Source organism: Oncorhynchus kisutch, linkage group LG30 (genome assembly GCF_002021735.2).
Source record: "Oncorhynchus kisutch isolate 150728-3 linkage group LG30, Okis_V2, whole genome shotgun sequence".
Classification (NCBI taxonomy): domain Eukaryota; kingdom Metazoa; phylum Chordata; class Actinopteri; order Salmoniformes; family Salmonidae; genus Oncorhynchus; species Oncorhynchus kisutch.
The window spans coordinates 7,336,343-7,397,290 of NC_034203.2; the positions used below are offsets into that span (position 1 = coordinate 7,336,343).

Here is a 60,948-nt window from a genome sequence, read left to right on the forward strand (position 1 = left end):
CCAGTTGTGCACGCCCCATGGGTCTCACGGTCGCGGCCGGCTGCGACAGAGCCTGAACTCGAACTCAGAATCTCCAGTGGCACAGCTAGCCCTGCGATGCAGTGCCTTAGACCACTGCACCACTCGGGAGGCCGTATGAATTATACTTGTGTACATGTTCTCAACATGCATACTTCGGAATGTATTCAGACCTATTCACTTTTTCCAAATTTTGTTACATTACAGCCTTATTCTAAAATGTTCGTTTTTTTAAATTCCTCAGCAATCTACACTCAATACCTCATAATAACAAAGCGAAAACGGGTTTTTAGACATTTTTGCAAATTTATTACAAATAAAAAACAGAAATACCTTAGTTACATAAGTATTCAGACCCTTTGCTATGAGACTCGAAATTGAGCTCAGGTACATCCTGTTTCCATTGATCATCCTTGAGATGTTTCTACAACTTGTGGTAAATTCAATTGATTGGACATTATTTGGAAAGGCACACACCTGTCTATATAAAGTCCCACAGTTGACAGTACATGTCAGAGCACAGATCTGGGGCACAGATCTGGGGAAGAGTACCAATTATTTTCTTCAGCATTGAAGGTACCCAAAAACACATTGGCCTCCATCATTCTTAAATGGAAGAAGTTTGGAACCACCAAGACTCTTCCTAGAGATGGCCGCCCAGCCAAACTGAGCAATCGGGGGAGAAGGGCCTTGGTCAGAGTAGCAATGGTGGAGATGGGAGAACCTTCCAGAAGGACAACCATCTCTAGAACACTCCACCAATCAGGCCTTTATGCTAGAGTGGCCAAACAAAAGCCACTCCTCAGTAAAAGGCACATGAAAGCTCGCTCTGGGTTTGCCAAAAGGCACCTAAAGACTCTCAGACCCTGAAAAACAAGATTCTCTGGTCTGATGAAATCAAGATTTGACTCTTTGGCCTGAATGCCAAGCGTCACGTCTGGAGGAATCCTGGCACTATCCCTATAGTGAAGCATGGTGGTGGCAGCATCATGCTGTGGGGATGTTTTTCAGCGGCAGGGACTGGGAGACTAGTCAGGATCGAGACAACGATGAACAGACCAAAGTACAGAGAGATCCTTGATGAAAACCTGCTCCAGAGCACTCAGATCCTTAGACTGGGGTAAAGGTACACAGCCAAGACCACGCAGGAGTGGGGTCTGAATACTTATGTAAATGTAATATTTCATTTCTAAAAAACTGTTTCTGCTTTGTCATTATGGTGTATTGTGTGTAGATAGACGAGGGGGGGAAACAATTTCATTGATTTTAGAATAAGGCTGTAACGTAACAAAATGTGGAAAAAGTAAAGGCGTCTGAATACTTTCCGAATGCACTGTACATATATTTATTATTAGAATACATGTACCTGCACTCAGGTCTTTGAAAGTCCCCTTTCAGTGAACATGCTTCTGATATGACTTTTTGCAGCTAATGTAGGCTATTACATAATACCTGAAGTACAAAGACAACACTTGTGCACTAGAAAACATTGAGCCAACTAGAACTAGCCTACACACAATAGATGCAAACAATAATCCACTGTATACAGAATTTCACGAATGACTATTCATAAATCACTATCTTGGCAATATGCAACCCATGATGAGCTAATATTAAAACAAAATGGGGTGGTTAAAGTCATGGGGTCATAAATCAACTCGATTTTAACAACTAGCAACCTCGGGTGCTCAGTGCCCTAACCGCTGTCGGAAATGTTGGCAGACTTGGCACTTGTTCCTGCAACAACGACCCCTCCACTTTGGCGCATGCTGATGTGATCAGGGAGCTAAAGACAGGCGTAACAGAACATTTATCTCGCGGGAGAAAAAAGTGATAAGTAAGCACTTTTCTTCACCACCTGACATAACGAAGCGCATGTATCTTCTGCACAACAGTAACGTGAAATGCAATTTCACTGGCCCCTACGGCAATGGACGTAAAAATACAGAAAAGTGGGAGTTGATGATTTCTGTAGGCTTCCACAACCCACTCACACACTGACCGACGCACGCTGCAATAGCCTGCACCCTCGGCACCTTCGCAGATAGACCGACACAAATCAAATAAAAATAAGGACATAAACGTTTCTTACCGGCGTTTTTATCTTTATCGCTCATGTTCCGCTGCGAAAAAGCTGGTCAGAGAGTAATTTGAAGAAGGCTTCGGTGTGAATGTGCGTGGTCGGGGAGTGCTTTCTTTCCCCCTCTTCATATGGGACAGCAGTAGCGGAATGGGATTCTGAGCTGAAGTGAGATCGATAAACAGACGAGATCCGACAGAGACGCGGCAGCTATTTTGGCGTGCCTGTCTGTGTTGTGCTTGAGTTTTATGACTGAAATGGGCGGGGGTTCAGATGTGTGTGTGTGTGTGTGTGAGAGAGAGAGAGAGAGAGAGAGAGAGAGAGAGAGAGAGATGTGGCAAACTGTTGCGTCAAATTCTGGCAAACATTTCTGGAAAACTTGTGGCGAACATTCTACTGTTTGCTGCATTTTTGCTGCCACCTCACTATGAATATGCAAATTAGATCAGGTTTTTGGTTACTTTAACAACATTGCATTGTATCTACATAAACAAAATCACATATCATTTTAAATGAACTTGCTTCTCACAGAAAACTAAACTAAACTTACTAAATTTACTAAACAACATGTATTCAATGTCTTGGGGGAAGTTCTCTGCAACAAATAAATTTGTGTAAGGCATTGCACTTGTGGTAATATATTTTCAAATAGTACCCCAAGAGAGAACGCCAAATCCAAAGAGATCATAATAATGTCATAAACCCTCAGCTATGTCATAAACCCTCAAAAGTTCCATAATGGGGCAAAAAATGGCAACCACCTTGGTCAGGGAGAGATCCAAAACTATGAACGGGAGTAGAGACCTAGGTGATGCATTTCCTGCTTTTACTTATGCAGGAAAATAAAAGTAAGGCATGTGATGAATCAGAAATGGTGTCATGGAATTATAGTCAACCTAAGATATTGTCATATTATTACAGATACAGTCTATACACGTTTTATTCTTATTTTCTGCATAAATAGCCTCTAAAATATATGTAAATAGAACATAAATGTCTCAGATTTGGTTTTCTTGGAATGCTGTTACACCATTATATGACTCAATATCAGTACTTTTTGAATGTATAACTTGTCTAAGTCCTTTCATCAACTTATTTGAGCCAGTGTACGGCTGTGGATTGACCTCATCGTTTGAATGGAATGTCTGCATATTTAAAATAAACAAATATTTCACCTTTATTTAACCAGGTAGGCTAGTTGAGAACAAGTTCTCATTTGCAACCGCGACCTGGCCAAGATAAAGCAAAGCAGTTTGACACATACAACAACACAGAGTTACACATGGAATAAACAAGCATACAATCAATAATACAGTAGGAAAGTCTATATACAGCATGTGCAAATGAGGTAGGATAAGGGAGGTAAAGGCAATAAATAGGCCATGGTGGCAAAGTAATTACAATATAGCAATTAAACACTGGAATGGTAGGATGTGCAGAGGATGAATGTGCAAGTTCAGATACTGGGGTGCAAGATAAAAAAAATACAATATGGGGATGAGGTAGATTGGGTGGGCTATTTACAGATGAGCTATGTACAGGTGCAGTGATCTGTGAGCTGCTCTCACAGCTGGTGCTTAAAGCTAGTCAGGGAGGTAAGAGTCTCCAGCTTCAGAGATTTTTGAAGTTCGTTCCAGTCATTGGCACCAAAGAACTGGAAGGAGAGGGGGCCAAAGGAAGAATTGGCTTTGGGGGTGAACAGTGAGATATACCTGCTGGAGCGTGTGCTACGGGTGGGTGCTGCTATGGTGACCAGTGAGCTGAGATAAGGCGGGGCGTTACCTAGCAGAGACTTGTAGATGACCTGGAGCCAGTGGGTTTGGCAACGAGTATGAAGTGAGGGCCAGCCAACAAGAGCATACAGGTCACAGTGGTGGGTAGTATATGGGGCTTTGGTGACAAAACGGATGGCACTATGATAGACTGCATCCAATTTGTTGAGTAGAGTGTTGGAGGATATTTTGTAAATGACATCGCCGAAGTCGAGGATCGGTAGGATGGTCAGTTTACGAGGGTATGTTTGGCAGCATTAGTGAAGGATGCTTTGTTGCGAAATAGGGAGCCGATTCCAGATTACATTTTGGAATGGAGATGTTTAATGTGAGTCTGGAAGGAGAGTTTACAGTCTAACCAGACACCTAGGTATTTGTAGTTGTCCACATATTCTACGTCAGAACCGTCCAGAGTAGTGATGCTGGACGGACAGGCAGGTGCCTCAATCATTTGAGAAACCAAGGCTGTAGAGTCTGCCAATAAGAATGTTATGATTGACAGAGTCGAAGGCCTTTAGCCAGGTCGATGAATATGGCTGCACAGTAATTTCTCTTATCGATGGTGGTTATGATATCGTTTAGGACCTTGAGCGTGGCTGAGGTGCACCCATGACCAGCTCGGAAACCAGATTGCATAGCGGAGAAGGTATGGTGAGATTCAAAATGGTCGGTAATCTGTTTGTTAACTTGGCTTTCAAAGACCTTAGAAAGGTAGGGTAGAATTGATATAGGTCTGTAGCAGTTTGGGTCTAGAGTGTCTCCCCCTTTGCAGAGGGGGATGACCGCAGCAGCTTTCCAATCTGTGGGAATCTCAGATGATACGAAAGAGAGTTTGAACAGGCTTGTAATAGGGTTTGCAGCAATTTCAGCAGACAATTTTAGAAAGAGAGGGTCCAGATTGTCTAGCCTGGCTGATTTGTAGGGCTCCAGATTTTGCAGCTCTTTCAGAACATCAACTATCTGAATTTGGGTGAAGTAGAAGTGGGGGAGGTTTGGGTGAGTTGCTGTGAGGAGCGCAGGGCTGTTGACCGAGGTAGGGGTAGCCAGGTGGAAAGCATGGCCAGCCGTAGAAAAATGCTTGTTGAAATTCTCAATTATTGTGGATTAATCGGTAGTGACAGTGTTTCCTAGACTCAGTGCAGTGGGCAGCTGGGAGGAGGTGCTCTTATTCTCCATGGACTTTACAGTGTCCCAGAACTTTTTTGAGTTTGTACTACAGGATGCAAATGTCTGTTTGAAAAAGCTAGCCTTTGCTTTCCTAACTGCCTGTGTTTATTGGTACCTAAACTTCCCTGAAAAGCTGCATAGTTTTGGTATTTTTACCTTGGTGTCATGAGTGCGTCTGGTGGGGATAGACCAAATCAACATGCGCAGTATGGCGTACGAGTGGGGCCGGTTTGGTCAAGGTGTAAGGTGATTTATTTACCTACAGTGTATTAAGTCATCACCTAAACCAATTCCTCCTTGACCCTTTCCCTGTCCTGTCAGAACGCTGACTCGGTATAGTCATCTGTCAGAATCATTTGTGACAGGCAGTCTTTAGTTATGACGCGTGCAGATGACGTGTGTATGACAATGTACAGTAAGTCCATTAATAGCTTAGCGAAAGAGGATGTTTTGCAGAATGATATCAATATTTTATGAATGCGGATCAATGATATTGTCTCAAGTAAATGGGCCCCATTACTTAACTGTATCTAATATAGCATTGAAATGAAATACTATTAGCAGATAAAAGGTACCACACATTTTATCAACAAACTTTTAAATGTTTGAACTTTAACTCAGCCCTCGACCCCACTTCCACCCTGAGAGAACAAGCGTAATGTGTGTGCAGTGCAGACCTGGGTTCAAATACAATTTCAAATATCTAACTTACTTTCATATACATTCAAAGTAAGTATTCAGGTATATTTTATTTGAATATTTTGACGTATATTTTTTATATTTTTTATACTCCTGGATGGCAAAAGTACTGAGCTGAACTGAGCAAATACACTGAACTCAAATTCACTCCCATGCATTTAACCCAGGTTTTAAAAAAATAAATACAATTCGTTATACTATTTGGTTTCTCGTCAGCACTCTGTTAGGACACTATGATAACAGATTGTGTTTCCTGATGGTATAAAAAAAATATGTTTGTTTCCAGACTCTGCTGAAATAGATCCCCATGGCGAAATCAAACTCACAGGGCATCTGTCTTTGGCTATAGTCCCTCGTTTATATCAAATATACATATTATTTGCATGAAAGCTATTGGTTTAGTTTGTAAATTGGTCCAGGATAATGCTAAAGAGCCTGATCCGAAGCAGAAAGGTTCAGGAGGATATCGATGAATAATGTTGTATGGTGTAAATAGGTCCAGGTTGGTGCAGAAGAGTTACCAAAGCCCACAAATTACTAACACCAACAATGTGTTCCTGGTCATCATCTCTTCTAATGACAAACTCCACACAAAAAAAATACAACTTAACCAATTGTTTATTCAGCGTTATTCGGTGAGTTGGGTGGACTTCAGAAAGTCAAAACATTTAGCTAATGTGTAAGCATTTGTTCACTCTACACACTTTGTTCACAGTGAGCTAGCTAAATGTAATAAAAACAAAATTCCTGTTTGCCTTAAGGCAACACTGTATGTTGGTTCAACTATATGCCCAAATGTGGACACAATCCTATCCTTACAGTTGTACTTTGAATCAACAAACTCTGCTCAAAGTGAGCTGAATTTTAACAAGCTTGTTGAGTAGAATTACAAATATATGTTTGCTCAAAACCACACCCATCATTATCATATTTCCCAGCATGCTCTATTGCAGGTTGATTTTCAGAATTGTTTGTTTCAATACCTGTGTTTTTGCATGTACATTGATTGGTTAATTCATTTTATGCTACACAAACAAAAATAACAGTAACATTTTACTTGACACCTAGCATTATAACACGTTATGGCACAGCCATAACCGTGTCATAATAGCTGTCATGACACATATATTTAGAACTGTTGTGACATATATTGCATTATATTATATGCATTATGGCTGGTGTAAAAACCCACAAAACCTACCATGGTAGTTATTTTATGGCTGGTTATGACAACTACATAAGAGTGTAAAAACCCATAAAACCTACCATGGTAGTTATTTTATGGCTGGTTATGACAACTACATAAGAGTGTAAAAACCCATAAAACCTACCATGGTAGTTATTTTATGGCTGATTATGACAACTACATAAGAGTGTAAAAACCCACAAAACCTACCATGGTAGTTATTTTATGGCTGGTTATGACACCTACATAAGAGTGTCAAAACCTACCACACAAGGCAAAACGTTCAATTAGACCATAGGCCACATGTCAGCAGTATGGTTATGATATATACTTGCTTTTTTTAAATTGACCATATTTAATTATATTTATAATTGCGCACGCATTGATATCAGACATGCACATACCCCAAATGCTCTGTTTCTGATGACTGGGATGAATGCAGGAGCAGATTTCAGGAGCAGGACAAGACACCCTCTTTTTGACTGATGACTGACATAAGGGCATGTACGTGGTAGGCCTATCTGGCTTATATGATGATGATGATGGTCATAATGCCTCTTGAGAGTGTCATAAAGTGTATTTTCTTAGTCCAAGTAAAGTGACACAGGATGGCCATAATGCTTCAATGACAGGGTCGTGAAGTGTATTTTCTACAAGTGATTTAAAATGTGATGGAAAAAAACATGACTGTAAAGAATTCATTACAACAACAAAAGATTGAAGAAACAAGCTTTCAAAACAAAAGGAAACTTCTTGGCTGGAAAAAAGTAATTTGAATAAATGTGCGTTTAACACTCCTATGGAGGTGTCACAACCAGCTGCAAAATAACACAATATATGTCACAACAGGCGTAAATATATAAGCCATGACAGTGTTATGACCATATTTTGACAAGTTATGTCAGCTGTTATGACATGGTTATGACTGTCATAATATGTTATGACACTGGGTGTCAAGTAAAGTGTTAGCTACCTTTTTCTAAACTAAACCAATCTCTTAGTAGTTGGACTTTTTGCACCCATTACTGAGATGGCTGTTCTAGTTTAAATTATTTTGGTAGTCTCAATGATCCATCTTCCCTACCCTGGCAGTCATTCTCAATGCAGGTTGCAGTGATTAAAAGTTCCAATTGTTGGATATCCTCACTCTGGCTGGATTTCAATAGGAATATACACATCACTTCGCAAGCCAGTATAACGTGACTTGCAGGCTTGATTTGGCTTGTAAACCAGGAGTTTCAGACCACTGCGTTAGGGTGTAACTAGGCCCTCAATACACAGTATGTAATGTATTGTCATAAAGAGTTACATTTACACTGAGAAATACACAAATAAGGTAGAATATATTCTCAAGTTGAATTGTTGCTGGTATTTTGGCCCATTCCTTCATGCAGATCTCCTCTAGAGCAGTGATGTTTTGGGGCTGTTGCTGGGAAACACGGACTTTCAACTCCCTCCAAAGATTTTCTATGGGGTTGAGATCTGGAGACTGGCTTAGGCCACTCCAGGACCGTGAAATGCTTCCTACGAAGCCACTCCTTCGTTGCCCGGGCGGTGTGTTTAGGATCATTGTCATGCTGAAAGACCCACTCACGTTTCATCTATCTGAGCAGCTAACCGATCGCTGCAGCTGTACAATAGCCCACCCAATTTACATACCTCATCCCCATACTGTTTTCATTTATTTACTTTTCTGCTCTTTTGCACACCAGTATCTCTACCTGCACATGACCATTTGATCATCTATCACTCCGATTGTTAATCTGCTAAATTGTAATTATTCGCCTACCTCCTCATGCCTTTTGCACACAATGTATATAGACTATCTTTTTTTTCTACTGTGTTTTTGACTTGTTTATTGTTTACTCCATGTGTAACTTTGTGTTGTTGTCTGTTCACACTGCTATGCTTTATCTTGGCCAGGTCGCAGTTGTAAATGAGAACTTGTTCTCAACTAGCCTACCTGGTTTTAAATAAAAAATACAAATAAAAAATATTCAATGCCCTTGCTGATGGAAGGAGGTTTTCACTCAAAATCTCACGATACATGGCCCCATTCATTCTTTCCTTTACACGGATCAGTCATCCTGGTCCCTTTGCAGAAAAACAGCCCCATGATGTTTCCACCCCCATGCTTCAGTAGGTATGGTGTTCTTTGGAGGCAACTCAGCATTCTTTGTCCTCCAAACACGACGAGTTGAGTTTTTACCAAAAAGTTATATTTTGGTTTCATCTGACCATATGACATTCTCCCAACCTTCTTCTGAATCATCCAAATGCTCTCTAGCAAACTTCAGACGGGCCTGGACATGTACTGGCTTAAGCAGGGGGACACGTCTGGCACTGCAGGATTTGAGGCCCTGGTGGCGTAGTGTGTTACTGATGGTAGGCTTTGTTATTTTGGTCCCAGCTCTCTGCAGGTCATTCACTAGGTCCCCCCGTGTGGTTCTGTGATTTTTGCTCACCGTTCTTGTGATCATTTTGACCCAACGGGATGAGATCTTGCGTGGCACCCCAGATCGAGGGAGATTATCAGTGGTCTTGTATGTCTTCCATTTCCTAATAATTGCTCCCACAGTTGATTTCTTCAAACCAAGCTGCTTACCTATTGCAGATTCAGTCTTCCCAGCCTGGTGCAGGTGTACAATTTTGTTTCTGGTGTCCTTTGACAGCTCTTTGGTCTTGGCCATTGTGGAGTTTGGAGTGTGACTGTTTGAGGTTGTGGACAGGTGTCTTTTATACTGATAACAAGTTCAAACAGGTGCCATTAATACAGGTAACGAGTGGAGGACAGAGGAGCCTCCTAAAGAAGAAGTTACAGGTCTGTGAGAGCCAGAAATCTTGCTTGTTTGTAGGTGACCAAATACTTATTTTCCACCATAATTTGCAAATACATTCATTAAACATCCTACAATGTGATTTTCTGGATTTTCCTTCTCATTTTGTCTGTCATAGTTGAAGTGTACCTATGATGAAAATTACAGGCCTCGCAGATCTTTTTAAGTGGGAGAACTTGCACAATTGGTGGCTGACTAAATACTTTTTTTGCCCCACTGTATGTTGGTTCAGCTACATGCCCAAACGTTGAGCAAACTCTGGTTGCCTCACAATGATTTTTTTTAACAGTGTAGAGGATAGTTGCCCAGTTCCAGATCTGTTTGTGCTGTCTTGGCAACTGTTATCATCATTCTTACGCCAAACAGACTGGCCTCACGGGACACAAAGCCTTATATGGAACTCTGCCACCAGCTGGTGGTGGGAGGGGCTGGGATCAGTCTGTCAGTCAGAAAAAGAAGGGAGTCATACCACCTCCCTTTCCCTCCAATTGGCCATCTAGTTACACTAGGGGTTTGTTAGAGCACACCTGGGGCTGTCTACCATTGTGGGAGGGCAGTTATTGGGAGAGAAAGAAGACAGAGAACGAATGGGTGACAGTTTGTACCCGTCCACACCAACACACCATGTCACATGACTGATGCCATTGCCACCCTTATGCAGACAGAAGAGGACCCTGGCTGGCGTCTGTTCATGGCAGATCGATGAGAGGACCTGAAAGAAGACACCAGACCACTGCTGTGAAAAATGCACTGTATCGATCAGGGAGGAACCCAAAGTCCTCTACAGGGTGGAGAGATGGAGACAGAGAGAATGTGTGTGTGCACATGTATTTGTGTGCATGCGTGTCTGTGTGTTTTACTGTTGCAGTCCTTTAGGTTATTTCTATAAATAATGGGGCCATTGTGTGACATTGGGATAAAAAATGTAAAATGGTTTGAAACATTTGTCATGCAGTTCCACATGCACAGAGGGAAAAAACGTTAATACATGCAAATTGTCCAATACTGTAACTCCACCTATACAACAGCATAGGCCTAGGACTATACATCCTTTAAGCAGGGTTCATAAATACATTGGCAAGTCAAATTCAAAGACTTTTTCAAACACTTCATTGTGATTTTCAAGGACCTCAATGTTATACAATTATAATTGTACATACCCCCCCCCCCAAAAAAAAAAAAAAAAAAAAAAAACATGCCAGAAGTGTCAAAAAAGTAAGCCATTACCACATTTTTTTGGCTTTGCCAATGCATTAATATTCAAATGATTATTACATTCTAAAATATGTGAGAATAATGTGGACATTGCCTGACTAACTAGATTTGGTGGTTGAAAAATCCTTTTAATTATTGCAGCCAATTTATAAGTTCTCCTGCTCACTTATAATGATCTGTGAATACATTTTTTATCCGTTTTGTGAGAAATTTGCCCACTTTGTTTGTTTCCCGCCGCTTCAATGGATTTGGAGCTTGTGGATGCATGGCGATCTTCCTGTAGCCAATGTAGCTGACACAGGGACACAATAAAGTCATGAATAGGGGTAGCATTAATCTCACCGTTTGAATATCACCATCGCTATTTTTATGAGAAAGTGACCAAAAACCAGGTTCCTTTTAATCGAAGGATTTGTATGGAAAGCCAAGTTGAAGCCATCAAATGTTCTCGTGCTTATAAAAACCGCACATGGTTTTACCGCCACAGAATAGATAGCATAAGACCCTTCCACTAAGGATACGTCTGATTTTCAAGGTAGGTCTATTTCAGTAATTTCATTTCTGAGCTTCAAATTCAAGTTCAAGTAGTCTCCATCAAGATCCTTGTTTTGTTTAAAATTGCAGGTGTAACATGGAAACCAAAATGTTATTTGTCATGTTATTTCAATACCAGGTCATATTGTGAAGAAACCCACCATATCCAGAATAATTCATTGTTTTGGCTGTTTCGCAAAAGTATATCCTACACAATAGCGCACAGCAGACTCTGTGTCTAATCCGAGGCACAAAAACATATGAAAGCATGACATCATTACCTTAATAATTTCTCTGTTAAATCTAACGAGACCCTGCTGTAAATCAAGCAGACAACAGATGATCAACATCAATTCGCTAGAGATATTGGATCCAATGTGGATCCAGGCACAACTGTCTTCACCCGTGTATCGAATGAAACACCAAAAATATTCTGGACATTACTCGTGAACACCTTTTTTCCCCCCCAGCAGTTGGGCTGTTGTTGCATCGCATGAGCTATCACAGTAGCTGTTCATCACTTGACTGTCATTCAGAAAATTCCTTATCGGATCAGATGATGTGTGAAAATATTATGCTGTAATTAAACAGCTCAACACCAAATGCGCATCCAACAAGTAGTATGACTAATTCTGAAGAACCGCCTTGATAACAGTATCAATGTAGGTTTTAAGTATCAAGGTAAGGTAAGGTGACTCTTTCGGTTTGAAGCATTCGATTTTGCATACATGAAAACTATTTTCACGCAGTAACATAAGGAGACACAAAATGTTACGTCGTTATACAAAAAACTGTCCCAATAGCTAGATCCAGGATTCTTACAGTACAATATCTAATTGAACTGATTAATGCTTAATATATGATATGACAACTTACACTTCCATAAATACATGGACAGAAAATAAAGGATTTATGTCACACTACTTTGGACAAATCCATCAAGACACCAATCGTGATAAAGGGTTAAATCAACTCATTCATTTGATTAAATATAGCTATGATCCCCCCCCCCCCCCCTTTTTATCTTCAATGTAAAAAAACATTGCCAATTATTATCAATGACTTATCAACAGCTGTAACAAGTTGTCCAGTCTAGGAAATCTTCACTGGTACCCTAGTTTATAGAAAGAACACACAGCGTTGAGTTACACTAATGTACTCATGTATGACAATAAACAGCCAAACCTAAACCACCAACAGCTTTAACATAAGTCTACTTCTGGGGGCCTCAAATATTTATGCCTCCTCCCCTCTGTTCTGTTCTCCTTCCCCTTTCTATCTAGGCTTCTCCCCTCTTTCTGTCATTTCTCTTCCCCTATACCACTTCTCTCCCTACCTCTCCTCTACCCCCCCCCCCCCCCCCCCCCCATTACCTGCTCACAGTCTCTGGCAAAGTCATACAGTATATCTCCCCCCTCTTACTCTTTGTCCTGAAGCCTTACTCGTTCTCTTTTTATTTCCCAACTAAATTATGCTCCAACACCAACTCCTGTTCTTTCTTTCCCCCTCTTAAATTTTACCTGTCCACACCCAATTTATACTAAATTAATGAAGATTAGCAGAGTGAAAGGATGGGATGAATGGTTAGTTACAGTAGCAAGCTCTGAACAAGTCATGCATGTGATGTGCAAGTTGTGGGGCAGTTCCTTATTCAGAGTCTGCAGTGCATCTACTCCAGAGGTCAATTCCAATTTCTTTAGTCTACCTACTTCTGGGATTATTGGCAAACAGATTCCAGAGTCTGTCCAAATGTCAATAATCAAGCCCGGGGAGGTCAATACTCCTTGCCTGGTCCCAGTGGAGTCAACACTCCTCTCCTGGTGGTCCTATGAATAAAGCCTATACCTTTCCCCTCCCTCTTCCAACTTCCTTATTCTCACATCCTTTAGGGCTTCAGCCAGATGTTGCACAGTTGTTAAAACATATATATCCCACTAGGTGGCAGTAAAACATTATAAATATAACTAACACAGAGGTATGAAAGAACAGGAGACCATGAGCATAGACCCATGTCCAGCAGATTATGTAGTTCAGGTGGTCAGCAGGAAGTTCAGGATGACAGGTGGTGTCCTCAGGCTCACAAGCACCTAAAGGAATATTTAAAACGTCAGTGTAGTGTGTAGAGGAATAAGAGAACAAGGGTTGAGAACACAACCATAAACTAAACACAGGCCTATATAGACAGTTGAAGTCGGAAGTTTACAAACACCTTAGCCAAATACATTTAAACTCAGTTTTTCACAATTCCTGACATTTAATCCTAGCAAAAAAATCCCTGTTTTAGGTCAGTTAGGATCACCACTTTATTTTAAGAATGTGAACTACATAAAATACATTTAATACACATCTCAAAGGCACGAAGAAAACATCTGAGAACAGTAATATTGTACACACACATGGCGGTACCCATAATCAATCAGTTATTGTAAACAAAATATAAAACAATTGTTGGATAAAGCATTTTGGAAATAAAGTCGTCATATATTAATTAGCATAGGCTTTATTTTCTGCAAAATCACTCATCCCATTCTAAGCAAGTCTACTGCTCAAAGAGAAGAGGGGTGGGCTATCAGCTGATGACAGTGAATGTAGAAGATGTAAATAAGCTCATTCGCCATGCTGTTGAAGCAATCAAACTAGTCTTTACCTCTTAGGCCTAATAACAAACGGTTGAATTGAAGCCTTTAACCTGTACCTGACCGTGAGATGACATACGCAACTCAAAAGGGAGCCACTAGGAACTACTACACTACCGTTCGGCTGCAGGACGATGTGCAGTGTACAGAGTTGGGGAGGGGGAATTTTCCAATATATATATATATATATATTTTGTTTTTAATTAGCTAGTTTGATGTGCAAATCATTTAAATAACACATTGAGAGCGTGATCACACAGTCATCTGGAACAGCTGGTGCTCTCAGGCATGTGTCAGTGTTGCTTGCCTCTAACGAGTATAAAATCTATTTAGCTCATCTGGTAGGCTCGTGTCACTGGGCAGCTCGTGTCTGGGTTTCCCTTTGTAGTCCGTAATAGTTTGCAAGCCCTACTTCAGGCAAGTAATACCTCGAGACCTCTTGAATATTAAACATCGCGCACCAGCTGTTATTGACAGATAGACACACACCCCCACCCCTCGCCAACTGTATATTATCCGTGTTGTAATTCAGCCACGACTCAGTGAAACGTAAGATATTACAGTTTTATAAGTCCCATTGGTGCCAGTGTCCCCTTGTGTACTCCCTGTTCACCCACGGCTGCATGGCTACACATGACTCCAACAGCAACACAAGTTTGCTGACGACATGACGGTGTTAGGCCTAATCACTCTTCCTTGGCTAAATGGAGAAATCTGGAAATTGATGAAAGAACGAGATTATGCTCTAAAAATAGCCCTAAAATCTAAATTAGAGCATGACAGACGTAGGTTTACCATGTTGAGAAATAAGGTGATGAAAGAAATCAGACAGGCCAAGGCAAACTTTTTTATTAACATAATTGGTGAAGCAAAGGGAAATTCTAAATTGATATGGGAGAATCTAAAAAAGTTAACAGGGAAAGACCATAGTAACACTGCAAAAAGACTAGAAATCATGGTGAATAACAATCTAACACAGGATGCAGTCGAAATAGCAATAGCCTTCAATTCCTACTTTATTGACTCTGTCAGGGTACTGACACAGAACCCCTCCACTTGTTTCTTGGGCTCAGTGCTAGTGAATGACACTCAACCTGTCTTCATCATAAGGGAGGTTTCTGAGTCAAAGGTGAACAAGGTGATTAGCTCACTAAAGAACTCTAAAGCCAAAGATGTGTTTGGGATGGAGTCACTCATTGGCCCCATTACTAAGGTCACCAACACATCTATTGGTCTCGGTGTGTTTCCAAGGGTATGGAAGTCGGCCATAATAACGGCCATCTTTAAATCAGGAGACCCTGCTAACGTGAGTAACTACAGGCCCATTAGTATATTACCTGTGGTGTCAAAGGTTGTTGAAAAGTGTGTAGCAGAACAACTGATTGCCCACCTCAACAACAGCCCCTTCACATTACACTCCATGCAGTTTGGCTTCAGAGCGAAACACTCCACAGAAACGGCCAACTGCTTTCTTCTGGAAAATGTGAAGTCCAAGATGGACAAAGGGGGTGCTGTTGGGGCTGTGTTTCTGGACCTAAGGAAGGCTTTTGATACTGTTAACCATGAGATTCTCATCACAAAATTGTCCAAGTTCAACTTTTCCCCTGATGCCTTGAGATGGATGAAATCATACCTTGAAGGCAGAACTCAGTGTGTCAGAGTGAGCAATGAGCTGTCGCCCACTCGTAGCTATGATGTGGGCGTGCCCCAAGGGTCAATACTGGGGCCCCTCCTGTTCAGCCTGTACATTAATGATCTGCCTTCTGTCTGTACTGGGTCTGAAGTTCAAATGTATGCAGATGATACAGTGATATATGTGCATGCAAAGAGCAAACAACAAGCTGCACAAGAACTCACTACTGTAATGGTCCAGGTTTACAAAGTGGCTCAGTGACTCGTGTTTGCATCTCAATGTGAAAAAAACTGTTTGCATGTTCTTCACAAAGAGGGCAACAGATGCTACTGAGCCAGATGTCTATGTGTCAGGGGAGAAGCTCCAGGTGGTATCCGATTTTAAGTACCTTGGCATCATACTTGATTCCAACCTCTCTTTTAAAAAGCATGTGAAAAAGGTAATTCAAATAACCAAATTCAACCTAGCTAATTTCCGATTTATACGAAATTGTTTGACTACAGACGTAGCAAAACTGTACTTCAAATCTATGATACTCCCCCACTTAACATACTGCTTGACTAGTTGGGCCCAAGCTTGCTGTACAACATTAAAACCTATTCAGTCTGTCTACAAACAGGCTCTCAAAGTGCTTGATAGGAAGCCCAATAGCCATCATCATTGTCACATCCTTAGAAAGCATGAGCTCTTGAGTTGGGAAAATCTTGTGCAATACACCGACGCATGTCTTGTATTCAAGATCCTTAATGGCCTGGCTCCCCCTCCACTCAATATTTTTGTTAATCAGAAAACCCAGACATAAGGCAGCAGATCCACAAGGTCTGCCATGAGAGGTGACTGTATAGTTCCCCTAAGGAAAAGCACCTTTAGTAAATCTGCATTCTCTGTGAGAGCTTCCCATGTCTGGAATACACTGCCATCAGACACACATAACTGCACCACATATCACACTTTCACAAAATGCTTGAAGACATGGCTAAAGGTCAATCAGATTTGTGAACATGGTCCCTAGCTGTGTGTTGCCACTCCATGTTGTCTGTAGCTTGTGAGGTGTGGAAACACTTTGTTGCTTTTATGAATTTTGTCTTGCTGCTTTTTGTTTTATGCTGCTCTGTCTGTATGCTACGTCTTGCTTGTCCTATGTTGCTCTGTCTGTATGCTACGTCTTGCTTGTCCTATGTTGCTATGTCTTGCTTGTTCTATGTTGCTATTGTCTATATTGTAATTGTTTTTAATAACCTGCCCAGGGACTGCGGTTGAAAATTAGCCGGTTGGCTAAAACCGGCACTTTTACTGAAATGTTGATTAATGTGCACTGTCCCTGTAAAAATTAAAATAAACTCAAACTCAAACTCAATCACAAAAGGCAATGAGACAGCCTACTACAGGGAGGAGGTCAAAGATTTGGCAGTGTGGTGCCAGGACAACAGCCTCTTCCTCAACATCAGTAAGACCAAGGAGCTTACTGTGGAATAGAGGAAAAAGGGGGAGAGAATGCCCCCATCCACATCAACGGGGCTGTAGTTGAGCGGGTTGAAAGCTTCAAGTTCCTTGGCGTCCGCATCACTAAGGACTTAACACGTTCCCTACATCTGAACAGTCGTGAAGAGGATCCTCAAAAAGTCCTACAGCTGCACCATCGAGAGCATCTTCACTGGCAGCATCACCATTTGGTATCGCAAACGCACCGCACTCGACCGCAAATCGCCACAGGAGATGGTGCGGACTAGGGGTGTGCCGATCTCATCATACTGGTAATCGGATTTACTCTGAAAACCCGGAAGTGCACTTTAAATGTAGGTAAAGCCTATACTTCAAGTATGCATTACTGTGCTATCACTCAGAGCGTATCGTTATTTTCCTTCACTCATTCACACACATTGTTCAAAGGTAAACGACCGCGACAGATGAAAATGCACATGAGTTACTTACTTAGTCCTATTAAAATATCAACGGAAATAGGCTAATAAATAGCCTAATGCATGGCTGACTACTACTGTCTGCATTTATTCCAGGCAGATTTAGATGAAAGTAGGCTAATTCGCTTGCCCCATATATTGTTTCACTTTTTTGAGAGGTGCAAAATGTTTCTCTCCTGATACTGATGCCACAACATTTGTACAATCAAAATAAACTATCTACATTTGTCATTTGAATTTATGATGATCTGTCGCTCTGTAAACTTGCCCGGGCGAGAATAAATCATAATAGCAGGCAAACATTGGCTTGGATTACGACATAACGACAAATGTCATCAGCCATGGAGTAATTATACGGACGGACAAAGTAGGCCTACTGAACAATGCCACGTAGCCAGACAAAAACAACTGTGACATCAGTAAAGTCGACAGGAAATAACTAGATACAACAAATGACTAGCTACAGGTTCTGATTCATACATAATGTTTGGAGAAGGGGAGACTTGCGACTGGAAGATGGGGAAATGAGAGCGGCTTGTTATAATCTAATCGTTGCAGCAGGCTCAACCTATTCCCGGCCTGTTTCTTTACAGACAGAAGAACTAGCCAATAGTTGTTTAGAGCACACGGTTATGTGTGCTGGCTGCTGGAAATGACCTTTTCCCGATGAATGATAATTACCAAAAAAACTTGCGTAATCGTTTTCGGAAATTCTCCACTCCTAGTGCGCCCAGTACATCACTGGGGCTGAGCTCCCTGCCATCCAGAACCTCTATATCAGGAGGTGTCAGACAGGGACGGAATGGGAATGAAAAATGGCCCTGGACTTTTTGACTCAGACCCCCCCCACTGCCCACGCCACACTTTATGTAAAAAGGTTACTGAACAATATTTATAACAATAACTTTAGTAAAATAGATGTAAAAAAAAAAACAAGGGCAACGTGTTGCTCTTAGGAGGAGGCTGGCTAGAAGGAACACATATTGGCACAACAGCAGGCAAGTCATGGAATAAAATAAAAATAAAAATATTTCCTACCTCCTTAAATTAGCAATTTCTGCAGCAGCTCACTTCTCTCAGCAATGCCATCTATAACCAGGTCACTGTCCAGGGCCATTAAAACATCTCGCTCAGTAGCCATGAGCATAAAAGCCTCCAGGTGCTGTTGAGATAGAGCCTACTCTTGAGAAATTTCAGAGTAGAGAAGCTCCGCTCGGAAGCTACCTGGGTTACTGACAAGGTAAGTAGGAACTTGTAAACAAGGCCCGGGATGTGGTACGCGTCAGTCAATAAATAGGTTGTACTGACTAAGAATACTGTTGCAACATACTGGACAGTCCTTGCAAGATGAAAAGCTCTTGTTCACCATCTCCACCTCGTTTTAATTTCCTTCAGGTACATGATCCTCCATAGTCCAGGTTGTGTATTCTTCAAATCCTTATTGTTTTCAACCTAGTCCACTGTTCTGCCAAGTCTCATGAGCTCACTCTGTAAATTGTCCACCGTTGCTCTGCTGTCAAATTTGATGAAACATTTGCTTAGTTGTTGAAGTGCTGTCTGTGGAAGGCCACTGGCACTGGATGTTAGCTGACTAAAGTGTTTAGGGTCCAGAAGAGCCAGGTCGGCATACAAAGTGCCATTACTCAGAAATTGCCGATGGATGCCATCTATAACTGTATCCAGAATTTGATTAAGGACACCGATCCGGTGTGCGCTCTCTGCCCCAGTAAAAGTCTCCATCTTGTGCCATCTCTCCAGGCATGGTTTTTCTTCTTTTCGAGACCTTTTCGTAGGCAGAGTGGTCTCGAGCTCCACTGAGCAAATGTCTGCAGCAGACTTGACTTTTTCAATATCTCTTGCCATTCCTTTCAGCTGCTCCTCTGTGGACACAACCATACGATGTGCAGACAGAATGTCCATTCCACTTATTTGAAGATATCATGAGACTGACGAGGTGACCTGAAATATCCGGAGGAATATCTGAGCTGTAAGTGTTGTTTCATACTTCAGCAACCCCCTCAATGTATCCTTGTGCCTTGACCCGTGCAGTGGTGTTGATGTTTTTCTGATCTTGTATGGTTGAAAGAGTGAGAAGGACATCAACATACAGACCCTCATCTGGATTTCCAAAAGCTCCAGTTGGAGCCAGACGTCTGTGTCTTGGGTCCTCGCTCTCCTTCTCCCCAATGTTCATCCTCTGGTAGAATTCCCGGAAGAACACAGCCATGTTGTTAATGGGAGAAAAAAGTGACCCACACTGCCAAGACACTGTTGTGTCTGCCAAACACAAGGTTCAAAATATGTGCATAGCACAACACATGCACTTGATTGGTGGACTTTGCAGCGAGCAGGGCAGAGATGCCTTTATACTGGCCTTGCATACTGGAGGCTCCATCAGTGGAATTACCAAGGCACTTGCTGATGTCAAGCTTCATGTATTCCAGTACTTCACTCTGTACCTGGACAAAGTATTGTCCAGTGGATGCCTCGCATTTCACCACAGCCACAAGCCTCTCGTGGATGACGATTGTCACATATCTGACTATGACAGAGCATTGATCTTGTGTTGTAATGTCCTGTCAACCTGAACTGGAAACATACTAGCTTCCTGGATTTCACTTGCTATGGTGGCCTGCATTGTATGTATGATGGTGGTAATGACGTTATCGATGGTAGTCTTTGATAATAGAGTGATTAGAGAGCCTCTGCCCCCTCTTGACCCAGACTCATGCAGGCAGTGAGATGCTCTTTCATACACATGTCATACTTTCCCAGCAGAATGATCATCTCTAAAAAGTTGCCATGGTCAATGCTGCTGTCTTCTAGCATATAAGCTGCTTCAGACTGCATGCCTCTGTAGCTCAGACCCCTCTTGCCTATGACTTTAACAACATCTATAATGCGCTCTAGCACTTGCCTTCTTCTGCACACTTGCTCTCTATGAGCAGACATCTGACTGCAGATGAGCAGGCTCTCAATGTTACCTTTGAAGGACCTTAGAAAGCAGGCCTCAGCATGACCGCTATGCATAATGCTCTTCTCATGCTCTTCCACTCTCTGATGGATACGCTTCCAGTTTGCCATTCCGTTCATGAAAGGCCTGTTCTCTGTGGGCCTTGCAAATGCCACACAAACAAAGCAGAATAAAGCATGGTTCTCTTCACTGTATACCAGCTACTTCCTTTTGGTCCCATCTTCACAAAAGAAAACCTTCTATACCACAGACGTTTCACTTTTGTTGGAGGTGGAAACTAAAAAACATATCTAGGTCCCCTGACTTCGGCCTCTTAAAATGATAAAATATTGGGGTGGCAGTGGCAACCTGGCTCTGGCTCAATCTACATCTGTCCACTGCAGATGCACTATCCTCAACCTGGATGAGTAATTATTCTAAATTAATATATAAGTATAACATGAAACAAAAAGTATAATGCTAATATAATAGCATAATGTTAGTATAATATTAATTATATTACGTTAGTATATTCATATCATTTCATATAATAGTATACCAGTAGTATAATACTGCATTGTCGGAACTAGAAGCACAAGCTAGAAGCACAAGCATTTCGCTACACTCGCATTAACATCTGCTAACCATGTGTATGTGACAAATACATTTCATTTGATTTGATTTGATAATATGAATTCAGCAGGTGAAACAGATCAGGGTGTGACAGATATTATACTTTCACTAATGAGCTGTGGTTTTCAAACCTTCTGAGAAAATAGACACTTAGTTGGCAGGAAATCGAAGGTAGCCTCAGTATAGCATCCCCTGGCGGAGATGTTCCTGGCTAACTCCTTTCAACCAGCAGAAAAACACCAGAAACAAAACAACACCACAACAAGACCACACCTGCAATTTAGGACATATTTCCACAGGCTTCCAGGAGCACAATTTGGATTCAGGTAGTTATTACAGTCTTCCACTGCGTCCTGGTTTTAAAATGTCAGCAGCAGCGTACACCTTGAGGCCAGAATGTTTGCTACATCTGGTGAAGTTGAAAAACCTGGGGAAGCCTCCCATTGCCGACAGCTGCGGGTAAAGCAAATTGATACCTGTAAAACGCATACAGTTGTAGCATTTCCTTCTATGCTTCTCAGTCAGGAGCATAGGTTTGTAATATGTCAGTCCTTCCAGTGCAAGGAATAAGAAAACCCATATGTGCGAGTTCATGTCTGAGTGTAAATAAATGTTATGTGTTCTACACTGAACAAAAATATAAACGCAACATGTAAAGCATTGGTTCCATGTTTCATAAGATGAAATAAAAGATCCCAGACATGTTCCATAAGCACAACGTGTATTTATCTCAAATTTGGTGGCAGTGGCGTTATGGTATGGGCAGGCATAAGCTACGGACAACTAACACTATTGCCTTGTATCGATGGCAATTTGAATGCAGAGATACCGTGACAAGATCCTGTCGTGCCATTCATCCGCTGCCATTACCTCATTTTTCACTATGGTAATGCACGGCCCCATGTTGCAAGGATCTGTACACAATTCCTGGACGCTGACCATGTCCCAGTTCTTCTAAGGCCTGCATACTCACCAGACGTCACCCATTGAGCATGTTTGGGAAGCTCTAGATCGACGTCGAGTTCCAGGTCCCGCCAATATCCAGCAACATTGAACAGCCATTGTAGACGATTGGGACACCATTCCACAGGCCACAATCAACAGCCTGATCAGCTCTATGCGAAGGAGGTGTCTGGTTTTCTGATCCACGCCCCTACCGTTTACTTAAAAGGTATCTGTGACCAACAGATGCGTAGCTGTATTCCCAGTCATGTCAAATCCATAGATTAGAGCCTAATTTATTTATTTCAATTGACTGATTTCCTAATATGAACTGTAGCTCAGTAAAATATTTTTAATTGTTGCATGTTGCGTTGATGAAGATCTGAATCTTTATGTGGCTCTGTTTCAGTCATCACATAGAAAAAAGCCTCGTCATGATATTGAAAAGTATTCTAACTACCTGGGCACGCCTCTGGATCCCACTTCTAACACCACTGTTGAATTCAGGGGATGACCAACAGTGATTGTTCTTATAGCTAAAATGCTGAACATGTTTGCTAGTATGACATTTCAGCCAGCAATGACCTTTTCTGTTTTCATGTGGGTTGTCACACGCTCTCAGATACCACTGTGATATATCATTGTGTACTGGGGGTATTAACTGTTTCCATAGGAAAATGGGAGCTTGTTTTAAAACTTTTTATTTGGAACTTAAAAAAGAATCTAACCAGAGGAAGGGTTTGAGGTTAATAGGTTTTTAGAAAAGCTATGAAAACAACATTAAATACACTCAAGAGACACTATGTTCACAATACACTAGAAATAGACAATGTACAACCATAGAAAACATACATAGGCACAGATTTGCCTAAGACAGTCTTCAAGTATGCTAGCTTCCCCTATTCTACAAACACATACATTTTCTAGAGACAAGCATAGTATTTAATGCACACCTTTCACATAGTCTTCTATGGGACCATAAAACTTAGAGGGACTCATGTTGGGTTCCCCACATATATCACAGACGGCAAAATAATACACCTTCAGGTACTGTAACTGAGCGAATCTGATTCACTATTGCAGGTATGGATTTTTCTGATGATAAGACCCTAGTCATCCTGCTTTAGCAGTATTTGACCATTAGAGATGTGTTAGCACCTTGGGAGGACTGAGTGTGTGTATGTATAACATATGAACTTGTATCACTTTCCTCCGGTTCTAGCTATTTAGATATAGCATCTCGTTGAGATTTGTGTTTGTGTTTACTTCTTCCTGTACTGATCCATGGCCATGTAGCTTCTGAGGAAGTCTTCAAACTGTGGGACGGCATACTCGGGGGCAGCATCCTGCTGCACTGGCTCATCCTTGGCCGCTGGTTCTGCTGCGGCGGAGGCATCCTCAGCACGACGCAGGCGGCAGCTGTAGTCGTACTCGGGGTCACAGTCAGGATCGGGCAGGATCACGCCACTCTTGTGCTTGTCGGCCTCAGCGGTGAGGGGAGAAGGGGCAGACATTCCATTGCAGGTAAAGTCATAGGGGTGGCATTGGGGTGCGACGGGGGCGTTGGGTTCATCACTGGCCTCCAAGGGCGTGCAGCCCTTATCGTAGTGCACGTAGCAGTCATGGCCCTCCTTGGTCTTCCCAAGGACGCCCAGGCGGGAGTGGATCCGGTACTGGGGCAGCATGGGGGGAGCCTTACGGAGGGAAGTGGCGGCACCTAGCAGGCAGAATGGGTCATAGCGCGGGTCACACGCCAGAGGGCCGGGCGCAGGCTTGTCTTTGGGTGTGTTCTCCAGGACAGGCTTGGTGAGGCCGGCCAACTTGGTGGCAGTGAGGGGGTTGCAGCCCTTGTCGAAGAGGGGGTTGCATTGCTGCTCCTTGGGGGCTTCCTTGGCAGCGGGAGATGGGGCCGCCATGCTAGCCATGCACAGGGGATCGGTGGCCGGGTCGCAGGTGGGGTACATGTTGTAGAAGCTGGAGGGGGCTTTTTTCACCAGCTTTGGCCGGCAATAGGGGTCCTCGGTGGGATCGCAGCCCAGGGCGGCGTAGGACGGGGCGGGTCCAGGAGCGGGCCTATAGCCATAGGCGGCACGCAAGTGGTACTGCAGACACTCGGTGTCATCGGGGTTGCAGATGCGCAGCAGCTCCATCTTCTGCTCGGCGGTGAGGAAGGGCTCCAGGACTGGGGCATAGTAGTAGAACCCTGTGGGGGTCTTCTGAGGGTGCGGCGGGAGGGGTGTCAGGACAGGCACTGGGGCGGCCTTGACTGTGGCTGGGGCGGCAATCTTAGGGATCATGGGGAAGGGGCAGTAGGGGTCGATATAAGGGTTGCATACTTTGACTGTGGCGGTCTTGACAGGCACGGGCATCACCACCTTGGCCTTGGGCTTGCTGGTGGACTCGGCGATGCACTCTGGGTCGTCGGAGTCGGCGCAAGCCTTGTAGATAGCACTGAGGTGGGTGAGGTAATGGGTGAAGGTGGGACCCTCCTCGGAACGGTGCTTGTTCTGCAGGTAGGTCAGGTACATCTTGTCCAGGTGCTCTATCTATAAGGTGAAGACAGGGGAAAGACAAGACTCCCATCAGATCCAGACCTTGGTTCAAATGGTATGTTTGATTGAGCCTGCCTGGAATGCCAGCTGGTTGAAGTTCACTTTTTTGACTATTACATTGTGCAAGGAAAGCTCAATCAAGACTGTTAAAACAGGCCAATGAAGATGGTACGGGAGGCAGGTGCCGTACAAAGTGCCAACGAAGTGAAGTGTATGTGCAGGATGAATATAAAAGGTAAGTGTCAAACCAAAAGTACACTCACTAAAAACAAAAATGATTGTGGAATGTTTGCCACTCACCCCTTCCTGGTTACCAGTATCCATGAAGAACTTGTACCATCCCCAGAAGTCAGGAAGACGCTTGAGGACAGGAATGGGAACGGTAAGACTCCTCTTGCTGCGGACATCACTGGATACTGCAGATGCTGGAACAAGAGAGAGAAATACAGCACATATTAAGAAGAGAATGTGGACTCCAAAAGTGCCATATTAGAGTAAAGAAACACCAGTACACCAGTACACAAGTATGTGTGAGTACAAGACTTAGTATTTGTGTATGTACTGTAAGGATGTGTGTACATGCATATAAATATCACAGTAAGTGAGTTTGCTGGTAATGTCTGAAAATATTTTGATATGACATACTGTCCAGTAGTATGCATGCTAATATCCATGTTCCCCTTGTTGTCCCCTACAAACCAGTCCCCCTCACTCACCCTCCTTCTTCGCATTCTGCCTCACCGGGCCGGCCCCCAGAAACTCTGTAAAACAACAGTAGGGACATGAGTCGACAGGAACCAGATGTTGTGTCCCCCAGATGAGGTAAAATGCTGGCTCTGCTCGACCCCTGGGAGTGCACGGCAGGAGACGACCCTTAGAGGTAAAGCCCAGGCCGCATTTTTCCAATTAACCTAAAAACACACGGCGGCAGGCACACATACGCACACACGCTAATGCATGCAAGCGCACAGACACATCACAACATACATACATATTCACACGTACACACACCTAGACACACCCTTCCAACATAAATACATAACCCCCCCCCCCCCACACACGCACACACAGACACCCACACTCCAGTCACTTTGATCAGGATTGAAGGGCCTGAGTTTGTGTGCTACTGCACGGGGTTCCACTGGAAGTCAGTGGAAACGGTAAAACTACAAAGAGCATTGGGCAGCATGCCCAAACCCCCCCCCTCTCACTCCATCCCACCCAATTAAACCTCAACTGTAAACTAAGATGTTTAGGAGTGGAACATGTTCCGAGGTTCGGTACACCGTGTTTCCATACATTAAAAGCACCAGGGGTTTCCTTTCAGATGTTTACTGGCAGAAGGGGGAAAACGCCCCGTCAGCTAGTTCAGGTGTGGTGAGACGTCTGCCGGGCCTCACCTTTACTAATGATGCTAAAGTGCCGCTCCAAGGCATCAGAGGTGTACTGTATGTCTTTTTATGGTGGGGTTGTGAAAAAGTTCTGATTACATAAGAAGTTGTATGTTATGCCCCTATGGCTGGCAAGTTGTCATCTACAGTACATGCATTGGTTGTATCTAGTGTGTAGGAACAGCCCGTCGTTTTAGTGACATTGAAAATAAATGATTGTGTACTAACATCCATGTGTGGTATGAATTACAATCTACTTGTACAATGCCTTTGGTCAACTGTAAAGTGACTGATGTAAAGTGATCTATTTTTTATTTCGGTCAGACAATCAGTCAAGCATGTCTTTCAGAAACAGTACAATAATGTACAGAGCAATGACTGCGTGGAACTCCCATCTCCCATTTATAAAGCAATACCTCATAGTACAACGCCTCTCCCCCAAGTTGACCTACTTGTTGTGTGTATTTACTGACAGGTACGTGTAGCTGATAGATGCACACCCTCGCACACCCGCACGTTCATGTTTATTAAATGTGTGTAAATTGTCATCTTTTTCATTATGTCGGACCCCCAGTAAGACTAGCTGTTGCCATGGGCGTTGGCTGATCCGGATCCTAATAAAATCAAATACAAAACAGAAAGTGCAAGAGAACAGAAGTCTCACTCACCTGGCAATAACACTACAATAATTCCGGTGGATATGAGGGAAAACATTAGCCTTCCTGTCCGTGCCATATTCTGCTTTATCTGTTTCCTGAGGGCAAAGTTGGGAATATTCAGTCTTTATAAGGAACAATTGGGAGGGTGGAAGTTAAAATGGGTGAAGCTTTATACACATTTTCATGAATAAACATTAAAGAACTTTAATAAATGAATATTTCCTCATTTGTGAACATTTCTAAACATGTATAAGCATTTAAGCGTTACAATTCATTTAGAACGTCATATATGCAATTTATATTAAACATTTGTACAGAGATTTATAAGCATTTATAACGGCTTATTCAAAAGTTAGTATCAAATGTAACAATTGTGTTCTCCTTTCAGCACGTCCTGCACCATTTAACAATGATTTGCAAGTCCCGAACGCCTCCCCTACCGCACCAAATGTCTGCTTGTGTACGGTCATGTAAATTCATAAACTTGTTTATTCAGGCCCAAGTAGTGGTCCTGTCAAGGGTCAATAATTAAAACTCAAATCATTTTAATTTGGTTGTTCTATCAAGGTTGAACGTTGACGACAGCTGAACTTGGAGCATTGCACTAATCATAGAGCACCAATGGCCAGTAACTTCTCAGCGAGGTCAGACTAGACCATAGTTTCTCTTATTTTTAAAGTCTTCAAAGGATTTGAAACTTAGAACATGTAAATGTACTGATATCCTATGTATTCCAGCTATTGGCTTTACCCCTGATGGAGGGATTGACTTGACAGAATATAACTTTACTTATTTATCTGTTATCATGAAAATACATCTTCAGCTTCCCTCCCAAACCAACAACTGAATCATTGAAGATTCTCAAAAGTAAACTTTGCATGTTGTTACTGACTGACACTAACATATCACACAAATAACTTGGTACAAAATAAGCCTAGCTTTAACCATGGTGAAGTAAACCATTTAGATTAACTTTAAAAAAATAAAGTATACATTAGCATACATTACACATTTATAAGCACATCATTGTGTTGCAACCATCACATTATCAAACGTTGTAATCCATGACTTACCTGTTGTTCAACTGAAGTTCTGCCCTCCTGGGACGGCCTCAAGGAGCCAGTGGCTCTCTGGGTTGATTGGTTTAGTGGGTGTCGCTAACCGAGCTGTGTGTACACCCTACCTCACTGCTCCCCTGTATGGGAGAGGAGCGCAGGGTATCATTTTTAAAGAGCCTCTTGATCATTAAAAACAAAAGGCATGTCGTACGGCTCGAGCATGCTGTTACGCACTCCAGGATTGGCTCTTTCACCGCTGGCTGACTGACCAATAGGGGGCCTGTAATTAACCGCACTGAACAGCAAGACCCCTGGATTTTTTTTAAAAACAGATAAACGAGGTGTAAGTTTTGATGTATAGCTTATTTATTGACACCGATTTGGAATTTAGGGTTAAGATGTGAGGCATCTGGATTGCTCCCAATAACAATCAACCAACAATGTCTTTGGATAGAATGGCCATTATTATGGATCTTGGAGCTGATTCGGGCAGCATGATTCTCTCAGTAAACCCTAAAACCAGTCAACTTATCTCTGTGTTGAGTCTGGAATAACACGACGAAAAGGTCCTTCACTCAGCCTTACATCTAGCATACTTTCTACTAGTATATACCTCTATGTTCTGTGTCTCCAGCAGGTTTGTAAAGACAGCCCTAGTCATTAGCTGGTCCTATATATCCCACTGCACCAATCTTTCCTCTTACACTGTATTTCCTGGAAACACTAATGAAGTAGAGGCCTTTATTACACACTGCACACTGCCAACTCAGCTCTGACTGGTGCCTGGGAAAAGGCCACGTAGAACCAGGTCAGTTCCGCTGGTCTCATTGGAATCAACTTGAAAGGCTTTATGAAGCCTATAATGACCCTACAGAAGACCTTCGTAGACGCTCCATAAACCATTCATGAGCAAATGTTTTTCTACATAGAGTGCGTAAAAAGGGCTATTCTACATTTGCATAGTATATAGTATAGAATATGGATAATCAGCTAAGTGAAAACAGTACATGCTCAATATTCCCCTTAAACGATGCATTTTGCATAGGTCAATGAACCAGTTGCCTTGAAAAGAACTATAAGTTAATAGTACCATAATATAAATATGTCAACATTTTATATTCTTGGAAAAATCATGGCAAGTGATGTGTGTGCAAAGCCCATAAAGCGGTTTCATACCACTTGTGGAGAAAAACAAATCATAAAAAACCAGACCCTTGCTGTAAAAATGATGAGGCCCTGCCTCCACTCTCATGTACAGTAAGCAGTTTTTCATCTGTGTTCTCTTGCATGTTCGTATGTTGAACTACATACCACCAACAGGAGAGGAATACATACATTGGGATCTAATCAATGAGGTGAAACATTCTGAAATATGCAGCTAGAAATGTAATGAATAGAGGCGTCATGATTATCTAGGCTTACATGGCAGACAATCATCTGTTCTACACAATGTTCTATAATGTTCTGTGCTCTGCACCCTCCTGAACAGACCCATCGTCATCCACACTTGATTTAAAAAAAGTATATTTGTGGACAGGAAAACGGTTCATTCTAAGGTCAGGAAAGATTCCATTCCTGGATCTGGAACATCTAAATGTGTCCTATGCAATAAATCACAGTACAGTAGGAGCACTCCATTACACCTTATTGGTCAAATAGCCCTTACACAGCCTGGAGGTGTGTTGGGTCATTGTCCTGTTGAAAAACAAATGATAGTCCCACTAAGTGCAAACCAGATGGGATGGTGTATTGCTGCAGAATGCTGTGGTAGCCATGCTGGTTAAGTGTGCCTTGGATTCTAAATAAATCACTGACAGTGTCACCAGCAAAGCACCTCCTCCTCCATGCTTCACGGTGGGAACCACACATGCAGAGATCATCCGTTCACCTACTCTGCGTCTCACAAAGATACAGAGGTTGGAACCAAAAATCTCACATTTGGACTCATCAGACCAAGCACAGATTTCCAACAGTCTCATGTCCATTGCTCGTGTTTCCTGGCCCAAGCCAGTCTCTTCTTTTTATTGGTGTCCTTTAGCAATGGTTTCTTTGCAGCAATTTGACCATGAATGCCTGATTCATGCAGTCTCTGAACAGTTGATGTTGAGATGTTTCTGTTACTTAAACACTGTGAAGCATTTATTTGGGCTGCAATTTCTGAGGCTGGTAACTCTAATAAACTTGTCCTTTGCAGCAGAGGTAACTCTGGGTCTTCCTTTCCTGTGGCAGTCCTCATGAGAGCCAGTTTCATCATAGCGCTTGATGGTTGTTGCGACTGCACTTGAATACTCTTTTGAAGTTCTTGACATTTTCCGCATTGACTGACCTTCTTGTCTTAAAGTAATGATGGACTGTAGTTTCTCTTTACTTATTGAGCTGTTCTTGCCATAATATGGACTTGGTCTTTTAACATATCATATCTATCTTCTGTATGTCACCCCTACCTTGTCACAATACAACTGATTGGCTGAAACGCATTAAGAAGGAAACAAATTCCCCAAATGAACTTTTAACAAGGCACACCTGTTAATTGAAATGCATTCCAGGTGATTACCTCATGAAGCTGGTTGAGATAATGCCAAGTGTGTGCAAAGCTGTCATCAAGGCAAAGGGTGGCTACTTTGAAGAATCTCAAATATAAAATATAATAAATAATAATCATAAAATAAACACTTTTTTTTGTCAACTACATGATTCCATATGTGTTATTTTATAGGTTTGATGTCTTCACTATTATTCTACAATGTAGAAAATGTTTTTTTTTTAAGAGAAAATCTTGAATGAGTAGGTGTGTCCAAACTTTTGATATATATATATATATATATCAGTACATACATACATACAGTCAAGTCCAAAAGGATTGGCACCCTTGAAAAAGAATAGCAAAAAATAATATACAATAAATAAAAACACTGAGCTATAGTGTATGCTAAAAAAAAGTTAACTATATTTTTTATTTATCCATTATTTTACCAGGTAAGTTGACTGAGAACGAGTTGTCATTTGCAGCAACGACCTGGGGAATAGTTACAGGGGATGAATGAGCCAAACTGTAAACTGGGGATTATTAGGTGACCATGATGGTTTGAGGGCCAGATTGGGAATTTAGTCATGACACCAGGGTTAACACCCCTACTCTTACAATAAGTGCCATGGGATCTTTAATGATCTCAGAGAGTCAGGACACCCGTTTAACATCCCATCTGAAAGACGGCACCCTACACAATCACTGCCCTGGGGCATTGGGATATATATATTTTTTTAACTAGAGGAAAAAGTGCCTCCTACTGGCCCTCCAACACCACTTCCAGCAGCATCTGGTCTCCCATCCAGGAACTGACCAGGACCAACCCTGCTTAGCTTCAGAAGCAAGCCAGAGTGGTATGCAGGGTGGTAATGCTGCTCATTTTATACTAATACCATTTTTTTTATTCTAGATTTTGTTAAACAAGTAATGCTTTTTTTCTCTCTAAAAGATAGGGGTCAAATGCAGAAAAGAACCCTAACCCTATTCTAAACTATGGTGGTGGATCTTTGAAGTTCATGGGATATTTTGCTTCCACTGGTTCTGGGGCCCTTGTTAAGGTCAACGGCATCATAAACTTTACCCAGTATCAGGACATTTTAGCCAAGAACCTGGTTGCCTTCTGCCAGGAAGTGGAAACTTGGCCGGTAGTGGATCTTCCATCAAGACAATAAACCCAAGCATACATCAAAATCCACAAAGAAGGATCTTGAAACATTCTGTATGGAGGTATTGGCCAAGATCCATCCCCATGTGTACTCCAATCTCATAAAATTATTTTCAATAAGGCTCAGTGCTGTTATCTTCAGTGCCAGGATTGTGGGTTCAATTACCAACAGGGACCAGTACAAAAATGTATGCACTCACTTCTGTGCTAAGTGAGTCAAATATATTGAAAACAGGGGTGACAATTATTTTGACCCCTGTTGCTTAATGTATTTTTATTACTTGTTGAACAAAATCTTTTTCCCCTAATGTATTTGTATAAAATATTATACTTTCCCCATTTTTATAGTTCAGTATCATCTTTTTTGTTCATCTCTATCAAGGTTGCCAATAATAATGGACCTGACAACAGTATATACACTACATGACCAAAAGTATGTGAACATCTGCTCGTCGAACATCTCATTCCAAAATCATGGGCATTCATATTAAGTTGGTGCTATAACAGCCTCCACTCTTCTGGGTAGGCTTTCCACTAGACAACGGAACATTGCTGCGGGAACTTGCTTCCATTCAGCCACAAGAGCATTAGTGAGGTCGGGCACTGATGTCGGGTGATTAGGCCTGGCCTTCCAATTCATCCCAAATGTGTTTGTTGGGTTTGAGGTCAGGGCTCTGTGTAGGCCAGTCAAGTTCTTCCTCACCAATCTCGACAAACCATTTCTGTATGGACCTCGCTTTGTGCAAGGGGGCATTGTTATTCTGAAACAGGAAAGGACTCCTCCAAACTGTTGCCACAAAGTTGGAAGCACAGAATTGTCTAGAAAGTCATTGTATGTTGTAGCGTTAAGATTTCCCTTCACTGGAACTAAGGGGCCTAGCCTGAACAAGATCATTATTCCGCATAAACCAAACTTTACAGTTGGCACTACGCATACGGGCAGGTAGCGTTCTCCTGGCATCCGCCAAACCCAGATTTGTCCGTCAGACTGCCAGATGTTGAAGTGTGATTCATCACTCCAGAGAGTGCGTTTCCACTGCTCCAGTCCAATTGCGGCTAACTTTACACCATTCCCGTCGACGCTTGGCATTGCGCATGGTGATCTTAGGTTTGTGTGTGGCTGCTCGGCCATGCAAACCCATTTCAGGTCCCGACAAACAGTTATTGTACTGACGTTGCTTCCAGAGGCAGTTTGGAACTCGGTAGTGAGTGTTGTAACCGAGGACAGACTATTTTGACGCACTTCAGCACTCGGCTGTCCCGTTCTGAGAGCTTGTGTGGCCTACCACTAGAGGGCCTACTCCTAGAGGTTTCCACTTCACAATAGCAACACTTACAGTTGACCGGAGCAGCTCTAGCAGAGAAGAAATTGGACGAACTGACTTGTTGGAAAGGTGGCATCCTATGACGGTGCCACGTTGAAAGTCACTGAGCTCTTCGGTCAGGCCATTCTACTGCCAATGTTTGTCTATGTTTGTCTATGTCTATTGCATGGCTGTGTGCTCGATTTTATACACCTGTCAGCAATGGGTGTGGCTGAAGTAGTCGAATCCACTAATTTTAAGGGGTGTCCACATACTTTTGTATATATAGTGTATATACACATTTTTCTCCTTAACATTTATGTAAACTCCGGAGACCAAAATCACACAGGATATCCATCCTAAATCTACTATACCATCAAGCCCCACTGTGCCCATATACAGTATGAGGCTATTACTAACAGACTTATTTGTGTCATTACAAATAATTTAAGTGATTCTTTGCTAAGCCCCATTCATCATCTGCAGTATGTTTTAGGGGGCGACTGCATTCAAGTCTCGGGGATCATCTCGTATATAATTAAGCTCTGAATGCCCGACGAACAGGTGTTCTGAGAGAGACAGTCATTTACAATCCAGCATGGAAGTCCATTGAAGCTACATGAGCATGACAGCAACTCATTATTTTAACATTCCAACATATAGTAGAATGCCTGGAATTTTTTACGAATCTTGCAACATCTGGTGCCAGGCAGTAGCAACGGAAAAAAATTAACTAGAACTAGCACCGCTATTTGGCTGAATGGAAATTATATGTCATTAGAGCTGAAATAGCTAGTTTGCCAGATAGTCCTGAAAAATGAAGGAAAAAAAAGATGTACATGTCCAGTACTGTATATTTGCTCATCCACTTGTTCATTCAATCAACTTATTCACAAATTCTACAAAAATAAATACATCCATAATCTTCCTCACCGGATATCATTGTCATCAAAAAGGTCTTCAAAATCTGTGGAAGAAAAAAAAATACATTTTGAAGAATCCGGTTTATATTGAATTGACACAAATGATCAGTTCTAACAGACATTTTCCGGGGAGAGGAGTGGGTCAGAGAAATGCACCCTGGTAAAAAGTGAAGGACATTCTGGGATGTTTGTGTGCCCTTCCTGTGCGTCTGTGTACGGTTTGTGAGGTCAGAGGTTGATCGTATAGCTCTGTACAAACATGCAAACATTATCCGACATAGTTTGTGTATGGGTGCCATTCAGAGGGTGAATGGGAAAGACAAAATAATTAAGTGCCTTTGAGTGGGGTATGGTAGTTGGTGCCAGGCGCACCGGTTTGAGCGTGTCAAGAACTGCAACACTGCTGGGTTATTCATGCTCAACAGTCTCCCTTGTGCATTTTTATTTAACCTTTATTTAACTAGGCAAGTCAGTTAAGAACAAATTCATATTTACAATGACGGCCTAACTTGGCCAAACCCCAGACGACACTGGGCCAATTGTGCACTGCCCTATGGGACTCCCAATAACAGCCAGATGTGATACAGCCTGGATTCAAACCAGGGACTGTAGTGACACCTCTTGCACTGAGATGCAGTGTCATAGACCACTGCACCACTCGGGAGCCCTATCAAGAATGGTCCACCACCCCAAGGACATCCAGCCAACTTGAAACAACTCTGGGAGGCATTGGAGTCAACATGGGAAAGTATCCTTATGGAGTCCATGCCCCAACGAACTGAGGCTGTTCTGAAGCCTTCTGCAACCATAAGAACCAATAATAATTACATTATTTTATCAAAACCGTTTAACCTTCTTTTTTTGCAATAATCACTGATATGGCTTTCAAGTCTGTCTATGAAAACGCAATTTTTGTTACAAATTTAACAAGAACCATGCATAATGCACATTCACTAATAATAACTCACTTCTTGTAGCAGATATAGAAAATTAACACAGGTCGCATAATCGCGCAAACACAAGCCCACGTGCTAGCACCCTACCTTCTGAAAAAGTTGGTCGCAGATGTGGGTGACCAGCGTTTCAGCCTCCTCCTCAATGAGTCCACGGATGTAAGTGTTTCTAAGTACCTGGGGGTTGTGATAAGGTACTTTAGTGACACCAAGCAGACAATTGTATCAACATTTCTGGGGCTTGTTGAGTTGGAGGGAGGAGATGTCAAATCTAATAGCCCGTGCTGTTGTGGCTTTCCTCGAGAAGTGTTATCTTACCAAAGAGAAACTCCTGGGGATAGGGACTGACAATGCCTCTGTTATGACGGGGATTAACAATGGGGTCCATAAAGTGCTGAAGGAGGAGTATGGCCTCAAACATCTGGTTCTTATTCGCTGTGTGTGATGCCACTCTCTGCAGCTTGCTCATTTGTAGTTCTAAACATATTTAGGGTGTGTTTTTTACTCACGTTTTGTCTCTCCCACGACGTTATTCCTCTCTCCTACAGCATCCATCACCATTACATGCACATGGCCAAGTATGCAAATTAGGTGATGACGTCATTTAGCGACTTCGAGCGACTTTTAGGACAGCCAATAGCTACTTTCCTTACTGAGGAGTTGGTAACACTGCCCTGGACTAAAGAGGCAGACAAATAAGAAACGTGCTAGACCCGTCATTAAATGACACATTTCTCAAGGTAGGACTATCACAAAGATATTATCAAAGACATCCTCCTGAGTTATGACATCGGACAGTATTGAAATCTGACATGTATGATAACGTTTTTGTGATCTAAAAGTCATAATTGTATTAACTTCCAGTGTAGTGAGAGCGACTTTATCACAGTGCTACGTTATACCGGCAGGATTTCTTTGTGGTTTTTAAGCTGATATCCTGCAATTCTATGCATTTTGCCATGGCTTATGCTCTGTTCTTTTACTCAAACATAATAACAAAATTTATCTTTTACTCAAAAGCAAACTATTAGCTGCATGGAGAAAGTTGTAGAATTGCAAATTGGCTTAAATGCTAAAATTTCTCTACACTGCCAAGATGGGGGCCTGACGGGACGACCGTGCTTATTGCCAGACCCACCATCTAAACCTTGCAAGGTAAAGTAAAAACTCAAACCAGTCCATGCATCAATACTGGTATACAGTCAAATACGGTATACCGCCCAGCAATGTTCTCTCAAAAAACATTCGGGACTGAGCAAATTTCAGGTCTGCTGAACGCAAACTAGAACCTTGTGAAAATTCTGTGCAACTTCCAGCATGCGTTTACTGTGAACACTGTAAGTGCCTGTATTAGGTTACAGTTTTAACAGTGGCCATGTAGGCTACTGTGGCTATTTGATCATAATGTAGGCCTAGCAGAGTGGCCTACCATCAAAAACAATAGAGAAAATGCATCACATAACATTTTAACATGGAAATAGCCTACAGTAACAGCCAATGTGTGGTGTTCAATGTAGGCCTACATTCCGTGAGACTTTTGGAGAAAAAAACATGCCGGACTTGACATGAACCTGTTTATCCACTTGTCCTTCAGACAAGAAGGTGAATGAAAAATGTTGTTTGATGCAAGAAACCGCTTTACAAAATACAAGGCATTATTATTCCCAAATCATTATTACAGAGAAACAGACAAATTATGCTACCCTCTGCTTATTGGCCACTTAGCATATTCATGCCTGTCTCATGCTGTAAACACAGGTCCATATGGCAATGGTCTATTTGCATATAGGAGCACAGGTTTGTGTAGAGGACTAGCTGAGTAGTGCATGTCAGCGGAATAGAATCCTACTCCGATTTGTTCTGCCTACAACAAAATCTCTTGCAAATATTGTGTTGATTTGATCACAATTGCCACAGTATAGGGAAACGTTGATAGTTTCAACAGGGAAAACTCTAGAACGGTGGTCACTAACCTTTTGAAGATCACTTTGAGTCAAAATGCAACCCGAGATCTACCACTCAGATTTGGTTTAACGTGACTTTAAAACAAATAAGCCTAAGCAACATGAACCAATTAAAAACAGTACTGTAGCAATGAGGTTTGTGTAGTAAGCTACAGACCCAAGACATTATCAACACATATTGTCTTTGCCTGAATTGCCCTGCCAATTCACTGTTGTTCAGGCAATTTTTTAAATATTATATTTCAAAAGTTGAGATAAGCTATATGATCACAACGGTAATAGAGCCATTGTTGTATTACTTGTGAAGCACAGCTGAGTGAACATACATTTTTATTTTTTATTTTACTGTGTTAATGGTGCCTGCATCTGATGGCCAGTCTCAGCGGAGGGAGAGAGCAGCAGACTGAGGGTCCGCCTCTCAACATCCCTCCGCTCACCCTTTCCTCCGCTGACATTGACCAAAAAGGGACACGTCTTCCAGCTGATGGCAAAACTCGAGTCGCACCGCATTATTTCTGCCTCATGGACAAAACATGTTGTTACTCCTATGAACAGAGAAAGTGAAATATTCCCTCGATATTGAAACTGACCCAATCTGCTAATAATAACAGCACAAGCCTATAGATACATGTTCCTACTCATTCATTTACTGCTGCAGTGCTTGTTGTAGCGCTGAGTGGAAATAGGAAGAAAGTGATTTTTAGAGCTTATACAAGTGTTGAATACAAGGTGCTGACAGGGCTGAGTAAGAAACATGAACTCACTCGTAAAAACATCATCTCTTTGCTGTATCCGTTGACAGTCTCTCTCTAGTCATGCTTTTAAACGTTTTGAAATCTCACAGAATATGCCATGCTGTTGTGTGTTATTTAATGGAGATATAATTGCAGAATTAATTTGCATAACTGCGTGGGGCTACTGTGGTGATCATGTAACGTAAATAATCACACTTTTTCCAGTATTTGGGAGCATGACTGTAGGCCTTACATTAGGGATTTTGACAGTTGTATTAGTGAAATCCATTCTGTATGCAGGTTTGTTATAGCTATTTCCATTGCACAACACTTTTCTCTATCAGCCACTGCACAGGCTTCTTCAACTGTTTTGGGAAAAATGGATTTGAGGCTATATTTAGAGGCCTGTGAGCTAATGTGCAGGATACCTCTTTCTGTTTTCCCTGACTTATGTGGTTTTTATACTGTGTTATACTTTTTCGTGTAGCACTCCTCACAGGCCATTTGGTATACTTTTTGTTTGTTGGTGAGATAAAACTGCCAAAACTCCAAAAAGGTATTATTGCACATCAGAATTGCAACACCAGATTTGTTCAAGCCTAAAATCCTGGTCTGTAATCGTAACATGGTGTTTGTATGTTCACAGATTAAATGTCACGTTTACGTTTCATGTTTCACACATGGCTTTTCTTACAATCATAACAATTTACGTATTGATTTTCTTACAATCCTAATGATACGTACGATCAACCGTTTGGCAGGTATCTCGAATCAATACAATCGTCTAGAAATGCCTTGGGAATTGATCCCAATCAACAGGTTAGTGACCACCGCTCTAGAAAGTTGAGTGAAATTCAATCTCATGCTTCTTTCTCTCTGTGAGCTGATATTTCTGGCGACTGCGCACAGTTTTGAGGGAACTTTGCCGCCCAGCCCTACTGCAGACCCGTTACAACTTCATTTTACAGCACAAAGTGATTTCGTCCCTCTGTGTCAAGAGAAAGTAGTCGTGCTTCAATTCTACAAAATTATTTAGTATGTTTTCATGTTGAGAGCTCTAAATCACCGAGATGAAATCACAATTGCTGAAATTGCTAGACTGTCCCTTTTAAATATACCTTCTCCATAGCTCAGAGTGAGAGGAAATCAATTATTTGTCTAGATAGGTCAGAAAATGTGACACGTCACTCATATCGTTATTTGTTGTATACACATATTTAGCAAAGTTATTGCAGGTTTAGTGAAATGCTTGTGTTCCTATGTCCAACAGTGCATTAATACCTAACAATACACACACATCCCAAAAGTAAAATAATGGAATTAAGAAATATTAGGACAAGCAATGTCGGGGTCCGGGGTATATGTGTGATGGGATGTGTAGACAGTATATGGACAGAATAGGGTGGCAGCGTAGCCAAGTGGTTAGAGCATTGCACTATTAACCAAAAGGTTGCAACATCAAAGCCCCGACCTGACAAGTTACCAATCTGTCATTCTGCTCCTGAACAAGGCGGTTAACCCACTGTTCCTAGGCTGTCATTGAAAATAAGAATTTGTTATTAAATGACTTCCCTAGTTAAATACATTTATAAATAGAATATGTAGTATCTGAAGAATATTACATGTACAGCAATAGTTAAATAGGATAGGTCTTCACTAGAATACAGTATATACATGCGTACCTTTCTCGGATGTCATATTTTGGTTCATAACTGGTCAATTAAATACCTTTTTCTGATCACTAAAAATACATCTGGAAAGCATACTTTTATAGTCAGTACACAACTTGTCCATGACGTCACACTAAAGACGCCTCAAAGACTATGTAGTGTACCTTTATGAATCATGCAAATTTTCTTCAGAGTGGAAGCCCTATCAGGTGAAAGGCGACTATGGCCCTGATCCAATACTTGACCAATAAGCAGACAGTTGAACAAAAAAAGTAAAAAAACAAGGATGCAGCAGCATCACTTTCTCTGGTAGTAGGATATATAGATCAGGAAGATTCTAATCTCATAGGGATTCCTGAAGCATTGAGCCTTTCCACCCAATTATGTCGAAAATAGGTTCATTATGAGGCTTTGATCAACACGGTGTAGACTAGTGGCACCTGCTGGTCAAAATAATTTAGAGCAGCCAAATTATTGTAGATGGCGTCCCACACACTGCGCAGCGTGCACAGAGTAGCCTTTTTGTCTTCTACCGAAACCAATACCAAACCAATCAGGTGGTTGTTTGACGAAACAAAGCTTCAAACGTCATTGATCACATGCTTCTGATAAAGTGATACAGGCATCGGCACACTGTTTCGAAGTAAACTGCTTATCGATTTCGACGCATGCTCAGGAGCTCCGGGGTATCTAACAACATCACTAAAACGTGGACCTAGAAGCCAGTTCCACTGCTGGTTTTAATTATTCTCCTCAGATCTAGGACTGATTTAGATGTAGGACACAACGTGGGAGCAATTCGTTATCTGTCAGAACAGACCAGCAGTACTTGTTTTATTCATTGTTTTATTCATTTTTTGTTTTATAGGTCAAAGTGTTTCATATATTGTGCTCCTGAGTTAATGTTGCTGATCAATTTGAATTTTATTATTATTTATTGATTATAATTAATTTTATTTTTCAGTATCAAATGGTCAAAAAAAAATTACAGTTTAAATAAGGATTTTATATTTTTTTTCCATTTCAGGCAAATTGATGCACTTTAAGTCTTTTCTGTTACAGACTAAAAATCAATGTTAATAAAGTTATTCTTTGTTGTAAGTTGATCTATATTTCTTTCTATTTTCTTTCTTTGTTTTCTTTAATGTTAATAATGATACAATGTTATGCAGAGGTGTACTTATAACAATTTTATAGACAAATTATACTATTTACAGTCGCGACAGAGAGTTGGGGGGTGCGAAATGTTTACTTCTTCCTAGAGGGGGTGTAACAGAAAATAATTGAGAAGCACTGCGATACAGTGAGCTCCAAAAGTATTGGGACGGTGACAATTTTTGTTGTTGTTTTGGCTCTGTACTCCAATTCTGTTGGGGTGTTGATAGAATAGTCTCCTAACCTTCAGAAACTGGACACATGAATGTTGTTGCAACGTTCCCATGAAACGTGTCTAGAACATTAATGTTGAATATGCTGAGAACGTGGTAACCATGTTCGGGGAAGTTCTGGTCTCTTGGACACAGTCCTCGCATTTCACTGGAACATTCCTATGAAAACGTTATTTAATGACCTAGTCTCAGGTAGCCATACCTCCAAGATCACATTGTTGTCATGCCTCCCTTGGAGGTCTGGAGAACTTTGTATTACCAAAACGGTTAGTGGATGTTACATTTCAAGAACCCTCCCACACATGCCCATTGGTGTTACGTGTTTTGTTCGTCACTGTTTTCAGACTGGGTAGGACAAATTTTGCAGAGACTTGTTCCTTCCATATGCCATTTTGGAAGAAAACCTGGTGGAAAGCTGAATTCGGTTTGGCCAGAAGTGTGCTCTATACACAACATCGACAACATATTTTGATGAGGTTTTAATTGCCAATTTTGCACTGTTGCACTTACTACACTAATCTAGTGAGCACCGTTGGAGCTCCGACACCAGCAAGGCATTTGATTGGTTTGACGTGTTGCGAGGCGTTGCTGAATTACAGCTGGTTCCCACCCCTATGTAGCTATTTTTCCCCAGGGCCTGGTTTTCAACAAGGCTAGTTAATGACCTAATGAGACTCCCAAAGGAACATTATCTAAAGTTGTGGGAACATTTGTTGTTAGCTGGGTAGGCACCTCTGTAAAGGACCTCACGCTGCTTGCTTAGTGAGTACCACTTCCTTCATATTTGGCACACACAGAAGCTAGAATCCAGGACCCCGGCCTTGCTAGCACGTGACAACCCTCCAGAAATGTCTTACCTGTCTGTGCCACGCGAAAAGATAACTATTCACTGCAGCAAATGGGGACACTTCAGGCTGAGGAAGACGTTTCACACATTCACATGTGCTACATACACATTGACCATAGTTGCTGGAACCATGCTGAAAAGAGCTTTAGGTTAAGGTTGGTACAATATTGTGAAAATGCTGTGGTGTCGGACCTCACCGTAAGAGTAGCTGATGCCTAAATTGGCTGGGTTCTTCAAGTCCTCGGTGACTCCCCTCAATAATCCTTAGCTCTTCCTTTCTGTCACATGTCACAGATAAAAAGGATCAGATTAACGTCAGAGGATGTCAACTGAAATTAACTGCATGTCAATTGTGATGAATTGCATTCGTAGGCCGACTAGTATGAAAGTGCAAACCACATTGTTCAGGTTGTCTGTGACACAAGCACTTGTCTGATGGATAAAAGTGTATGTAAGCAAGTGGTGCATTTAAGAAACTCACAATATTTCAGAGCTGACCACTCGAATAGTCTGATCAGCCTTCATTGAGAAGTTGGTCTCGATGTATCTCCCCTTCTCAAACTGGGCTGGCAGTTTGCTGATTTCAAACCATCTTCCCATGAACTAGAACATTGGGTAAACAAACATACACACTCAAAATTCTTTAAATCTCCATCTTTACCTTTAGTTTGTTTTGCTTTTGTGCACTTTAAGTTTCTTTCTGTAATGAAGTTAAATAAATGATTATTATCATGAAAATATCACAGCAAATGTCACATACTACCAGGGCCGTAACTACATATGAGGACACCAAGGTCTAGGCCTCAGTAATAATATAAAGAAAATAAATACAGAAATTAAACAATCTGGTGTCAACTTAATGTTGGAAATGAGAAAAGTAGAATGCACAAGGTGCAATTTCAAAACTTGGTTGTGCATCAGCAGTTTTCCTCTTGTTATGCCACTCACTGACAGTCACTCAATAAGCCCATCTCAGTAAAAATACATGACATTGTTAAATTAGTCTAGCCAGATATCTAAACTTAGTAGTAATCATCATGGCCGAATTACCGACTGGGCACGCAGGGCAAATGCCCAGGGACACTGACCTCCAGAGGGCCCCTATTGATTTTGTTTGTCAGTCTCACTCAGATATTATATTACCATGGCATGTAAGTCACTAGACCCTTTCAAATGCTCTAACGCCCTAACAGATCCACGGAATACACAATCACAATTGCACTACACACTGCCCTCACCCACCTGGAGTGCACGAGGGCAGTGTGCAGTGCAATGCAAAAATGCATATGTGAGAATGCTGCTTATTGACTACAGCTCTGCTTTCAATTCCAAATTTACCACAAAGCTCATGGCCCTGGGACTGAACTCCTCCTATGCAACTGGGTCCTGGACTTCCTGACGGGCCGCCCCCAGGTGGTGAAGGTAGGCAACATTACCTCACCCCACACTGATTCTCAACAAGGGTGACTCCTCAGTCCCCACCTGTACTCCCTGTATACCCACGACGGCATGGCCTCACACAGTTCCAACTCCATCATGAAGTTCGCTGACGACACGACAGAGTAGTAGGCCATGATTACCAACATCGATGAGACAGCCTATAGGAAGGAGGTAGGCACTCTGACTGCATGGTACCAGGTAAACAAACTCCCCCTCAACATCAGCAAAACAAATTGGCTGATTGTGGACTTCCGGAGGAACCAGGCTGGGTTTGGGCTCGGAGCTCAAGAATTTCATTTTTATCCTGTAATTACATTTGTAACCCTGTACATGTGACTATTAAACTCTAGACCTAAAATCTAAATCTAGTGTGTAGCGGTTAATTATATAGCTACTAGGCTATATGTGCTGGTAGATCGACTGAGGTGAATGAAGCTTCAGCAACCAATGTGATAAAGGGTATTCTTTGCTTGCTTCTGCTGTTTTCCAAATAGCATTTTTGAGTGTTTAAATTGTATAGAAATGCAGTAATTGGCAGGTAGAGATGTTGGATCTTAATTTGATCACTCTTTTTTTTGCGGAGAATTTTCCTGCACCGCAGCAAATGCAGATGAGATTTGCGATTTACATGAATTCACTGAAAACCCACACTAACACACCATCATATTAACAGTATTTCACTGCTAATGTAGTCTAATTTTAGCCAGCTAATAATCTAACTACAGATCAAGCAACATTATGGACGGGCCAGGGCCAGAAGCGGGCTAAAGGGGGCATTGTGCACCCTCAGTTTTAGGAAAACAGATGCAGAAAGATAATGCCATTCATTCAAGATTTTCTGTAATCATGGTAGCATGGCATCCACATTAATGTAGAAGTGTTCAGAAACATATTATATTCTTATTTACAGTATAAGTGACTCCAAAATGACATAATACATATAATGACACCATACACAATATTTTCTATTAGGCACAGCATCATCCAAAACACAATCAAAACAAACTGCAAATGCATCCAACAAGTTTCTCGTCTCTAGCTTGATGTAGTCATTGTGTAGTCATAGTCATCTCAAATCCAAAATGCTGAGTATAGAGCCAAATTAAAAGTTTTAGCTTCACTGTCCAAATAAATATGTAATAAATCCCACCTCGCCGATTTCAAATGCCCTCTTAGTCACTTTTCCTGGCACCAGGCCTGATTATAGACTAAATGTTCAAATACTGTTGCTGCAGGATTATTTTGCTGTGACAATACTGGTCAAATTAAGATCCTATATCTGTATAGGTACATTGTCTGTGCCGACAGGTCAGGCAGGGGAGTGATACCTTTTTCATGCTGAAGGCAGGCTGGACGGCTGGTTCCGGACAAGGCCCCCAGTGGGGTACCTGGGCACTGATGAGGGGTATGAGGAGGAGAGGCAAGACGAGGGAAAATGATGGCTTCATGGTCACAGGGGCAGCCATCACCTGAAAATAATTACAATCAATCAGCAGAGAGTTCAAGTTAAAAAAAAAAGCTTCAAAAATATAAATTGTTTCCCTTTCAGAGGCACAAGAAGTAAGTCCAGGATTAGGCATAATTAGGGTCTGGGAACTGGCCCTAGGAAATCACATTGTGACAATTATTTTCATAGTCAAAGAAATTTTTTATATATAAACAAGGTGAGATGTTAGCTGGGTAGGCACCCCTGTAAAGGACCTCACGATGCTGTTTTTAACACAGACTCCTTTTGTCGGACTGTATTCCATATAAGGCATCCAGGCCTTATGAAAGTTGCCCGGTATAACCTTAATCTAGTGATAACTTGACATTTCTGCCATCCATTGTGACGTTGCGGGAGGATAACCAACCTTCCAATTAATGGCAATGCATTTCTTAGATGCTTGGTTACACAGTGTCGTTTGATAAGAGGCTCCAGTATCAACATTTACAAGCAAACAAAAGCAGGGAGAAGGGGAAATCTGTAGACATGCTGAGATAAAAGACATACTCTGCCAGAATTTAGCCAGCCTTCACAAGACCATAACTTATGCAAACATGTCCCCTTTTGTGTTTTACACCTCCAGCAGAGGAAGGACAATTCTAAGTGCATGTTATTGAGTTACACAGGCATATAGTACGATCTATGGATGGTCTTAAATTGCAGTCATTTATGTCTGAGATTATATGAACATGACTGGGCATTTAAACATATCTCTATCCATTCATCGTCATCAATAGCGTCTCCCGGCTCTTTCTCACATTTTTGTTTGACATGTTTTGTGTCATCGGGAAAAGCCTCAATCAACCCTTGATACAGTTTGGAAATCAACTTTAGAGGTTTGTCAGACTGTCTTAGAACAGTTTCGATCTTTGAAGCATCTGGATTATCAAGTGTTTGCTGCACAGAGAGAATAAAGTGTACTTGTTTACCACAGCAAATCTACCGTGGTAATTTACCTGACACTTTGTATGAATGGAAACTAATGTTGGTGTAGGCTGCTGACTGTTATTGCTTTATTTGTTTCCTCTTATTTTCTATCCAAAAGTGTCTGATATTGTAATTTCTTATCAAGATTGGGGGTAAAATGCCACAGGACTGTCAACATTTTTCCACATTTTGTTGTTTTACAGCCTGAGTTTAGAATGGTTTAAATTGATATGTTGTGTCACTGGCCTACACATAATACCCCTTAATGTCAAAGTGGAAAATTAATACAAAATGTTAGCTGAAATTGAGTAGAAGTACAAGTATTCAACCTCTTTTTATGGCAACCCTAAATAATTTCAGGAGTGCTTAACAAATCACAAAATAGGTTGCATGGACTCACTCTGTGTGCAATAATACTGTTTAACATGATTTTTGACAGACTACCTTATCGCTGGACCCCACACATACAATTATCTGTAAGGTCCCTTAGTCGAGCAAGGAAATGTAAAACCAGATTCAACCACAAAGACCAGGGATTTTTTCCCATGCCTTGCAAAGAAGGGCACCTATTGGTAGATGGGTAAAGAAAAGCAGACATTGAATAGTTATTAATTACACTTTGGATGGTGTATCAATATACCCAGTCACTACAAAGATACAGGCGTCCTTCCTCACTCAGGAAGGAAACCACTCAGGGATTTCACCATGAGGCCAATGGTGACTTTCAAAAAGTTACAGAGTGTAATGCCTGTGATAGGAAAATTGAGGATGGACCAACAACATTGTAGTGACAGTGAAAAGAAGGAAGCCTGTAGAGAATAGAAATATTCAGAAACTTGCATCCTGTTTGCAATAAGACACTAATGAACTTTATGTCCTAAATACAAAGTGTTATGTTTGGGACAAATCCAACGCATCACTGAGTACCACTCTTCATATTTGCAAGCATAGTGCATCATGTTATGGGTATGCTTGTCATTGGCAAGGGAGTTTGTTACGATAAAAATAAATGGAATGGCACAGGACAAATCCTAGAGGAAAACCTAGTTCAGTGTGCTTTCCAACAGACACTGGGAGACAAATTCAGCAGGACAATAACCTAAAATAAAAGGCCAAATAAACACTGGAGTTGCATACCAAGATGATATTGAAGGTTCCCGAGTGGCTTAGTTACAGTTTTGACTTTGCTTGAGGAATTTTAAAAGAATCTGAATGTGCAAATATTGTACAATCCAGGTGTGCAAAGCTCTTAGAGACTTACCCAGAAAGACTCACAGCTGTAATTGCTGCCAAAGGTGATTTGAACATGTATTGGCTCAGGGTTTTGAATTTTTATGTAAATGAGATTGGGTTACCATTTCACTGTTAGTCTACACTTGTTGTTTAAAAAGCATGTGACAAATAAAAATAGATTTTACCCTGTACTTCGCTTACTTACTTTCTTGTGTTTTTCCTATTTCTATTTCATGTGTGTTTTTGTTCTACTTTACTATATAGTATTATATTTTTACTACTGATATTAGTTACTGCATTGTTGGGAAAGAGCTTGCAAGAAAAACATTTCACTGTACTTTGTGCATGTGACAATAAAACTTGAAACTGAGCCGGCCAAGAAGATATGTAACATCTCTATATAGACATAAGAAACATCAAAAGCCAAATCCAAAAGCTCCTGACATATTTTTTCTGTTGCTTGTTTACTCCCTGAGTATAGACTGGGAATCATTTAGGCTAGGAATCAGTGGTGAAAGTCACACAGTACATCTCCAAGCATTTCTCTCTCCATTAATCCCACTCTCTCCTCACTAACCCAATTTCTTTATTTCATTTTCAAAAAATGTGCAGAAATCTGTAAAAATATGTTTTCACTTTATCCTTATGGGGTAATGTGTGAAGATGGGTGATTTAATTCATATTGAATTCAGGCTGTAACACAACAAAATGTGGAATAACTCAATTTTGACAGTTCATTCATAACCTTAGGACACACTAGACATAGTCTAGATGTTAGCCAAGTGGAGACCAATATCTATCTTGTGTTTAATGAGTTTAATCTTAAGCAGTATACTTTAAAGACAACTGTTGATGTAAAACGGGCTATAATTGTGTATATAAATATTTACACATAAATGTATAAACGTAGACATGAATAATGCGTTATAATGCAGTCATGAAAATTACATTTTGGGTTACTGACATGGGATACCTCACCATATGGTGAACTGAGTTGAATCTGCCCATAACTAACAGGCTAACTAAGTAAAAACGTCTGTTAATTCATATCAGATTGGGCAATTATAATTAGTCACGTGTTATAGTTTATTTTATTGTTGTCACGCCTGCTCCCGCTCTTCCCACCTGGCCCTCGAGGGTGCCAGGCTGCCCTGCATTACGCACTCCTGCCACCATCATTACGCACACCTGCCTTCCCTTGTCACGCGCATCAGCAATATTGGACTCACTCAATCACCTGTTTAGTACCTCCCCTATATTTGTCAGTTCCCCAGCTCTGTTACCCGTGTGCTGATGCTGTTTCTGTCTTGTTCTATGTCTGTTCCTTATTAAATGTTTGACTCCCCGTACCTTCTTCTCATCTCTAGCGTCATCCGTTACGATTGTATCTTTTTTTTAAATTGTTTTTCAGAAGAAAAGAAAATACATTTTAATATGAACTATTGGTCTGGTCTGTGTAGTATAAGAACAACCTAAATCTCACCCAAGTAATCAGACTATTTGACCGATAATAATTTAACAACCAACATGCAGTATGACGCTCCTATATGGTACCAGTAATTGCGCAGCTCAACCATGAATGAGAGCAATGTTCCCTCTGAGCAAGTTTCAGGTCTGCTGAGTGCAAACTTGAAGGTTCGGTGCAACTTCCAGCGCACATTTACTGTGAACACTGAGCCTGTACTCACTTTAAGTGACAGTTTTAACAGTAGTCAAGTAGGCTACTGTGGCTATTTGATCATAATGTCGACCTACCAGAGTGGCCTACCTTCAAAAACATTGGAGAAAATGCATCCCATAACATTTTATCATGGAAGTAGTTGTTCCACCATTCAGCCTACAGTAAATCAAATCAAATCAAATGCACCGAATACAACCGTACAGTGAATGCTTACTTTACAAGCCTTTAACCAACAATACTTTAAGTGTTAAGTAAAAAATAGAAAATAGAAAATAAAAAGTAACAAATATTTAAACAGGAGCAGTAAAATAACAAGTGAGGCTATATACAGGGGGTACCGGTACAAAGTCAATGTGTGGGGGCACCAGTTAGTCGAGGTAGTTGAGGTAATATGTACATGTAGGTAGAGTTAAAGTGACTATGCATAGATTATAAACAGAGAGTAGCAGCGGCGTAAAAGAGGGGTCTGGGTAGCCTATAGATTAGCTGTTTAGGAGTCTTATGGCTTGGGGGTAGAAGCTGTTAAGAAGCCTTTTGGACCTAGACTTATCGCTCCGGTACCGATTTACCGCTTGCAGTGCATTAGCAGAGAGAACAGTCTATGACTAGGGTTGCTGGAGTCTTTGATAATTTTTAGGGCCTTCCTCTGACACCTCCTGGTATAGAGGTCCTGGATGGCAGGAAGCTTGGCCCCAGTGATGTACTAGGCCGTACACACTACCCTCTGTAGTGCCTTGCAGTCGGAGGCCGAGCAGTCGCCATACAACGCAATGATGCAACCACTCTCGATGGTGCAGCTGGAGAAGCTTTTGAGGATCTGAGGACCCATGCAAAATCTTTCAGTCTCCTGAGTAGGAATAGGCTTGGTCGTGCCCTCTTCACGACTGTCTTAGTATGTGTGGACCATGATAGTTTGTTGGTGATGGGACACCAAGGAACTTGAAGCGCTCAACCTGTTCCACTACAGCCCCGTCGACGAGAATGGGGAAGTGCTCGGGCCTCCTTTTCCTGTAGTCCACAATCATCTCCTTTGGCTTGATAACAATGAGGGAGAGGTTGTATTCCTGGCACCACACGGCCAGGTCTCTGACCTCCTCCCTATAGGCTGTCTCATCAGTAATTAGTAGCAGCCAATGTGTGGTGTTCAATGTAGGCCTACATTCGATGAGACTTTTGAAAAAAGATACATATATGGCAATGGTCTATTTGCATATAGGCCTATTGCAGCTCTGATTGGTTATGCCGCACTGGTCTGTGTAGCGAGTATGGGCTGAGTCATGTGTGTCAATGCGTTCTGCCTTCAACAAAATCTCTGATATTTCTTCTGCACGGCAGTCTCAGCTACTGCATGCAGCTTAGAGGGAACATTGAATGAGAGTGTTACATGTACTGTATGTGAAACAGGTGTCAGTAGTTACATGGATGTAGAACTTGCATAATTATGATTGACCTGTTACCCTAGTGTGCCAAAAACCTGTGTATAAGGCACCTGTGTACACACTCAGGGGGTCTGCTATGTGAACGTGTTTGATGAAGGGGGGAAAGTACCCCTCTCCTGGGACTCTACCTCCTGTTGAGCGGCTCTGGCTGTCACGTCCTTACCTTTTACGTAAATAGTCGATAATCCAATGACATTCACTGCATTTTGTATTTGCGTTTACTTAAGCGGGTAAGTCAATGAGAACACATTCTCTTTTACAGTACTCAAGAAATAAAGTCATGCATGGGTTATAATAGTGTATTTACCATATAACCATGCAATTTTCTAAACACCTAAGATGTTATTTACTGCTATTCGTTTTTTAGTCACCCGGTCATGACATAAAAGCAATGTGATATTACATGATAAAATGGTAATCACACAATAACCTGCGGATCATTCGAACAAGGTCCACATGGCACCATTTGGTACCAGGCAGGTAGTAACCAATTGGGTTGAGTTATGATAAATACGATCCACTGGGTTTGTAAAGGTGGTCACATCAGAAAAATAGGATTTTCCTTAGCCACCAACCTCCATGTCATGATAAGCAAAACCTTCCCTGAGGATTCATATTAAACAGACACAGGGACACAGGGAATTGACAAGCTCTTCGAGGAGGCCTGGAGTACACAAATAGATGATTGCGTCTTTTGCTGCTGCAAATACTGACAAGATATCTGAGGATTTGTAACAACTCAATATCTTTGAATGGTCCAAACTGAGATCTTTCAGATTTCTGATCAAATATATTGATCAAGAGAAACCAATATAACACGGCCCTGGTCGACCTTACAGTACCTGTATGTCAGTGGAGGTTGCTGAAGGCAGGACGGCTCATAAAAGTGGCTGGAATGGAGTGGAATGGCTCGAATGGAGTGAATGCGAATGGAGTGAATGGCTGCAATGGAGTGAATGGCTGGAATGGAGTGAATGGCATGGTATCAAACACATGAAGAAAAAAACATGTTTGATAGCATTCCATTCACTCCATTCCAGCCATTCACTGCAGGAAGCTTGGCCCCAGTGATGTACTGTGCCGTACGCCCTACCCTCTGTAGTGCCTTGTGGTCGGAGGCTGAGCAGTTGCCATACCAAGCAGTGATGCAACCATGGTGCAGTTGTTGAACCTTTTGAGGATCTGAGGACCCATGTCAAATTTTTTCAATCTCTCCTGAGGGGGAATAGGTTTTGTTGTGCCATCTTAACGACTTTCTTGGTGTAGTTGGACCATGTTAGTTTGTTGTTGATGAGGATGCCAAGGAACTTGAAGCTCTCAGCGTGCTGCACTACAGCCCTGTCAATGAGAATGGGGGCATGCTCTGTCCTCCTTTTCCTATACTCCACAATCATCTCCTTTGTCTTGATCACGTTGAGAGGTTGTTGTCCTTGCACCACACGGTCAGGTCTCTGACCTCCTCCCTACAGGCTGTCTCGTTGTTGTTGGTGATCAGGCCTACCACTGTTGTGTCATCTGCAAACTTAATGATGGTGTTGGAGTCGTGCCTGGCCGTGCAGTCATAAGTGAACAGGGAGTACAGGAGAGGACTGAGCACGCACCCCTGAGGGGACCGGGGGTGCTGAGGATCAGCGTGGCAGATGTGTTGCTACCTACTCCTACCACCTGGGGCCGGCCTGTCATGAAGTCCAGGATCCAGTTGCAAAGGGAGGTGTTCAGTCCCAGGGTCCTAAGCTTAGTGATGAGCTTTGAGGGCACTGAACTGCTGTAGTCAATGAATAGCTTTCTCGCATAGGTGTTCCTTTTGTCCAGGTGGGAAAGGGCAGTGTGGAGCGCAATAGAGATTGCATCATCTGTGGATCTGTAGGGGCGGTATGCAAATTGGAGTGGGTCTCTAGGCTTTCTGGGATAAAGGCGTTGAAGTGAGCCATGACCAGCCTTTCAAAACACTTCATGGCTACAGATGTGAGTGCTATGGGTCGGTAGTCATTTAGGCAGGTTACCTTAGTGTTCTTGGGCACAGGGACTATGGGGGTCTGCTTGAAACATGTTGGTATTACAGACTCAGATAGGGAGGTTGAAAATGTCAGTGAAGACACTTGCCAGTTGGTCAGCGCATGCTCGGAGTGAATGTCCTGTTAATCAGTATGGCCTTGCGGCCTTGTGAATGTTGACCTGTTTAAAGCTCTTACTCACATTGGCTTCGGAGAGCGTGATCGCACACCTGTCCGGAACTGCCGATGTTCTCATGCAAGTTTCAGTGTTATTTCCCTCGAAGAAAGCATAGAAGTAATTTAGCTCTTCTGGTAGGCTGGTGTCACTGGGCAGCTCTCAGCTGTGCTTCCCTTTGTCGTCTGTAATAGTTTGCAAGCCCCCCAACGAGCGCCGGAGCTGGTGTAGTACGATTCCATCTTAGTCCTGTATTGACGCTTTACTGTTTGATGGTTCGTCAGAGGGTATAGCGGGATTTCTGATAAGCATCCGGGTTAGAGTCCCGCTCCTTGAAACCGACAGCTCTACCCTTTAGCTCAGTGCGGATGTTGCCTGTAATCCATAGCTTCTGGCTGGGGAATGTACGTACAGTCACTGTAGGGACAACGTCATCTACGCACTTATTGATGAAGTCAGTGACTGATGTGGTGTACTCCTCAATGCCATCGGAAGAATCCCAGATAATATTCCAATCTGTGCTAGCAAAACAGTCCTGTAGCTTAGCATCTGCTTCATCTGACCACTTTTTTGTTGACCCGAGTCACTGCTGCTTCCTGCTTTAATTTTGGCTTGTAAGCAGGAATGGGGAGGATAGAATTATGGTCATATTTGCCAAATGGAGGGCGAGGGAGAGCTTGTGCTTCTATTTCCCCTAAAATGGTCCTCACAGTAGACAAAATGAACCACAATATACTCTAAGTTCATTTGTAAACCCAGTAAAAAATAAATACAATAATGGTGTTCGAAGCCTGGTACGGAGCAGTTGCCGTACCAGGCGGTGATACAGCCCGACAGGATGCTCTCGATTGTGCATCTGTAGAAGTTTGTGAGTGCTTTTGGTGACAAGCCGAATTTCTTCAGCCTCCTGAGGTTGAAGAGGCGCTGCTGCGCCTTCTTCACGATGCAGTCTGTGTGGCTGGACCAATTCAGTTTGTCTGTGATGTGTACGCCGAGGAACTTAAAACTTACTACCCTCTCCACTACTGTTCCATCGATGTGGATAGGGGGGTGTTCCCTCTGCTGTTTCCTGAAGTCCACAATCATCTCCTTAGTTTTGTTGACGTTGAGTGTGAGGTTATTTTTCTGACACCACACTCCGAGGGCCCTCACCTCCTCCCTGTAGGCCGTCTCGTCGTTGTTGGTAATCAAGCCTACCACTGTTGTGTCGTCCGCAAACTTGATGATTGAGTTGGAGGCGTGCGTGGCCACGCAGTCGTGGGTGAAAAGGGAGTACAGGAGAGGGCTCAGAACGCACCCTTGTGGGGCCCCAGTGTTGAGGATCAGCGGGGTGGAGATGTTGTTGCCTACCCTCACCACCTGGGGGCGGCCCGTCAGGAAGTCCAGTACCCAGTTGCACAGAGCGGGGTCGAGACCCAGGGTCTCGAGCTTGATGACGAGCTTGGAGGGCACTATGGTGTTAAATGCCGAGCTGTAGTCGATGAACAGCATTCTCACATAGGTATTCCTCTTGTCCAGATGGGTTAGGGCAGTGTGCAGTGTGGTTCAGATTGCATCGTCTGTGGACCTATTTGGGCGGTAAGTAAATTGGAGTGGGTCTAGGGTGTCAGGTAGGGTGGAGGTGATATGGTCCTTGAATAGTCTCTCAAAGCACTTCATGATGACGGAAGTGAGTGCTACGGGGCGGTAGTCATTTAGCTCAGTTACCTTAGCTTTCTTGGGAACAGGAACAATGGTGGCCCTCTTGAAGCATGTGGGAACAACAGATTGGGATAGGGATTGATTGAATATGTCCGTAAACACACCAGCCAGCTGGCCTGCGCATGCTCTGAGGGCGCGGCTGGGGATGCCGTCTGGGCCTGCAGCCTTGCGAGGGTTGACACGTTTAAATGTTTTCCTCACGTCGGCTGCAGTGAAGGAGAGTCCGTCTGTTTTGGTTGCGGGCCGTGTCAGTGGCACTGTATTGTCCTCAAAGCGGGCAAAAAAGTTATTTAGTCTGCCTGGGAGCAAGACATCCTGGTCCGTGACGGGGCTGGTTTTCTTTTTGTAATCCGTGATTGACTGTAGACCCTGCCACATACCTCTTGTGTCTGAGCAGTTGAATTGAGATTCTACTTTGTCTCTATACTGACGCTTAGCTTGTTTGATTGCCTTGCGGAGGGAATAGCTACACTGTTTGTATTCGGTCATGTTTCCTGTCACCTTGCCCTGATTAAAAGCAGTGGTTCGTGCTTTCAGTTTCACGCGAATGCTGCCATCAATCCACGGTTTCTGGTTTGGGAATGTTTTAATCTTTGCTATGGGAACGACATCTTCAACGCACGTTCTAATGAACTCGCTCACAGAATCAGCGTATTTCGTCAATGTTGTTGTTTGACGCAATACGAAACATATCCCAGTCCACGTGATGGAAGCAGTCTTGGAGCAGCGTTGAACAGACCTCAGCGTGGGAGCTTCTTGTTTTAGCTTCTGTCTGTAGGCAGGGAGCAACAAAATGGAGTCGTGGTCAGCTTTTCCGAAAGGAGGGCGGGGGAGGGACTTATATGCATCGCGGAAGTTAGAATAGCAATGATCCAAGGTTTTACCAGCCCTGGTTGCGCAATCGATATGCTGATATAATTTAGGGAGTCTTGTTTTCAGATTAGCCTTGTTAAAATCCCCAGCTACAATGAATGCAGCCTCAGGATATGTGGATTCCAGTTTGCAAAGTCAAATAAAGTTCATTCAGAGCCATCGATGTGTCTGCTTGGGGGGGAATATATACGGCTGTGATTATAATCGAAGAGAATTCCCTTGGTAGATAATGCGGTCGACATTTGATTGTGAGGAATTCTAAATCAGGTGAACAAAAGGACTTGAGTTCCTGTATGTTGTTGTGGCCACACCACTTCTCGTTAACCATGAAGCATACGCCCCCGCCCCTCTTCTTACCAGAAAGATGTTTGTTTCTGTCGGCCCGATGCGTGGAGAAACCAGCTGGCTGCACCGACTCCGATAGCGTCTCTCCAGTGAGCCATGTGTCCGTGAAGCAAAGAACGTTACAGTCTCTGATGTCCCTCTGGAATGCTACCCTTGCTCGGATTTCATCAACCTTGTTGTCAAGAGACTGGACATTGGCAAGAAGAATGCTAGGGAGTGGTGCACGATGTGCCCGTCTCCGGAGTCTGACCAGAAGACCGCTCCGTTTCCCCCTTTTACGAAGTCGTTTTTGGGTCGCCGGCTGGGATCCATTCCGTTGTCCTGGGTGAAAGGCAGAACACAGGATCCGCTTCGCGAAAGTCATATTCTTGGTCGTACTGATGGTGAGTTGATGCTGCTCTTATATTCAGTAGTTCTTCTCGACTGTATGTAATGAAACCTAAGATGACCTGGGGTACCAATGTAAGAAATAACACGTTAAAAAACAAAAAACTGCATAGTTTCCTAGGAACGCGAAGCGAGGCGGCCATCTATGTCGGCGCCGGAAGTAGATACTCTTATACTTGTGTAGAAACACCGTAATCACACTATTAACAACATTGTACAACATTGTACTATTATTACTGTTATTACTGTTATTACTTAATACTTTGCTAGAGCATTGCGCTTTCAATGGCAGCATTTTGGGTTTGATTCCCACTGTGGGTCACACACAACAAAATGCATGCACTCACTACTGTAAATCGGTTTGGATTAAAGCATCTTCTAAATGGCATATTATTCCACTCGTGTAACAACCAAAAGCACAAACATGTCAGTCATTAGCAGAGTCAGCAAGGAGTTTGTTTCTATAACAGACATTTGAACAGGTGCCAAGCTCTCATGCACCCCACCACCATGCCACCCCCACTCCAATACATTTAAATAGGTGTCTGTAACCCACTGAACATTATTGTAACCAGGTTGAGCATCTGAACAAGGTAAGTGGGACTTGTACCCATTCATTCCACTCTTTCTCTCTATGATGCTCTAAGCTCTGTTAATTCACTTTGCCTTATGAAGGATGATGTGCAAGTTGTTATTTGTAACACCATTCTGACATAAAATGTACATTGCTCGGTCAGAGTCTATGAGAATTGCTTGTACAGTATGTGTTTCTGTTTCCTACCTTTTCATATATTTCCTAATTCCTTTCTTTTAATTTTTGTGTGTATTGTTTTGTATTGTTAGGTATTACTGCACCGTTGGAGCTAGGAACATAAGCATTACGCTACACCCGTGATTACATCTGCCAAATATGTGTACGCGACCAATAAAATGTGATTTGATTCAAAATGTTTTGATTTTGAATGAAGTCCTGAATATTTGAAGTCCATTTTCATTGTCCTCCAGTGGAGTTGCTGACATTGTCTCTACTCTTCTTTCTTTTGCTCTACAGACCCCAAGATGCAGGCTCTACAGGTTTTGTCTCTGACTCTGCTGTCCGTTCTGGCAGCTAACGCCCAGACCTTCCGCCCTGGAAAATGCCCCCAACCCCCCGTCCAGGCTAACTTTGACACCGCCAGGGTGACTATACCAAACACTTATTACCGTATATTAAGTTTGCGGACACACTTTACTTGGATAGTCTGGATTTTCCATCTGTAGATGCTCTACAGATGGTTATACTATCAAAAAATCTGTTGATAAGCAACTTACTAAGGTTACAGTTAGGATTCGTATTAGAATAAGGGTTAAGGTAAGGGCTAGGGTAAGGGTAAGGGTTAAGATTAGGGTTAGAGCTAGGGTTAGTAGATAGTTGAACTGTTACTAAATGTCTGTAGACCATCTACAGATGGACTATCCAAACAAAGTGTCCCTGAAGTTGCTCCTATGCATGTGTAGTAATTTGGATAGTTCATCTGTAGATGCTCTAGACTATCTACAGGCTATCAGTAACATTTCAACTATCTATCTTACTAACCCTAGCTCTATCCCTAACCTTAACCCTTATCCTAACCCTAACTTAGATCTATTCCTGGGGGAAACCTAACCCCAGAGCACTAAGCCATTCCATGTCATAAAATTGTCATGTAAACTTTTATCTTTGTCTTTGGTACAGTATCTGGGCAAGTGGTATGAGATCCAGAAGCTCCCTGCCATCTTCCAGAAGGGCGAGTGCAGCACTGCCACCTACTCCTTGAAGAGCCCCGGAGTAGTTGGTGTGCTCAACAGGGAGCTGCTGTATGTACATTTAAGAGATTGCTCAACAAAATAAAATGTTTGTACATTAAACTGAGATTCAGCGATATGACGTTGCCACGAGCGGCACCACAGATCCAGATGAGCACAACGCAAGACGATGCACTCAGAGTATCTGCGCCTGTGCACAGGTTAGCTTCAATATCTACAATGTGACAGTTTCTGAATCTGAAACAGCAAGAGAAGTATATCATTGCGCTTCAATGCTGTTAGTTGTTGTGGAAATCGATCCGACATTGCTGTTTACTTCATGAATCGCTGACTCTAACTTCAAAGGAATAGTTTAGCAAAATGTAACTAATTTTACATGAGAGCAGACTGTCCTTTAATAACCCACGTCCGAGGCTCCTATTCAATCAACTACAGTTAAAGAAAAAACGCACTGTGGGTTTACTCAGAATGGTAATTTAAAAAAGATGGGATGTCAATATCCAATGAAAATGTTTACAGCTTGCGTGGGGGTGACTCGGTTAACAAGGTTATCACCACAGATTCAGCATGAACATTCAGAGTGAACGTGCAAGTGCTGCTTTCCTTTATCTACTATTGATTGAATAGGGGCCCATGAGTAAGTAGGCCTCACAAAACGCCATTGTTAAATGTGTTTCTCTCTCTCTTTTTCTCTCAGGTCTAACAACACTGTCAATGCTATTACTGGCTATGCTAAGGTCAAGGACCCCTCTGAGCCCGCCAAGCTGGAAGTCACCTTCTTCGAGGGTAAACATACCTCTAATATATTTGTCTCAACATTCTTGTGAGGTTGACCTATATAAGTCCATTTGACATTTTATGTTGTCTGTCTTTGACCCATGTCTGGTCTGAGGCGTATATGTCTATGTATACTGTATGTTTTTGAATATATGTTTTCCTCTCCTGCAGACTCTTCCCCTGGCCCCTACTGGGTGTTGTCCACTGACTACGAGGGCCACTCTGTGGTCTACAGCTGCACTGAATTCCTGGGCGCCTTCCACGTGGACTTTGCCTGGATCCTGAGCAGAGAGCCAACCCTCTCTAAGGAGAAACTTGGGGAGCTGTACAACGTGTTCACCTCCAACGGCATCAACATCGACGTGATGACCGTCACCGACCAGAGCAAAGAGCTGTGCGTCGACATGCCTCTGTGGGCCTAAGAGACTACCTGATTCAGTCTAGAAAATGCATATGTTTTACATTCATCACATGGCATGCACATAGAGTCCAAATTATTAGGACATGTAAGCACCTTCATCTGCATTTCAGCTGTGGATTTGATCTACGCAGGTGATCACGTAATAAAATGCATGGACTCATTCTGTGTACAATAATATTGTTTAACATGATTTTTGAATGACCACCTTATCGCTGTACCCCACACATACAATTATCTGTAAGGTCCCTCAGCCGAGCAGTGAATTTCAAACACAGATTCAACCCCAAAGACCAGGGAGTTTTTACAATGCCTCGCAAAGAAGGGCACCTATTGGTAGATGGGTGCTTAACAAATCACGTAATAAGATGCATGGACTCATTCGGTGTACAATAATATAAAACATGTAAAAAGCAGACACTGAATATACCTTTGAGCATGGTGAAGTTATTAATTACACGTTGACAGAGAGGAAGGAAACCGTTTAGGGACTTCACCATGAGGCCAATGGTGACTTTCAAACAGTTACAGAATTGAATGGCTGTGATAGGAGAAATCTGAAGATGGACCAACAACATAGTAGTTTCTCCACAATACAAATCTAAATGACAGAGTGAAAGGAATGAAGCCTGTAGAGAATATAAATAATCTGAAACTTGCATCCTGTTTCCAATGAGGCACGAAAGTAAAACTGCAAAAGAATTGTCAAAGAAATTAACGTTATGTCCTAAAATACAAATTGTTATGTTTGGGACAGATTCATTTCATTGTATATAGACTTGTTTATACTGCATTATTGACTGTATGTTTGTTTTTACTCCATGTGTAACTCTGTGTCGTTTTATCTGTCGAACTGCTTTGCTTTATCTTGGCCAGGTCGCAATTGTAAATGAGAACTTGTTCTCAACTTGCCTACCTGGTTAAATAAAGGTAAAATAAAATAAATAAATAAATAAATAAAATTCAACACAACACATTACTGAGTGCCACTCTTCATATAGTCAAGCATGGCTTGAAAATATGGCTGCTTTATGTTATGGGTATGCTTGTCATTGGCAAGGACTAGTGAGGTTTTTTGAATAAAAAGAAACGGAATAGAGCTAAGCACAGGCAAAATACTAGCGGAAAACCTGGTTCAGTCTGCTTTCCAAAAGACACTGGGAGACAAATACACCCTTCAGCAGGAAAATAACCTGAAACACAAGGGCCAAATATACACTGTTGCTTACCAAAACGAGATTGAATGTTCCAGAGTGGCCCAAGTCACAGTTTTGACTTAAATCGGCTTGAAAATCTATGGCTGTCCGACTTGACAGAGCTTGAAGAATTTAAAAAGAATCTGAATGTGAAAATATTGTACAAAGCTCTTAGAAACTCACCCAGAAAGACTGCCAGCTGTAATTGCTTCCAAAGGTGATTCTAACATACAGTATATTGACTCAGGAGTGTGAATAATGATGTAAATCAGACATTTCTGTATTTAATTTACAATAAATTAGCAAAAATTTCTCCAAAGATGTTTTCACTTTATCATTATGTGGTATTGTGTGTATATGGGTGAGAGAAAAACAATTGTAATCCATTTTCAATTCAGACTGTAACACAACAAAAATGTGCAATAAGTTAAGGGGTATGCATACTTTCTGAAAGCACTGTATGTGCATGCTGAATGCCCTAACCGCTAGACCACGATTGAACTAATTTGTACAGTTAATTCGTAACCTTAGGATAAACTAGACACTTGTATGTTGTAGCCTAGTGGAGCCCAATATCTATATTGTGTTATTAAGCTATAAAAAACGATGATTGTTGATGTGTATGGCTGCATTTCAGATTTAAATGTTACAGTAATAGGACCTAGGCCTAGTTTTTGATAGAGCGAGAAATAACATTATTTTCATAGCAAGCCCTGATCCCAATGACTCGACAGACTGTTATTGACCTGGGGACAACAAATTCCTGTTGAATGGGCGACATGGAGCAGGGGCCTGCATGGAGACTCTGAGCCTGGGCCGTCTGGAGGGAGAGCAGGGTCACAACTAGCACCTGGAACACCTTGCATTCTGGATCTGACACACACAGAGAGTTTAATGTGAAGTACTTTAAAGACAACTGCTGATGTAAAAAGTGTTATAAATGTGTATATAAATATTTACTCATAAATATATAAACATAGACATGAATAATGCATTATAATGCAGTCATGATAATTACATTTTGGGTTATTGACATGGATAATTATAATAATTATAATTAGGCATATTTGTTCTAAAATATTTTATTTGATCTTATTTAAAAAATGTTTATGCTTTTCAGAAGAAAAAACAATTTCAAACAATGTTTTAGTTTTGAGACTTACAAATAGTAGACAAACAACCTAAATCTAACCCAAGTAATCAGACAAGTTTACCGATAATAATTGAACATGTATTACTCAAACCCAACCAACATGCAATATGATGCTCCTCTAGGGTACCAGTAATTGCGTAACTCAACCATGAATGAGAGCAATGTTCCCTCCAAAAAAATTGCGCACTCAGCAAATTTCAGGTCTGCTGAGCACAAACTTGAACTTTGTGAAAATTCTGCACAACTGCCAGCGTTCATTTACTGGGAACAATGAGCCTGTACCCGCTTACAGTTTTAACAGTGGTCAAGTAGGCTACGTTGGCTATTTGATCATGATGTAGTGTCACGTTCTTGAGGAGAGACAGACCAAGGCGCAGCGTGATATGGGTTCCACATCTTTTAATTCGTGAAACACACAAAAAACAATAAAGAGCAAACAACACGTGAAGCTATGGAGTGCTCACAGGCAACTACACATAAACAAGATCCCATGAAACACAGTGGGGAAATGGCTGCCTAAATATGATCCCCAATCAGAGACAACGATAAACAGCTGCCTCTGATTGGGAACCATACCAG

At 42.0% G+C, this 60,948-nt stretch overlaps 2 protein-coding genes and 1 pseudogene across 2 annotated transcripts; 1 reads left to right on the forward strand and 2 right to left on the reverse strand.

Moving 5' to 3' along the window:
- Window positions 1-23,486: 23,486 nt before the first annotated feature.
- Window positions 23,487-26,689, reverse strand: LOC109875383 (uncharacterized). Its single transcript, XM_020467728.1, has 4 exons — window positions 26,647-26,689; window positions 25,493-25,537; window positions 25,077-25,201; window positions 23,487-24,770 (listed from the first exon to the last, which is right to left on the reverse strand). Exons 1-4 carry the CDS (start codon window positions 26,687-26,689, stop codon window positions 23,487-23,489), a joined length of 1,497 nt encoding a protein of 498 aa, XP_020323317.1.
- A 14,732-nt stretch (window positions 26,690-41,421) lies between these two features.
- Window positions 41,422-44,247, reverse strand: LOC109875384 (apolipoprotein D-like; annotated as a pseudogene).
- An 11,852-nt stretch (window positions 44,248-56,099) lies between these two features.
- LOC109875385 (apolipoprotein D-like) lies at window positions 56,100-58,024 on the forward strand. The gene is made up of 4 exons (XM_031809668.1): window positions 56,100-56,219; window positions 56,755-56,876; window positions 57,523-57,611; window positions 57,774-58,024. Exons 1-4 carry the CDS (start codon window positions 56,100-56,102, stop codon window positions 58,022-58,024), a joined length of 582 nt encoding a protein of 193 aa, XP_031665528.1.
- The last annotated feature ends 2,924 nt before the right edge of the window (window positions 58,025-60,948 follow it).

What these genes read in the sequence shown, in the direction of transcription:
- LOC109875383 (XM_020467728.1), bottom strand. Translation starts at nt 26,689, where the DNA reads ATGAACGTGCGGGTGTGCGAGGGTGTGCATCTATCAGCTACAC. An exon ending in TGTGCATCTATCAGCTACAC is followed by an intron (nt 25,538 to 26,646) that starts GTACCTGTCAGT and finishes GTTGTTTTACAG; the next exon opens with AGTTTCTGGGGGCCGGCCCG. An exon ending in ATACTGGTAACCAGGAAGGG is followed by an intron (nt 24,771 to 25,076) that starts GTGAGTGGCAAA and finishes TTCACCTTATAG; the next exon opens with ATAGAGCACCTGGACAAGAT.
- LOC109875385 (XM_031809668.1), top strand. Translation starts at nt 56,100, where the DNA reads ATGCAGGCTCTACAGGTTTTGTCTCTGACTCTGCTGTCCGTTCTGGCA. An exon ending in GTGCTCAACAGGGAGCTGCT is followed by an intron (nt 56,877 to 57,522) that starts GTATGTACATTT and finishes TTTTTCTCTCAG; the next exon opens with GTCTAACAACACTGTCAATG. An exon ending in GGAAGTCACCTTCTTCGAGG is followed by an intron (nt 57,612 to 57,773) that starts GTAAACATACCT and finishes CCTCTCCTGCAG; the next exon opens with ACTCTTCCCCTGGCCCCTAC.